Source organism: Artemia sp. Qi Xiang Cuo, chromosome 21 (genome assembly GCF_049724085.1).
Source record: "Artemia sp. Qi Xiang Cuo chromosome 21, ASM4972408v1, whole genome shotgun sequence".
NCBI classification, from domain to species: domain Eukaryota; kingdom Metazoa; phylum Arthropoda; class Branchiopoda; order Anostraca; family Artemiidae; genus Artemia; species Artemia sp. Qi Xiang Cuo.
Window position 1 is genome coordinate 42,733,964 of NC_142814.1, and position 65,414 is coordinate 42,799,377.

A 65,414-nucleotide genomic window follows, 5' to 3' on the forward strand; every position below is an offset into this window, starting at 1 on the left:
TTTTATTTTTCGAAAAGACTTTCACAAGCTCTGAGAGAGTCGGGTTCGATTTACGTGCCAATTAAAAAATTTTGAAAAAAAATTAACAGCATTTACACTTTTTCTTCTGTTTTCCCTTTCTTATGACCTCATTCTACTCCATTTGGAGATTACATTTTGCCCCAGATGGATATTCAAAAAGGACGTAGTAGTTTGTTGACAGCATTCACGTTTTTACTTGTCTCTTCTTTTTCTTCGGTTTCCCTTCTCTTATTCCTATTCTTCTTATTTTTCTTATCTCTCTTTTTTTCCACTTTGTTGCTAACCTGACCAGACTATAAAATAACTCATTTTCAGCTCGAATATTTTAAGGGGCAGTATATAAGAATAAATACATGTAATTACCCTACTGAACATTGATGTCGATTAGGAACATATTCGTATTTGTTCAATAGCGTGAACATTTTGCTTGTATCAATGTAAGACGTTTTTGGTACACCTGAAAAAAACAGAGAAATAAAAACAGAACTTCAAAAAACTTAAAAGGCCGAGCAATAAAAAAGATAATAATCCAAAAATCAAAATTATCATCGAAAATAAAATAATTCAAATATACAATAGTAATTAAATTTACCATTAAAAGGAAAAAGCTGAAAAAAGGACGAAAAAGCAAAAAATAATTTGTGTTATTACCTAGATTCGTAAGCAAATACCGTTTATTTATTTATTATACATTTGATTTTCATTAATATTTTGAGTTTTTTGGCTTTTTGGGTTTTGCTCCTTGTTCAACTTTTTTCCTGTTCCTACTGGTTTCTTGTTTTTCACCCGTGTCGAGGACTACTGTATCGAAACAGATAGAATTCTCGTTTTATTTTATCTTTTGTCTTTTTTACTGGTCTTTTACCCTTTTCTGTGTTTCCCCGTTTTCCGTTTATAGTTCCATTTTGTTTTTAATGTTAAGCTATTTTCTTCATTATGTAATTAATTATCTATTTTAAGTTATCTATTAAGTTATAATATTAAGTTGTATATTTTATAATAATTCAAAATTGAGTGCAATTTTGTAATGTAGTATGAGTAGTTTATAAATGGAAGGCTTTTTTTTAAATAGAGTGTTACTGTTGGGATAATTGAATTTAAAAAGCTGCCGAACTGATGAGAAATAAGCCGAGTATTGTCGGTACGAGCCGATTATATAACTCGGTATATGAGTTACTTTTTGAAGACAAGTTTTTAAAATTTGATTCACGTGAGAGGTTAATAGAATGTGCAAAATTGACCTTTGTTGTCGAGTGACGTTAAATTTGAACGAAGGGGTTATAACAATGTAAATTCTAGGAATCTAACTTTTAATTTATTCTTGTATAGGAGTAGTCTGAGGTCAATTGATGATCTTCTGAGGCAGTCTTACACCTCAAAGACTAGAGAAGTTCCACGTTCTAAATTTAGCTCCAATTTTGCAAACAGCGATGAAACTACGAAGAAATTCGGGAATGCCAACTGCCGACTTCTAAAAAGAGTGCAAATCAAGGCCAAAATAGAGTGATTTTTGCTCAAAAAGAGTTCAAAAGTCAAAAATTTAGCGCATCCCCTTTTCTGTGCCCCCTCTGAAGTCAAAAAGAGTGCATTTCACACGAAAAAAGTGCAAGTTTGCATCCCATTTCCTTGGGTTAAATGCACTTTTGACAAATATGCCAACTACTGACGTTTAAAGCGAATGAAAACTGGCGCCCAAAAAGAGTGATTTTCACTTTTCCGCATCCCCTCTGAGGTAAAAAAGAGTGCATTTCACACGAAAAGTGTGCAAGTTGGCAACCCTGCTTGGTGGTGCGGGGCAAAGGGATCGATCTGCGTGACAGCTAGGCTGGGTGACAGGCTTGCTATTTGTCCCTTTAAAGCCACAGCAGCTAAACCGTCGAATCAAAGTTCTATGTGCCAGCAATCGCTCTGGAGGATCTTAATCATTTTTTTAATCTTTATACAGTTGTTTTGTCATACTCTGGTTGTTTGTTATGTTATATTATTGTTTTGTTTTTATTATTTTTATAAACCTTTTATTCTGCTTCATCAAACTTTGTTGTCTTATTCAAGACCGTAAGCCTTCTTTTTCATTAGGGGTGGTTAAAAAAAAAACTTTAAAAAACACATCAAAAATTAGTTTATAAGCATTTTTGTCATGTTTTTACCAGTCGGACTAATTTTTTTGCGTGGGGGGGGGGGGGGTTGAATTGCAGAAAAGTGAACTGTATCCAATTTCTTGACTTGAAGTCAAGCGAAGTGTTTCATACACTAAATTTTGATATCTCGTCATCTCAATGAAATTTCAAAATATTCCTTTTACCAGCAGCTGTTTCTCAAAACATATTTTTTCAGTTTTTCTGTAAACTCTATGTAGTGTTGTATACTTCCTTCTGTATTTCCTTGCCCGATTTTGTTTTGATCAAAATTACATCTCTTATTAGTTTGGAACCGAACGTTCAATGGGTTCAAAACTCAAAATGAAGAGGGGGGGAGGGAGAACCTGAACAAAAAACTACTGACGTAATTCAATCGTGTTTTAGGCTTGTCTGTAAAGTTTCATGCATAGTACAAGCCAGTTCTGACCCTGGCTTTCAGAAGCCTAGCACGAAATTAAGAAAATAAATCAAATTAATTAAATTAAGCGAAATAAATAAAATAAAAAAAAAATTAAAAATAAAATAAAAAATAAATCAAATTATCTAGACAAACAAAATTAAGAAAAAATAAAAAAATATTATTATAAAACCATATAAAATTAAAATTAAAAAAATGAAATAAAATAAAAAATTAAGAAAATAAATTAACGTCCTTTCTTATTTCTAGATTAGCACCACCCTGTTGCCGAATGCCCATTTGACATTTTACCACATAAGTTTTCTTCAAATTGAATTTTGCTTTTTTTCTTGTTTTGCACAAAGCTCTTGAAAATTTCTCGTTTTGAAGGAGCAAACTTTCAGATATAACATAAAGAATTGAATTTGTCATTTAATAATCCATTGTCTAACCTGAATGCAAAGACTGATCTTTTTTTTCAGAAAGTATACCACATGCGTTTGACACCAGCCAATTTGGGCGGTGCTTATACTGACACCAGGGCGGTGCTGAAACCTAATTGTAATTTCATTATTTAAGCTTAGAAATTTTCAGTTACTTTGAACTTCGCTTCTAAAGTAATTTGTTATGTCCTAGGTCATGTCAACTTTGGATGGATGGGCGGGGCATGATCCTGTTAAGAAAGGGTGGTTATCAGTAAAAATAAAATTAATTTGCCCTTCTGTAAGGAATAATATTTCAAAAACAAAAGTTACATTTATAATTTCAGTTAAATAAGCATACGAATTTAAAAGTAGAGTTTTATATTGTAAAGAAACGGGTATGTTCCAATCAGGCACTTACCCATATTTTTTTTTGGGGGGGGGGGTGTAATATAAGATGCTGCTTTGCTTACTTGATTTTGTTTATTTGCTTTGTCTCCTTTGCGCGGGAAACAAAGATCCTTATTTAGTTTTGAAGCCTCTTTGATATAAGTCAAAAAATTAATAAATACTTTTTATTAAATTAAAGGATACACAAATAAATTTACGAAAAAAATGAAAAAAACACTTGAACAAGATTAAATGTTTTTTTTTTGCCAAGTTTTTTTCGTCAGTGTTCAATTTTTTCAATGGTTCAAAGAAACGTGTAAGTTCTCGGAGAACATATTTACAAGTTGTATTTTATTTATAGGGGTATGTTCTTCCTGCAAAGCCAAATAATGCCTGTTCTCCAATTGAGCATCCTCCAAACAATAGCATTATTGTATTTCATTATTGCAGCCCCCCCCCCCAAAAAAAAAAATATGGGCTCTTGCCAGAATTTTTAAAGTACGTACAATACAATAAAATTAAATGAATGGGCCGGGAAGTGGTAAAAAGGAAGGAATGAAATTTAAACTTCTTTGGAGACGGTAAAAAGGAAAGTTTTAAATAAATTTGGGTTGGGGAGGAGCCTGTGCAGTTGTTTTTGTTTCAGATGACTTGCTACTGCTGTAAGTTGTTAGTAGTAGTATTAGTAGTTGAAGGCTAGCATAGCCTACTATTGTATTAACTTTTTGACAGCGAGTGCTAAATTTAATCAAGCTTAGTCAACCATAAATTCAATAATTTTTCCAATCAGGAACAATACCCAGAATTTGTTTTGTTGCTGGGGGTGCAATAATGGAAAAGTAATTTTTGGAGACAAGATAAAAAACTCATTTATTTAGTAATTTGAATAAAAACTGCCCTGAAACTCAGAAAAATTTAGGATTTTGAGGAGTAAGGTGGGCCCTAAAGCCACACTTCCTGGGCACGTCCCCAACTCTAATTCGAGACCTAGAATATGCTTTTAAAAATTCTAAGCATTTAAAGTAGATGAAAAAAAGAATAAGTAGCTTTTTTTGCAAAAAAGGCCCCTTATTATTTGAATTGATAATAATGTCAAGTTAAGTGGCTTTTTTTTATTTTAGCTCCTAAACTAAAATTGTTTTTGCTTTAAAACAAGAATAAAATTGAAGATTCCGAAAATAGTAGCCTAAATTGCATTAGTTTTTTCTTAGTTTTTTGGATATTTTCAATTTTCTTTCAATTGCTTTTTCTTTCCAAATAAAATCTCTTGGATAATAAAACCCTCTTGGGACCTTTGGAAAAAAACAGTTAGCTGGAAAGGGTGCTATTACAGTGGCGCTGAGCAGGCAGTCTAGAAAGTCGACGCACTTTATAAATGTATGAGAATTAATTTCAATTCTCATACTTTTTAATATTTTAATCTGTATGAAAAATATTGGGCTCCTCCCTCTCCCTTTTATACGTCTAGCTTAAGAAGAATCAGCTTCCCTTTCAAGGTTTAGCTTTTTTTTAAATCAATATTTGTTTGACAAAAAGCGTTTTTGAATTTTACTAAATACTTTTGTTTATTTATTTTCTTGGTTTAACTTGGCAAGACTAACGAAAATATAGTGCTGCGCTAAAAACTTCATAATTCTGAAACCGCCAAAAGAAGGGGCTATTAGTGCTTAAAAATGCTGTTTGGCATAGTGCTATGGTTTTTTTACAGAAGTTTTTGTATTTAAAACAAAATTCGTCCCCTATCGTCATTTGCACGCTCATACATTTCATACTCATACACGCTCATTTGCATGTAATTGCACGCTCATACACTTATCTAACATTTTGTTTTAAGTATGAGCGTCAGACCAACAACAGTCACTTTGAAGGATCTTCCAGTATTTCCGAGTATTGCCGAGTATCTGCCGAATATTTCAACAGAACTGAAGTCCTTCTTGGATCAAGATACCCACTGAATAATATGTCCTTGCAAGCCTCTGATATAGACGAAGTCCGGGAGAGTGTTCGTCAAGGTATGACCAAAGTTGCTGGAAAATTGTCCTCCTTAGCCTCTGGAGTCTTGAGTCAAATACAGGTAACTTTTGTAATAGTTGCTTAATAGTTAAACTTTTAATTACTTATTAATTAAATTTCTTATCAAATTATTTAATGATATTACGTTAAATTTATTGTATTTAACTATTACATTTACTAAATGCATTAATTGTGTGTAATTTAATATGCAATTTATTAAATTTAATTAATAAATTTAATTTAATTAAAAGTTTAACCTATAATTACTTAAAAAATTTTAAAAACTGTTTGGCGGAAAAGACACACTCTTTTGAATGTGGCTATCATAAGTGGAAATTGTTGAATTTGTCTCTTGCGTTTTGCTAGATCACTTAATAAAGCAAAGCTGTCAAACCAACATCTTAATTGGTGCCAAAATTGTTACTTGGATTTACATCTTGGTTAGAAAGTTGCGGAGAGAAGATTTTGTCTTTTCTCAACTCAAGATTAAGCTGATTAAAAGATTAAGCAGGATTAAGCTGATTAAAAGACCCTAGGCCCTCTTCTCCTCTATAGTCTCTTTATGAGTTTTATATTTTTTTTTATTTGAATACCATTTGCTAAAAACAAACACAAACTAATTTTCCTTTCTGGCATTCCCTTAAAGGGACTCCGCACAAGCAAAATAATTTTACTTTCACCTTTTAAGGGACTTTCCAAAAAAAAAACTTAACAGCAACAGCAAATATCCAGCAACAATTTTCCTTTCACCTTGTAATGGACTTTCAAAAAAAAACTTAACAGCAACAGCAAATATCCAGCAACAGTATGTGCTCAGCTACCTTTATCAAAATGCTCAATACTCAGCTCCTTCCATCCAATGCAATATGAAAAAATAAAAAGGCTAAAAAAAATAAATCACAACTTGGTTACATATTTTGTCTTTGTTCTGATCCGAATCTCTTCAGGTAACCAATCCTCGGAAAAGTTTTGGTAAATGCCTCGGACTTGGGAACACAGGAAAGAAGATAAGCTAAGACATCAAAGCCATCAGTCTTAGTCTATGCATTTAAATTAAATTCTAAATAAATTGTAAATTTTGAGTAAAATTTCTAAATTTTACAAATTTAGAAAAATATTATGAGTTAGTTTATTTAACCTGGTATTGTAGATATATGTTGCGAAATAATATTTGCATATCGTCTGTATATTATTTGTCTTTTTAGGGCAGATTTTTTTTAGATTTAATTTTAAATGTTCTTTATAAATTTTTCATTAATTAATTAATCAGATTAGTTTATTAATACTGTTTTCACCCTTCTGTCCCAGCAAGGCCACACATTTGGACTTCTCAATAAGAGGCTAAAAGCAGGTATATTATGCATAAATTTATTATTTATTAGCTAGTCTTTGTTTTGCCCCTCGTTTGTTTACAAATTTCTATAGGTCCGAAAACGAAAACTGCCTACTTTACCATGAATTAATAGTAAAAAAATCTGATAGAAGTAAAGAGCAAAAATGAAACAAACAAAAATTATTATTTCACAACATATATCTACAATACCGGGTCAAATAAACCTGCTCATAATATTTTTCTAGACTTGTAGTATTTTGAATTTTTTTTTTTAGAATTTACAGTTCATTTAGAATTTAATTTAAATCCATAGACTAAGACTGGTGGCTTTCATTTCTTAGCTTATCTTCTTTCCTGTCTTTCCAAGTCTGAGGCATTTACCAACACTTTTCCGAGGATTGGTTACCTGAAGAAATCCGGATGAGAACAAAGACAAAATATGTAACCAAGTTGTGATTTATTTTTTTAGCCTTTTATTTTTTCATATTGCATTTGATGGAAGGAGCTGAGTATTCAGTATTTTGATAAACATAGCAGGGTATACACTGTTGCTGGATATTTGCTGTTGCTGTTAAGTTTTTTTTTTTGGAAAGTCCCTTAAAAGGTGAAAGGAAAATTGTTGCTGGATATATGCTGTTGCTGTTAAGTTTTTTTGGAAAGTCCCTGAAAAGGTGAAAGTAAAATTGTTTTGCTTGTGTGGAATCCCTCAAAGGGATATGCAAATGTGTAAAGTTTGAGTTTAAATTTTGACAAACGATTAAACTTAACATTTTAAATTAACCACCCTCCAGCCTTTCTTCTAAACAGTTCGGAGTTTGGAAAAGGGCTCGGATGAATTCATTTATTGAATTCAGTGTAAATTACTGTCTTTCTGCCAAAAAGTAGATTGGTGATGGGGAAGTTAGCTCTTTTATGTAGTCAAATTAATTTATATAAGACATAATTTAAACGAATTATTACTACTTCTAACCTGTCACTCCCGCACCAAGCACCCATAGGACCAACACAGCTGTGCACGCTTGTCCTTCATCCCAATATATGCAAATCGTTCCTCTTTACACCTACCCAAGAAATTTCAATTTCCATTAAATCTTTTCTTACGACCTTTTCCCATCTCATTCAGGGGAGACCTGCTTTTCGTTCGGCCCTAGATTTTTTGCAAGAATAGTTTTTCGTAATCTGGAATACTCCATCAGCAAAACATCTCCTAGAAAACACTCCCTTTGTCAAATTACAGCTCTAGAAAGCGGGATAGAAACACCTGTTTCTAACTGTAGTACGGGTACCTAAATTGCAAACAGTTCCTCCGGAAAATATCTTACACTTCCTCCTCTGTCTTGCATAGCGCCCACGTTTCAGAACCCTGCTTGACCACGGTCATTGCCGTAGTATTCAATGTTCTAATCTCGGTTCGCAGGCCTATCTTTTTGTTCTTCCGAACTATTTTCAACTGTGAAAAAAATACCCTGGGTATTGGCTACTCTACTTTTAACATCTTCACCGCATGCACAATCTTCACTAATAATACCACCCATGTACGTGAAGTTGTCCTGTTGATTGATCTTCTTTTTATCCAACATCATCTTTTCACCACCTTTTATTCCTAGTCTAAGCGACTTAGACTTATAAACATTGACATATTCATCTAAGACGCTTAAATTATCAGCATAGTTTAAGTCTAGGAAAGTTTATATTTCCATTGATTCCATTCTCCATATTGCCTTTGCCGTGTTTCTCCAGATAAAGCCCATCAAAATTATCTATACAAACAGGGGTAGAAAGCAACTCTGTCCAACTCCTGATTCGAAACGAAACCAGTTACCATTTTCATTTCCTACCGTAACCGCAACAATGTTATTTTGTACATATCACTAATTACTTTAATGAATTTCTCTGGTGTAGTATACAAGGATAGGATCTTTGCTAAAGTTCTTCTATCAGCTAAATCAAACGCTTGCTCATAATCTGTAAAATGAAGACTAAAGGTGTTTGAAGACTCAGCCACTTCTCAATTATTAACCTAAGGGTGAAAATTTGGTCGACACTTCTTCTACCCTCCCTAAATCCGCACTGTTCTCCTCTTAAAACTTTGTCTACAGCATCTCTAAGTCTAAAAAGCATCATCTTACGAAGTAATTTGTAACCTACAAGCTAATGCCTCAAAATTACTACGCTCTCTCTTATCACCTTTCTTATACAGGGGTTTAATTAGGGGTTTCCTAAAATCGCTAGGTACTTCCCCTTTTTTCAAAAATCGTATTCATAATCTTCAGTAACTTATTTTTAGCCTCATATTCACTATATTTGAAAAACTCATTTACCACAATATCAGCACCTTATTATTTTATAATCCTTTTATTAATGTCACTAATCCTTCCTTCACACCCAAAGTGTCACAAACTTTTTCCTATTCCTCTATATATTTCCTGTAAGTCTATCCCCGTTTAGCAAATTTTCAAAATGTTCTGCCCATCACTCTTTAACTCTTTTATGTCACTAATTGTTGTCCTGTTCCTGTCTTTAACGGGAATAAGTCCAGATTAGCTACTCCCTCTCAATTTATAAACATGCCATTACAGTATTTTACTATTTACGTCATCTAGGTGCATCTTCCAGATCCTCGGCAATTGTTATCCATGGACTCCACTTCACACTTTTTTCACTCTTATTTTAATGCTTTCTCCACTTACTTTACATTCTTCTTATTTTCATAATACTTATCACTCAGATAATTCTTATATTATACTAATTAATATAAGAATTAAGGAACCTAATTTGATATTAGGGTTAATTTAATTCCTCTATTAATCGAAGAGTGAAATTTTGGTCAACACATCTCCTCCTCTTTCTAAACCACACTGTTTATCTTTTAACTCTTTATGTACATCTTCGTTTCTAGGATTAAAAAGTATCATCATAGCAAGTAATTTATTCCTACAGTTATCAGGTTAATGCCTTTATAGTTACCACACTTACTCTTATCATCTTTCTTATATAAAAGTCTAATTCAAGTTTTTCTAAAATTGCCAGGTACTTCCCTTTTTTTTAAATCATATTCATAATCACCAACAATCTATCTCTAATTTCTTAGGCACCATGTTTTAAAATTTCATTTACCACGCTATCAACATCTGAGGCCTTATTATTTTCTAATCTTTTTAGTGCCAATGAAAAATTTGCAAAAAATTGTCAGGGAAAATATGACACCGAACAGTTTAAGAAAGTTCATTTGCGTTTGTTAATCAACTGATTGTCGAACAAAAAGAGATTCTTATAATTGTGGTTCAATCCCGCTTTTTAGGGCTATAATAAGAGAAAGGATGAGATGTCTAGGACAAGTTCTGCGGATGAAGGATGACTGATGGCCAAAGGTTGTCCTTGTCGGCCAACCGTCTAGGGCTAAGCAAAAAGTGGGTTGTCCCCGAATGTGGTGTGAAGAGGTTGTAATAGAAAGATTTAAGGGAAAAAGGAGCTTTTTGTGAGGGTATAAAGACAGAGGTTTTGAATAGATTTAGATGGGGGGGGGGAGCTTGCGTAGCTGTTTTGGCCTCAGGCGTTTTGATGCTGCAGTGACTTGTAGTAGTAGTAGTAGTAGTAGTAGTAGTGGTTTTTTAATCTAGCGTTGGAAACTTTTCATTTTTATTCACTCAATTATTTGTGCTAGTTTATTATTTATTATAGTTACTATTAATTATTTAGTGTATCCAAAAAGCCCTGGGTATAAAAGGGTAGTCTTCCTCTTGAATAGTAAGTGTTTCCCTAAGAGTAGCTGTCCTTAGAGGATCAAACTAGCGAATATCCAACTTGAATTGCAACTCTTTCTGGGTCCATGGGCTTCTCACTCCTGCAAGTAATGACAAGTTATGCTAGGCAATTACTTGGGTGCACGGTTGGGGGGTGGGGGGGTGGGATAAATATATGCCTTCCAGTTATGCATTCACTTGGCTGCATTTTTACATTTTTCTGTTTTTATGATGTCCTGTTTGGTTCTTGCCTTTCCATTCGACGCTGTTATATTTAACACACTTGATATCCTTATAATTATTTTTCTTTTAGACTAAGTCAAAAGTCAGGGGATGTATGTTTATATTCTACGGCATGTAACAAAATCAACAAGTTTAACTATATATTCCTTTATTTTTCTTTTTTGCAGCATGTAACTTTTTCTTTCTTTTGTAACTTTTCTGTATTTTTCTTTTTTACATATTCTACGGCATGTAATAAAATAAACAAGTTGAAGTATATGTTCCTTTATTTCTCGTTTTTTGCGGCATGTAACTTTTTCTTTCTTTTTTTTTAATTTATTTTGTAACTTTTCAGTATTTTGCTCTTTCTGCATATTTATAAGTATATGTTCCTTTTATTTTCCTTTTTTCTTTATTTTGTATATAGTACACGAGTATTTCTTTGCGCGGAATATTCTGTAGTATTTTAAAACATGTTAGTTTTTTATTAATTTTTTTTCTAGCCTTAGCTTGCCCCTTTTCACTATATTTCTGATTATTTCTTCTTAGGAGGGAGCCGTTTGAACCAATAAAAGGAGAAACATTTCTTAATTGCCTATCAGATAGCCATTTTGTTCAGCGTAGTTGATTTCCACATAGAAAATATATTTTTGAGGAGGACCCTCCCCCACAACCCTCAGGGCAAGGGTTTAAAGTTATGCCCTGGGGGCATATAAGGTTTTTATAGAAGGCGTTGTCGTAGAAACTTCAAAATAGGCTCATTCAATTTGAAAATAAAGGGCTAGTGCCCTTTTTAATAGTCGAAAGTGATTGGAGGGAGCCGTTTGAACCAATAAAAGGAGAAACATTTCTTAATTGCGTATCAGATAGCCATTTTGTTCAGCGTATTAGTTTTCCAGATAGAAAATACATTTTTGAGGAGGACACTCGCCCAGAACCTTCAGGGCGAGGGTTTTAAGATATGTTTTTTATATAAGGCGTTGTCGTAGAAACTTCAAATCAGGCTCATTCGATTGGAAATTAAAGGACTAGTGCCCTTTTTAATAGTCGAAAGTGATTGGAGTGCAACTAGCCTCCCCCCCCAGGCCCATCATTTCCCCAAACACATCCAATCAAAATTTTGAGGTATCCATTTTGTTCAGCGTATTTGTTTTCCAGATAGAAAATGTGTTTTTGATGAGGACACTCCCCCAGAACCTTCAGGGCGAGGGTTTTAAGATATAGTTTTTATAGAAGGCGTTGTCGTAGAAACTTCAAATAGGGCTAATTCGATTGGAAATTCAAAGGGATAGTGCCCTTTTTAATAGTCGAAAGTGATTGGAGTGCAACTAGCAACCCCCCCCCGCACGCCCATCATTCCCCCAAAGACATCCAATCAAAATTTTGAGATAGTCATTTTGTTCAGCGTAGTTGATTTTCAGATAAAAAACATGTTTTTGAGGAGGACAATCCCCCACAACCCTCAGGGCAAGGGTTTTAATTTATGTCCTGGGGGCATATAAGGTTTTTATAGAAGGCGTTGTCATAGAAACTTCAAAAAGGCTCATTCGATTGGAAATTTAAAGGAATAGTGCCCTTTTTAATAGTCAAAAGTGATTGGAGTGCAAATGGGAGGATAGGTCTATCCAGCCCCGTAATATCCTCGCATTTGCAGCACAAATGGCAGGATAGCTCTATATACTGATAGTGAATGGTTATCTCTAGTGTAATGATATTTTAGTTTTTTAGATTAATTTTCTTATGTTACTAAGTTTTAGACAATAGAAAACTAAAGGTGATAAGGGCAATAAGGTTTTGATGGTTTATTATTTTTTTAGTTGTGCACTAAGATTAGTGAAAACAGGGCCACCAACGGGAAGGTTGTGCACAGCCAGCCCTGTCCACCCACCCTTTAGGATTAAACCCGACCCCCTAATATCCTCCCATTTATAGTGCAAATGGGAGGATTGCCTTATATAGTGCTTGTTAATTATTATCTCTTTTGTAAAGTTATTTTAGTTTTTTTAATTAACTTTTTTATGTTACTAAGTTTTAGACAATAGAAAACATAAGGTCAAAAAGACCATAAGGCTTTAATGTTTTATTGGGTCTTTTTCTAAAAACTCCTGATTTTGTTGTGTACAGCCAGCCCTGCCCCCCCCCCCTTAGCATTAAATTCGACGCCCTGATTTCCTCTCATTTCCAGTGCAAATGGGAGGATAGGTCTGTCCAACCCCGTAATATCCTCGCATTTGCAGCGCAAATGGCAGGATAGCTCTATATACTGCTTGTGAATGGTTATCTCTTGTGTAAAGCTATTTTAGTTTTTTAGATTAATTGTCTTACGCTATGGCTCTGTCTTACGCTATGGCTTGCGCTATGGCTCAAACAAAAATTTGAGATAGCCATTTTGTTCAGCGTAGTTGATTTCCACATAGAAAATATATTTTTGAGGAGGACACTCCCCTACAACCCTCCGGGCAACGGTTTTAAGTCATGCCCTGGGGGCATATAAGGTTCTTATAGAAGGCGTTGTCGTAGAAACTTCAAAACAGGCTCATTCAATTCGAAATTAAAGGGCTAATGCCCTTTTTAATAGTTGAAAGTGATTGGAGTGCAACCAGCCCCCCCACACCCATCATTTCCCCCAACCCATCCACTCAAAATTTTGAGATAGCCATTTTGTTCAGCGTATTAGTTTTCCAGGTAGAAAATACATTTTTGAGGAGGACACTCCCTCAGAACCTTCATGGCAAGGGTTTTAAGATATGGTTTTTATAGAAGGAGTTGTCGTAGAAACTTCAAATCAGGCTCATTCGATTGGAAATTAAAGGGCTAGTGCCCTTTTTAATAGTCGAAAGTGATTGGAGTGAAACTAGCCCCCCCCACGCCCATCAGTTCCCCACACACATCCAATCGAAATTTTGAGGTAGCCTTTTTGTTCAACGTAGTTGTTTTCCAGATAGAAAATATATTTTTGAGGAGGACACTCCCCCAGAACCTTCAGGGCGAGGGTTTTAAGATATGGTTTTTATAGAAGGCGTTGTCGTAGAAACTTCAAATCAGGCGCTTTCGATTGGAAATTCAAAGGGATGGTGCCCTTTTTAATAGTCGAAAGTGATTGGAGGGCAACTAGCCCCCCCCCCCACGCCCATCATTCCCCCAAAGACATCCAATCAAAATTTTGAGATAGCCATTTTGTTCAGCGTAGTTGATTTACAGATAGAAAATATATTTTTGAGGAGGAAACTCCCCAACAACCCTCAGGGCAATGGTTTTAAGTTATGCCCTAGGGGCATATAAGGTTTTTATAGAAGGCGTTGTTGTAGAAACTTCAAAACAGGCTCATTTGATTGGAAATTAAAGGGCTAATGCCCTTTTTAATAGTCGACAGTGATTGGAGTGTAACTAGCCCCCCCCCCCACGTCTATCATTTCCCCTAACACATCCAATCAAAATTTTGTTCAGCGTAGTTGATTTCCAGATAGAAAATATATTTTTGAGGAGGACACTCCCACACAACCCTCAGGGCAAGGGTTTTAAGTTATGCGCTGGGGGCATATAAGGTTTTTATAGAAAGCGTTGTCGTAGAAACTTCAAAACAGGCTCATTCAATTGGAAATTCAAAGGGCTGGTGCCCTTTTTAATAGTCGAAAGTAGTTGGAGGGCAACTAGCCCCCCCTGATGCCCATCATTCCTCCAAACACATCCAATCAAAATTCTAAGATAGCCATTTTGTTCAGCGTAGTTGATTTCCAGATAGAAAATATATTTTTGAGGAGGACACTCCCCCGCAACCCTCAAGGAAAGGGTTTTAAGATATGACCTGGGGTATATAAGGTTTGTATAGAAAGCGGTCTTGTAGAAGCTTCAAAAAATGCTAATTTGATTAGAAATTCAAAGGGATAGTGCCCTTTTTTATAGTCTAAACTGATTAGAGGGTAACTAGCCCCCCCTCCCCACGCACATCAATTCCGCATACACATCCAACCAAAATTTTTAGACAGCCATTTCATTCAGCATAGTTGATTTCCAGATAGAAAATATATTTTTGAGAAGGACAGTCCTCCACAACCCTCAGGGCAAGGGTTTTAAGTAATGCCCTGGGGGCATATAAGGCTTTTTATAGAAGGCGGTGTCATAGAAACTTCAAAAAAGGCTCATTTTATTTGAAATTCTAAGGGCTAGGGCCCTTTTTAATAGTCGAAAGTGATTTGAGGGCAACTAACCCCCCTCTCACGCCCACTTTTTCCCCAAACACATAAAATCAAAATTTTGAGACAGCCATTTTATTAAACGTAATTTTAAGTTCTGAAAATAAGGTCTTCGAGGATAACAACTCCCCCACAGCCCTCAGGGCAAGAGTTGTAATTTAAGGATTCTCCAAATCCTTCCCATTATTTCTTATGGAAGGATTGCTTGTATAAACTTTGGAGAGGTCTCGTTTGACTGAAAATTGGAACTTTTAGTTCCCTTTTTAAGAGTCAAAAGAGATTGGAGGGTGACTAGCCCCCCCCCCCTCCTCCTCCACGCCCTAAATGCTTCAGATAAAAATTTTAAGATAGACTTTTTGTTAAAATATTTCAAAGTTCTGATAACAACAAACTCCGGCGTTGACACAGCCCACCAGGGCCCGGGGGTAGGCGTTGTAAGTTATGCCCTGGGGCATAACTTATTAAAGTGGGTTTATAACTTATGGGTAGGGGTTTTGCATGGGAAGAACACATAGGAAATCTATTATAATTATCCAATTATAAGGTTAAAATACATACTCTGAGATAGATGTAAAATTGCTTTGGCACACAAAATCCTATTAAGTTCAATTCCAAACAGTCGTGATCCCTTTGTGTCAGCAAGTGAAATGGTCTAAACCCCCTTATTGGAGCTATTTTTTCAATCCATTTATTGTTGTCAATTGCTGTTCACAAGTTATGCAAGCTGTCTATTTTTCATATATAAGGTTATTATCAAATAGGTAATTGTACAGATTTTGAGAAAAGCCTCATTCGATTTCAATTGCAAGTTCTAGATCCATTTTTTAAAGTCAAGAATAATCGGACAGTAAGTATCCCCCCCCATGCCATAAAAACTTGAAACTTTTTGCAATCAAAACAAACAAAAATTAATTTAAAAAAATTTCCGAAAAATAAGTTTTTCAAAGAAAAGTAAAGGCCATTTTAAACTTAAGCTCAGGAGATACAAATACCTGTTAAAATTCAAACTCAAAACAACCAGAAATTACTATTAAAGAATAAATGAAACCCAAAATGAACAGAAATTAAATAATTAATATTAGTAAAAAACATACAACAAGTAATAATATAAATGAATAAATTGATCTTAAAGTCAATAATGCTTACATTGAATATGAAAATCAAGCTTAAAACAAAAACAAATATTTTGCTATTAAAGTATAAATCAAACTTAAAACCAACAGAAATTAAATAACAATCAATGCAAATAAACATACACTATATATTAATGCAAATGAATAAATAAATCTTAAAATAAATGAAACTTAAATTGAATATGCAAATCAAGTTTGAATCAAATAAAAATAACTACAAACAAGAGTTTGGGTATCGCCTCACTGCAGAAGCCTAGAACCTACTACGTCATTGGCGCTTGTTGTTGTTGTTGTTTGGGGTTTGACGCGTTCGACCAATCGGTCAAATGCGTTCGTATCACTCGATTATTCAGTGCCTTCTGTATTCACTAGCTTGCTTGGGTGTCACTTTAGTCAATATTCATTGAACCATGTCAGGTATCACTTATTGTGCTATTGGTAGGGGGTCATTCACCTGTAGCAAATGCCTGCGTCAAAAAACAAGAATCAGAGTAATTCGGCACTGCTTTGTCATAAAACAATTAAAATACAATTGCAACACAATTAAATAAATAATGCCAATATACAACATTCCTGTCACATGCGTCAACTAAAAAAAAAAAAAAAAAAAAAAAAAAAAAAAACTGATAGAACATTGATAAAAGAAAAAATATACAAATTGTGATGACTATAAAATGAGCTAATTTAAGGGTGTAAAAGAAAAAAAAAGAAAAAAAAAAAAAAAAAAAACCTTAAAGGGAATTAACCAAGTCTTAAAAAATCTACCTAAAAGGTTTGTGCTTAGTTGTCTAGCCCAAGGAGGAGACGTGTAATGTCCCAGAACAGAGCGCATTGTGAATGCTTTAAATGCCCTCTCACAGCAATTCCTTAGTATATCCCTCTCCTTTTCATATTTTCTACAGTTGAAGATGATGTGACGTACGTGTTTGTACACTCCACATGTGTTGCAGTTGGGGGAAGGGGTAATTTTCCAACGGAAGAGTTTTGATTTAGTCCTTGCATGGCCACATCTAACACAAAAGAGACAAGTTGAAAGGATGTGAGATGAGAGGTACATTTCTTTTGATGGCTGCTTGTAATTATACAAATCCAGGAGCTGGGCATGGAAAAAACGGAGCCAAGCCTCTTCTTCCTCCAAAATTTCTGAACTAATTGAAGACAGGAATTCAGGTCCAGCAATAGGGGTTTGAGTGATCAGACCCAGATGGGAGGCTTGTTTTGTAGCCTGGTCTGCTAATTCATTTCCCTTTATACCACAGTGTGCTGGGACCCATATAAATAGGACTGATATACCCTTTCTTGCAAGTTGTGTAGTCAGATTTTCAATCTCCATGGCAACATTTCTTGCTTGGTGTTGCTGGTATGAAAGGTAGTCCAGAGCTGACAGTGAATCAGTGCAAACAATATACTCCTAATTTTTGGTCTCTGTTTGGCTAGCTATGGCTTGAAGAGAAAACTTAATTGCCATAAGTTCTGCAGAGAAAATTTTCAGGTAGGGGGGTAAACGGTAGGAAAGAGATAGGCCCTGGGAGGGTATAACTACGGCGCAGCTGCATTTTGTTTCTGTCTTAGAGCCATCTGTGTAAACTTGGATGTAGTCCTGGTATTCTGCCAACTTGCCCAGGTATATGATTTTCATCACAGCTTGGGGGAGGTCCTCCTTTTTTTCAATGCTGATCTTAGGAATAATCAATTCCCCAATTCCTTTGGAGGCGCTGGGAGAATCATCATCCAAATTAAAAGTCAGCCTACCATTCTCTATGAACTCTTCCATGCCAGGAAGGCAAAGGAATCTCTGAAAAGAGGGCATCTCTGTTGGTTTGTAGCGGACATCAGGGTTGTGGTGGCTAACGATTCCTTTGTAGATAATGTGGTTCTTGAGTCTTATCTTTTTTGCAAAATATCTTGCGAGAAGATATTTTCTTCTGGAGTGAAGGGACTGGATCCCCACTTCACAGTACATAGCTGCAATAGGAGTTGATTTTAGGCAGCCAAGGGCTCTTCGTAAGATTTCATGGAGGGTAGTGTCAAGTTTCTTGAGGAGACATTTCTTATCAGAACCATATATAAATGATCCATAGTCTATCTTGGATATCACCACTGACTTGACAATAGTTGAAGCAAAGACTGTGGGGGCTCCTCATCTTCCAAGACAGAGAGCATTAATGAAGTTTTGTCTTTGTTTGAGACTGCCAATCAGCTCATCCAGATGGGGTTTCCATGTCAGTTTTTGGTCAACCACAATTCCCAGAAAGCGTGCATGTTCTGCAACGGCAATCCCATGTCCATTCAGTTTCACCAGTGGTTTGAAAGCATCCAGGTTATGGAATTTGTGGAAAAGCACACTAACTGACTTATGGCTTGAGAAGACCATATTATTACTTTTTGCCCAAGTTGATAGCATATCTAAAGCTTTTTAAGAGGCTGACTGTAAGCATGCAGGGTCTCTCCCCACAACTGCAACAGCAATATCATCAGCATACAGAAAGAGCTCTGCTCCAAGAACATTTTCCAGGCTTATATCATGACAATAAACTGAGAAGAGAAGTGGGCTTAGAACAGCCCCTTGAGGGAGTCCAATGTCAAAGGCTTTCCTCTTAAATTCTGAGAAGGAGCCCCCTAGGGAGGTCTGGACCTCCCTACCCATCAAAAATTGGTGGATCCAATTTACCAGTGGGTCTGGTAAGCCCATTATAGAGAGCTTTCTGATTAGTTGTCTCACATCTACTCTATCAAATGCTGATTCCATGTCTAAAAATATCACATGTACTGCTTTTCCTTTTTTGAAGCTTTGTTTGATCAGATGCTCTAGTCTAACTAAGGCATCTGTGGTGCTCCTTCCAGGGAGAAATCCGAGCTTTTCAATATGAATGTGGTCTGATAATGGGGTTAAAACGTTTTGTTTTATTACCCACTCAATTAGTTTTGCAACAGAAGAGGTGAGTGACATGGGGCGGTATGAATCAACCATCGTAGGGTATTTTCCTGCCTTAAGAAATGGGATCACTGTTGCCTTATTCCATTCAGATGGTATTGATAACTCTATGACAGATCTATTGAATAACTCTGTCAGTAGCTCAACAAATGTATCTGGCAAATTTGTCAACATTAAATTATGAATTCCATCAGGGCCAGTTGCACCAAGCTGGAGCTTTGAAATGGTGTCTTTAACTTCCTGAAAGCTGAAGTGAGAAAATGGTACAGTACCATTTTTTAGACTGAGTTGATGGTGTGTGAGCTGTGATGGTGTATCTACTTTCAGAAACTTTTCTAGGAAGAGATTAAGTTTTCCATTAGTTGTAAATTCTGTAGTCCTTCCCATCTGTATTTCTGCAGGGATGGGTATTCTTCTTTTTTTACCTGAAAATTTCTCCATAGCTCTCGGACGGGGGTGTTGTGGCCAAATTTGTCTTCAATGAGCCTTCTCCATCCATCTTGTGTCTAGTCTATAGTGTCTCTTTGAATTCTGCTGTCTTTTGCTTGAAAGCTATTTTATTCTCAATTGAGGGGTATCTAGAGAAGTTATTTTTTTCTTTTTTATTTTGTAGGTATGCTTTCTTGCATTTATTGTTACATCCAGGAGTGGAATTTTTTCTCTTGGGATGAGGTTGTTTTTAACCAAATATTCTTTCTAAAGAAGCTATTATAGCTGAAGTAATCTTGTTGGATAATGATTCCACTGACTGGTCACTTGTCTTAATTTCTGAAACCTTTTGGTTTAAGTTGTGTTTCCAGGAGTTCCAGAGTTTGTCTTGGAATTTCCAGAATTTCACTGGTTGGAACCTTGACCTTACTGGGTTGATCTCTAGTGTTAATGATAGAACCTCATGGTCAGAATCAAAGTCACAGGGTTTCTTGGTTGTAATTGGCGCTTTACTGAAAACAAATTATATTACAAAATTTTCTTTTGTACTTAATATTGATAATAAATATTAAAATTACAGTAAAATTTTGAACTGACGAGCTTTTAGCAATTAATAATTTAATATCATTATGCATCAAATATTCAGTTTAATTTATTAGTTTTTTCAAGATTAGTCAAGACAAATATAGTTTCACTAAAAACAAAATTTGGATACTGCCCCCTTCTTTAACTGTAGAAACCTAAAGCCTTCTGCGTCATTGGTGCTTCACTGAAAACGAATTACTTGTATATTACAAATTTATTATTTTCCAGTTCTTACAGCATTGAAAATGAAAATAAAATTACAATGAAAAAAAAAATCTTGAACTCATGAATCTTTCAACAATTATTTATTTTTAATTTTTATTTATTATTTTTAATTTCTATATAGAAATTAATATTATTTAATTTCTGTTCGTTTTGGGTTTCATTTATTCTTTAACAGTAATTTCTGGTCGTTTTGAGTTTGAATTTTAATAGGTATTTGTATCTCCTGAGCTTTTTTAAATTGGCCTTTACTTTTCTTTGAAAAACTTATTTTTCGGAAAGTTTTTTTAAATTAATTCATTACAAAGACATGAAGAGTTATGTAACAACAATATCTAAAAATTACTTAAGAATATAGACAAAAATGAAAGAAAACATGAAAATTTGATTAAAACTTGACATTAACAAATCTAAAGGACCAAACTAGATACTTTTTTCTGTTTTGTTAAAATACCTAATGAGATTTCTAATTTCAGCATACACTTAAAAACTCTTCAATAGTCTTCATGCAGCAGATTTGACTGTAGCGTTTACTAAACTTCTAGAAAAACAAAACCAAAAGATTTCAAATCATGCTCAGAAACAATTCCTTCTACACTAGTTACACTGTCATAGGTCTTTTTACAAGTGCCTGTGTTCTTCTTTTTTTTGTATTGTTTTATTTGTCATTTGTCCTAGAAAATACAGTGCTCTTTTGCTTTTTTTTTTCATAGTGCTCTGTCATTTTTTTTAATGAAGATGGGTTTCCAATAACTAATATATCCCAGAATTCTCAGGGAATTATATGTTGTCAGCTCTTGCCTATGCAGCCTCTTTTATCTATCTCTCCATAAGGAGCAATTACCTTCAGGTTGGAGAATGTCATATATCACTCCAAACTACAAAAAGGACCTAAAGGCTGCACCAGAACTTACCATCCCATCAGCTTAACTTCTGCAGTTGTTAAAGCTCTTAAAAGGCTGGTGAACAAAGCTTTAATGCATAATTTTGAGGGTAGTAGCATTCTCATTTCTCTTCAACAGAATGCATCAACATTAACTGACATATTATTTCACAGCTCGTCTTATCAAAGATTTCTCATTGACAATGGTGTTGTTTTGGAGGGTGTAGTTACCCCCCAATAATTTGGAGAAAAAATTATTATACAGCCCATGTCCTTGACTCTTGGGATGGAGACCCCTCTTGCCCCCCCGCCCCAATAAAAATGCTGTAGCAACGCCTCTGCCCATTGACAAGATCCTCCTACATCTAGCAAAAAAAAGCTAAAATTTACCATGAGTTCCCTATGGGGTGCTACCATTTCATCTATCCGTCAAAAGCACTAAACAGCATAACATCTAACCATCAGGACATTGACAAAAAATTTGTAAGTTTATATAATAGTAATAAGTATATAATAGTTTATAAAAAAATTTTGGCTATATATTTGCACATCAGGGCGGGGGTAAAGCATAGCATATATTAAATATGTAACCTAACCTAGGTACCTTTTCCCCCCTAAACCCCCAAAAAAAACTAAACTTTTAAAATTCGTCAATGTCCTGAAAGATTTTTTTATCCATGTTATGACAGATTTTATCAATGTCCTGACAGTTAGATGTTGTGACGCCTTCCCTTCCCTATCACAGAGCTGAAAGCTGCAGCAGTAGAATATCCCATTATGTGATGGATACAGGAATTTATATCAGATACAACCCAAATTTTTGAATTTTCAGTTCTGATGGTGCTCCTCACTTTTCCTCCTCTACAACACCTTAAGTTGTGTCCCTGGGCGTACTATTCCTGGACAGAGACTCTTCAACTTCTACATAAATGATACACCAAAGCTTCTATCAAACCTCCTTACTCTTTATATGAATGATTCTAAATCAGTGTGTAAAGCTGCCATAGCTTCTGACTTACAATCTATCCTAATTGACCTTGATAGTCTAGTTGGCCTGAAACATGACTCCTTGTCATTAATGTTGGAAAATAGTATGTGCTCAATTTTGGTAAATATTTCCAATATCAATAGTATTTCCTTCAATGCTCTTTCTGCAGTTTCTGATAAGAGATCTCTGGGTTACTTTTGATGACAGATTCATTTCTAGCACCCTTGCCTTAGATTATTTCATCATCTGCTTTTCAATTGCTTGGTATTGTCAAGGAGAATCTAAGCCACCATCAAAAAACGTTCACAAACTTGTATAAGGCACTTGTTTGACCACAACTTGAGATGGGAATGTCTTTGGCATTCCCTTTTTTCAAAAGCCTAAACAAGTTCTTGAAAAAGTTGGACTAAGATGACAAGGGAATTGTAGCAAAAGTCTTATGAAGAATCTCTGCACCAGCTTAAACTCCCTACAGTAACATATAGAAAAAAGGAGGAGAAATGATTCTAGATCACAAACTTGTTTTGTATGTCCTAGAAAAGTGTTTGTTTTTTAAGTCTTTTCCTATTACTTTCTTTTGATAACTCTACTTTTCAATAATGTTATTGGGTCAAAAATAAATTAATATTATTTATATCTAAAAACACCATTCCTGATCTATTTACCAACCCCTTACCCCTACATAAGAAGCTTACCGTCACTTGGCTTGAACAAAAAGGGAAATAAATTGGCTTGAAAATCAAGAAAAATAGCAGCTACTACGATATTCTGCATAAACAGCATATTTATTCTTTTCTCTTTTCTTTTCCACAGATTCCCGGAATATCATAGAGGCCCGGAATTTGGCACCGGAATATCATAGAGGGTTGTTCAATGGCTCCTTTTTAAAGGAAATTGCTAGATCTAGTGCCATTTGCAATTGAAAAAAAAATTAACAGAATCAATTTTAACCACAAAAAAATTTTTGTCAGAAGAAAGATCATGGATGTGTGTTTATTTGTTTGTGTTTTTGTTTTTTACTGACCCAGTAACCCAGATTGTATTGACCCAGTGGGCCTAGACTGCCAAGAGAGGGCTCATTCTAATGGAAATAAAAGGTTCTAGTGCCCTTTTTAAGTGACCTAAATAATTGGAGGGCAACTAGAACCCCCTCCCCTATGCCACCTTTTCCCCAAAATTGTCAGATCAAAATTTTTAGATTGTTCTTTTCAGCCAACCGTCTAAACAGAAAGCAGGTTGTCCTCATGTGGGGTGGAAGGATGTCATAAGAAAGATTTAAAGGATATGGGAATTTTGTGGGCAGGTGTAAAAAGGGAGGCTTTAAATAGATTGTGATGGAGGAGGAGCATGCATAGCTGTGTTGGCCTCAGGCGGCTTGGTGCTGTGATGATTTGTTAGTAGTAGTAGTAATTTTTTTTTACAATTATCATATTTAATTGAATCATTCTAAAGGGCTAGGCACATGTAGCTGATTTTGGGAACCAATTTCAGCAAGGGTGTATTCCATATTATGTGATGACAATGAAGCTAAGAGGTGGGGCTTAGTGATGTTTTTCTGTGATTAATCATCATTAATTACAATTAATTTATGATAATCATTGAATACAATTAATTACATTCCTAAAGCTCTACCAAAGCCCTAGTACATTCCTAGTCTAGAACATAATTAATGATGATTATTTACCAAAAAACATCACTAAGCCCCACCTCTTAGGATCATTACTCAATGTGGAATACACCCTTGCTGAAATCAGTTCCCAAAATCAGCTATGTGTACCTAGCCCTTAACTTAGCAATTAACTTGCTGACATAAAGGGATCACGACTGTTTGGAATTGACCTTAATAGGATTTTGTGTGCCAAAGCAATTTTACATCTATCTCAGAGTATGTATTTTAACCTTATAATCGGATAATTATAATAGATTTCCTATGTGTTCTTCCCATACAAAACCCCTTCCCATAAGTTATAAACCCCCTTTAATAAGTTATGCCCCAGGGCATAACTTACAACGCCTACCCCCGGGCCCTGGTGGGCTGTGTCAACGCCGGAGTTTGTTGTTATCAGAACTTTGAAATATTTTAACAAAAAGTCTATCTTAAAATTTTTATCTAATGCATTTAGGGCATGGAGGAGGAGGGGGGCTAGCCACCCTCCAATCTCTTTTGACTCTTAAAAAGTGAACAAGAACTTTCAATTTTCAGTCAAATGAGACCTATCCAAATTTTATACAAGCATCCCTTCCATAAGAAATAATGGGAAGGATTTGGAGAATCCTTAAATTACAAGTCTTGTCCTGAGGGCTGTGGGGGAGTTGTCAACCTCAAAGACCTAATTCCCAGAACTTAAAACTACGTTTAATAAAATGGCTGTCTCAAAATTTTGATTGGATGTTTTTGGGGAAAAGGTGGGCGTGAGAGGGGGGTTAGTTGCCCTCAAATCACTTTCGACTATTAAAAAGGGCACTAGTCCTTTGAATTTCCAATCAAATGTGCCTTTTTTGAAGTTTCTATGACACCGCCTTCTATAAAAAACCTTAAATGCCCCCAGGGTATTACTTAAAACCCTTACCCTGAGGGTTGTGGAGGATTGTCCTACTCAAAAATATATTTTCTATCTGGAAATCAACTATGCTGAACGAAATGGCTATCTCAAAATTTCGATTGGATGTGTTTGGGGGAATGATAGGCGTGGGGAGGGGAGGAGGCTAGTTGCCCTCCAATCACTTTGACTATTAAAAAGGGCACTATCCCTTTGAATTTCCAATCAAATGAGCCTTTTTTGAAGTTTCTACAAGACTGCTTTCTATACAAACCTTATATACCCCAGGTCATATCTTAAAACCCTTGCCCTGAAGGTTGTGGGAGAGTGTCCTCCTCAAAAATATATTTTCTATCTGGAAATCAACTACGCTGAACAAAATGGCTATCTCAAAATTTTGATTGGATGTGTTTGGGGAAATGGTGGCATCAAGGGGGGGGGGGCGAGTTGCACTCCAATCACTTTCGACTATTAAAAATGGCACTAGCCCTTTAATTTCCAATCGAATCAGCCTGTTTTGAAGTTTCTACGACAACACCTTCTATAAAACCATTATATGCCCCCAGGGCATAAATTAAAACCCTTGCCCTGAGGGTTGTGGGGGATTGTCCTCCTCAAAAATATATTTTCTATCTGGAAATCAACTACGCTAAACAAAATTTTGATTGGATGTGTTTTGGAAAATGATCGGTGTGGGGGGGGGGGGTTAGTTAATCTCCAATCACTTTCGACTATTAAAAAGGGCACTAGCCCTTTAATTTCCAATCAAATGAGCCCGTTTTGAAGTTTCTACAACAACGCTCTATAAAAAACCTTATATGACCCCAGGGCATAACTTAAAACCCTTGCCCTGAGGGTTTTGGGGGAGTGTCCTCCTCAAAAATATATTTTCTATCTGGAAATCAACTACGCTGAACAAAATGGCTATATCAAAACTTTGATTGGATGTGTTTGGGGAAATGATGGGCATCAGGGGGGGCTAGTTGCCCTCCAATCACTTTCGACTATCAAAAAACGCACTAGCCCTTTGAAGTTCCAATCAAATGAGCCTTTCGAAAATCTTACACGCCAAAACCTTCTGAAAACGCCTCATATGACTTCGAGGAGTAACTAAACACCTGGACGCCGAGGGTTGTGGGGGAGTGTGCTCATCAAAAATATATTTTCTATTTTTCTATCTACCAGCCTATGCTGAACAAAATGTTGATTGGATGTGTTTGGGAGCATAATCGGCGTGGGGGGCTAGTTGCCCTCTACTCACTTTCAACTATTCAACAGGGCACTAGCCCTTTAATTTCCAGTCGAACGAGCATATTTTGAACTCTCCATGACCAGGCCACCAATAAAAACTTAAAATGACCCACGGTCATATCTTAAAACCCTTGCCCAGAGTGGGGATGGGTCGTGTCTCTTCAAAAACAAAATTTATCTCTCTAAATCGATTATGCTTAACAAAATAGTTATCTGAAAATTTTTTGAGATAGCCATAACATAAGAAAATTAATCTAAAAAACTAAAATAACTTTACACAAGAGATAATCATTCACAAGCAGTATATAGAGCTATCCTGCCATTTGCGCTGCAAATGCGAGGATATTACGGGGTTGGACAGAGATATCCTCCCATTTGCACTGGAAATGAGAGGAAATCAGGGCGTTGGGTTTAATGCTAAGGGGTGGGCGGGCAGGGCTGGCTGTACACAACAAAATCAGGAGTTTTTAGAAAAAGACCCAATAAAACATTAAAGCCTTATGGTCTTTTTGACCTTATGTTTTCTATTGTCTAAAACTTAGTAACATAAAAAAGTTAATTAAAAAAACTAAAATAACTTTACAAAAGAGATAATAATTAACAAGCACTTTGAGGAGTGTCCTCCTCAAAAATGTATTTTGTATCTGGAAAACTAATACGCTGAACAAAATGGCTATCTAAAAATTTTGATTGGATGTGTTTGGGGAAATGATGGGCGTGGGGGTGGCTAGTTGCACTCCAATCACTTTCGACTATTAAAAAGGGCACTAGCCCTTTAATTTTGAATTGAATGAGCCTGTTTTGAAGTTTCTACGACAACGCCTTCTATAAAAATCTTATATACCCCCAGGGCATAACTTAAAACCCTTGCCCCCATGGTTGTGAGGGAGTGTCCTCCTGAAAAACATATTTTCTATGTGGAAATCAACTAAGCTGAACAAAATGGCTATTTCAAAATTTTGATTGGATGTATTTGAGGAAATGATGGGCGTGGGGGGGGGGGGGGGGGACGGGGGCTAGTTAAACACCAATAACTTTCCACTATTAAAAAGGGCCCAAGCCCTTTAATTTCCAATTGAATGAGCATTTTTTGAAGTTTATACGACAACGGCTTCTATAAAAACCTTATATGCCCCAAGGGCATAACTTAAAACCCTTACCCTGAGGGTTGTGGGGGAGTGTTCTCCTCAAAAATATTTTTTCTATCTGGAAATCAACTAGTTATCAAGTATTTTACAATAGGTTGTATAGGTAAGAAGTTATCACGTATTTAACATTTGGCTGTATAGATTGCATCAAGACGTTGGATAGCTGTAGGACGGAGAAAAGTCAAGACATATAGTTCAAGTAATTGAGATGCAAATGTTTGACTGGCTGTGGAATGGGTAAATGGCAGGAGTACGCATGACTCTCTTATCGGACACATACTTGTCAGGTTAGTTTTTGGAAAGGCATGCCTGCCTAGAGTCATAGGCATGCTGATCAAGAATTCAAAAAGAGGCAAACAAGGCACACCCACCTATGGTCTTAAGAAGGTTGACCAAGAATTTAAAATTGACATAGGACGATAAATTTGCTTGAAATAACAGGCAAACAATCGTTTAAAGCCATATTCATCTTTCAAATAGTACCTATTCGTTGCTTAAGCTTAGCCCCACATTCTGAAAAAAATTTGAATTTTTCACAAAGCTAGTTGAACTCCAATCATTTTCGACTATTAAAGAGGGCACTAGAACTCGATTTCCAATTGAATGAGCCCCCTTTGAAGCTTCTACGACGACCCCTTCCATATGAAGTGCCTCTGGGAATAAAAAAAAATAATAATAAAACATTGGAGCCGTATGGCCTTTACTATAGGCTACGCTACAGCATTGCCTCTGATTAATTAAAAAAAACTTTTTCCACAAAATAAGTTTTCAAAGAAAAGTAAAGAATCCATTAAACAGAAAATGAGCAAAAATAAAATCAAATAATATACCAAGTGTGAAACTGCCACAAATCAGCATTGATAATTAAATGAAACCCAAAACGAACAGAAGTTACAATAAATAACCAAGTCAAACTCAAAACGAGGAGAAATTAAGATAAATTGGGTTGAAAACCCCTATGCCCTCCCAGGGCCAGAACATAATTTGCACTTTACTGAAAAAAATATAAATGTTTTTACTTTTATAACTTTAATAAATCAAATTCTAATAAATCAACTTTAATGTATGTATATTAAACTGACAATGCACATTCATTTGCAAAAAAAGATGGTCATTGACTAATAATTTCATACAGTGATAAGTTATTAATTTTATATATTATTTTCTGCTATTTTGTCACATGTCACATGCCGTCTACTATATAATTTATGGTAAAGCATGTGTTTTTAGTTTGGATTCAAGTTTTAATTGACTATGTCTATTAATCAAAAATAAACTACAAGAATAGAAAATTACTTAGATGGAAAAATTTACAGAATGGAAGAGAAAATGAGATACGCGTTTTTGGGCTTTTGGGGAAATTTGCATTATAAAAACATGAGATATTTCTTTAATTTGTGTGATATGAAATATATTCTCCGATTTGTGTTAGATTGTGTGCCTTTAACTAACTTAGAAGGGAATGGCTTGAATGGGGTTGAGCTAAGACACTTGCTTTTAAACTATATTTGACTGACTTGATCTCCCTTTTCAGAACATGGGACGCAAAATCGCGAGTGATGAAGAGATTGTGATAAGTGATGAATAGATTGTTACACCTGCAGGTAACTAGCAATTACCTACCTTATCTCCCTTTTCAGAATATGGGACCCACAAAGAAGCCTAAAAGGAAGTCTAAATTGGAAGTGACGGAGATTAGTATGACTTCAAGTTCGAGTAATGAAGAGAATGCTGATGAAGAGAAGATTGATTACATTCAAGGAGGTACACCAAGAGTTCTGAAGTTCTTCTGCTAGATTTTTTTATCTTCAATTGCTTTATGTCCATTCTGCTAGTGCGCACCAATATATTTAGTGCATAACCCATGATTGGGAACTACTGTAATAGATAAAGGAAAAGCTAAACTAAATAAAACTGATCTGTTTATGTGGATGCCTATATTATGTAGGTTATGTTGTAAAATTACAGTAAAATAAAAACTTGGTAAGTAAAATTGGTAAAATAAGGTAAAACAGGGTAAATTATGATACTCCCTGGGAAACTTAGGGTAAATTGGGGTTTTAGAGTTGCCCTGTAGTATAAGACCAGTTGAGCATTTCTTTTCAAGCATCACTTTCATTTTTAAAGTATTTCCATGATTCTGATTTCCCTGGACTTAAAAAAGTAAATACCCCTTCATCTAGAGTTTCATCAGTTTAATTAATTGTCTAGTTTATCCCTTTAGTAATCTTGTGCCTAGAATAATACCTGAGTGCTTGGACAGTGCCTGATTTCGGACATCCAGTTTGTAAGAATAAAATACCATAATATGGGGGTAAAATCATATTAGCAATTTTTTCTATATTTAAACCTAGGAAATGTTAATTATTTCTTAATTATGTACCTACCTGAAGACTTTTTCAAAACAACTGCTTAAACACAAGGGCCGTTACACTACAATAGGAATTTCTTAAAGACACTGTAGTCAGTAATAACACATTCAATAGTAATTGGTGGAAAAGTAGGCTGAATCTTGGAAAAAAAACACTGGAACTTATGATTTCCTATTGACTGAGCCTCCTCCAAAACTTATTCGACCACCTCTTCTACATTATAAGCTTCTGGGAAAAAATTAATGATCAAATATTAATGGACACGCACTAGCAGAATGTGCACACTGCCTCCATCCTCCCTCTAATTTTCACCCCTGCTTGGAAATGGATTCTATTGGGGGGAAGCAGCGCAATGGTATACTATTTATTTTTGCTCAATTTATAGTTTGGCAGTTGTAAAACCTGTGTTCTTTTATTTAGTTTAAGAACAAAACTTTTGTTCTTTTTATTTAGGCAGTTGTTCTTTTAATTATTATTACCTTCAGAATGATTATTCTGTTTGCTTTTTTTATATATACTATGTTTCTGGTATAAAATTTTTATTTCGCTTTTGTTTGCAACAAGAAATTGCGGGATAAAAGCAGTACTGGATATATATAAACAGTCCTTTCGGGTATTGAAAAAATAAAATAAAAAAGCTGTACATGCAGTATGGATATTACGTCCAATATGATAACGATGTTAGCCAAAACACCAACCAATTGCAACTTGAACTATGAATTTTGCTATCGTTTCCCTACGAACGGGTATCTTCATTTTATAATTGCTCAAACCTTCATGTTTAAGCTCCATTGTCTTAAGAAAATGCGTCACAAAAATAAACCAATGAAATGGAAGATCAGTTTTACATAAAAGTCTATATTTTAACACAAATTTTTCCTTTTCTCTTTGGCAAAACGGTAGTTCAACTTTATAAATTACTTCATACTTAATTAAAATGAATTTTGCCTAATTTGATGATGTCGTTGTTTGAATGGATTTATTAACTGATCTCAAAGTTGTCCCGGTTGAAATTCTTTTCTATTATGCTGTTCACCTAATGGCGTTAGAAGATTTATGTCCAGTTGAGATAAGATAGGGGAAGGTTTCTTTACAGGGTTTGTCTGGAAAGTAATAGGACTGAGTCAATTAAAAACATTTATTGAGCCAGTCACTACGATTCTTTAAAAACTGTCAAAATAGACTCCTTCTGCGTCGATGCAGCGCTGCCAGCGGGGTTTCCAAGCATTGAAGGCGTGATGATATGCATTCTTCGGAATAACCTTGAGAGCCGCGGTGCATGCTGGTTGGATCCCCTCTGTCAGCTCAAAATTCATGCCTTTCATTGGCCTTTTCAGGAGAGGAAGCAAAAAAAAAGTCCGGGGGGCCCACATCTGGGCTGAAGGGTGGGTGCGGAAGTGTTGAGATGCCGGTCTTGGTCGGTTAGTATTTCACTAGAAAGGCGACATGAACTGAGCGTTGTCGTGGTGCAACTTCCAGTCGGCTGCGATGTCTTGTCGGACCCGATGGACCCTTTGTTTGAGTCTCACGAGCCGTTCCACATAAAACTTGGCATTGATGGCGTGTCCAGGAGGAACAAGTTCATGGTGGACGATGTCTTTGATGTCAGAAAAGATAATGAGCATCGATTTGCTCGTTCTTGCTTTTTTTTGGGCGAGAAGACGCCAACGTGTGCCACTTGAAAGATTCTTTGTCGTGGGATCATGCTGAAATATCCTGGACTCGTCACCTGTGATTACGATATTCAAAAATCGGGGGTCGCTTTCACACATGTTAATACTTTGTTGGCACACTTCCACCCGCCGCAACTTCTGGTCGTCAGTGAGCACTTTTGGGGCCATCTTCGCGAAAACCTTCTGCATGTTCAAATGCACCGTCACAATGTCACGAACGACAGATTTTGGTAAATTTAACATTTGGGCAATTGAACGAATACTTAGTCGACGGTCCGAGTTCAAAACTTTGCGCACACGAGTCACATTGTCGGTGTTCGTCGAAGGTCTTCCAGCATGGTCTTCATAGGTGACCTCTTCCCGGTCCTCAAAAAGGCCTGGTGCCACCGAAACATGCCACTTCTTGCTAAAGCAACATCTGGGTAAGCCTGCTTGATCATATCAAACGTATCTGTTGCAGATTTACCGATTTCACACATATTTTAAAGCTCCAACGAACGCAAAAATACCTGTCCTGGCCATCCAGGTGCTTGGAGATAACTGACCTGTTGCTCGTTCGTTAGCTAGGAACGCCCTCTACCGAATTTAGTTGGCGCGTGGACGCTCCGAAGTACAGTCGCGGTGGAAGAAAATCATTCCTATTGCTTTCCGGACAAACCCTCTATACTGGAGGTAGGCACATAAGAAGGAATTCATTTTGGGAGGTAGGCACATAAGAAGGAATTCATTTTGGGAGGTAGGCACATAAGAAGGAATTCATTTTTGGGAGGTAGGCACATAAGAAGGAATTCATTTTGGGAGGTAGGCAAAATTTGAAAAGGACGATAAAGAAAGCGAATGACACAGAATATAAGGGATTATATGTTGGATCCTATAAGTCGTGTGATTTAAGGAAAAGTGTGGGATATCCTCCCGCTCGTTTGAATGCAAGACTAGAAGGGTGAAGATGAATAGTAATAGAAAACCAATTAAAGGGCCGGGTTTCTTGTATCATAGTGAAGGGTTATATAAAAATATCCTGTCTAAGCCAGAATATTTCAGGTTGTTATTAAATTTCACAAGAGCCTCTTCAGCATTCTCTTATAAATAAGAAAAAGCTTAATTGTTTACTTAATTAAAAATACTAACTAATTATTTCTAATTGTGGTATAACCTAATATTTCCCATCCACTTAACGTTTCGGTGGGGTGATTCGGAAGATGATCCTAGCTACACTAGAAACAAAGGCTTTGTGATTTTGTGTGCTTTGCACCCTATGGTTAATAAAGTCTATAGGGAAATAATCTCTCTTTTTCTCTTTGGTGTATACCATTATAAATCCAAGTTTTTAAACTTAAATTTAACTGGCTATTTCTCCTAAGTAAAATACGCTTAGTGTTTACATTAAACAAATCTTGTATTTGATTTATTGATATTATAATAGACATCACTAACCTTTTATAAATAAAAAAAGACAAAGGTTCAATGTCACTCTCTGCTAATTTGTTTAATTCAATCACTTTTTGTTCTGCGGCTTATGACGAATACAATTATATAAAATTAAAGATTCTGTCATTTTGCAGCATATAAAAAAAAATGAAAACAAAAAACAACAAAACAAACGAATTTTAAAGTGATCAAACCCTGCTTATACTAGCAATATTATTTGCAGTGGTAAAGTTCGTAAATAAAATTGCCGAGCCAATTCTTAATTTAACCATACAGGAGCGGATCTAGAGTCAAACGTTGCATGTTTATTTGAGGAAACAACCTCCGAGAGGAAGGAAATTGCTGGTTATCTGCACTAGCGCCGAAAGGTACTTGGGTTTTCAATGCAAATCAATGCAAACAAACATACAATAGATATTAATGCAAATTAATAAATAAATCTTAAAAAGAATTAAACTAAAATTGAATATGCAAATCAAGCTTGAAACGAAAAAAAATCACTACAAACAAGAGTTTGGGTATCGCCTCCTTCTCTCATTGTAAAGGTCTAAAATTTACTGCGTCATTGGCGCTTTACTGAAGAATATATGTGTCTCGAACAGTCTTGGAAAATATAAACAAAATCAAGTTGAATATTTGAAATACAATGATAATAATTGTTGAAAGATCCATCAGCTCAAAATTTTATTTCACTGTAATTTTATTTTCATTTTCAATGCTGTAATAACTGCAAAAGAAAATATTTGTAATATAATTCGTTTTCATTGAAGTGCCAATGACGCACTAGGCTTTAAGTTTTTACATTTAAGGAAGGGCGCAGTATCCAAAATCTTGTTTGTAGTGAAACCATATTCGTCTTGAACTATTTTTAGAAAGAACTAATAAATTAAACTGAATAGGTGATGTGCAATGATATTAATTGCTGAAAGCTTATCAGTTCAACATTTTATTGTTTATTTTCAATATTAAGTACAAAAGAAAATATTTTTAATAAAATTCGTTTTCATTAAAGGGCAAAAAAATGTAAACGTAAATTGTACTGTGCATATAATCAGCTTAATTTCTTGCTTTTAGGGTGTTTTTGTGCTGCGCGGATTAAAGTTTTAGGAATGAAACCACAGCTCAGGTCTTTAAATTGCTAGATATAATCCTTCCCTGCTTGTGGCGCTAAAAACAGTTCATTCTATAAAGAAAGGTCTCAACTTTGCAATGATTTTAAAAAGTCCAACTTGGAACTTATTCACAGGATTTTTATTTCTCACGGCCTTTATATAATGATAGCATTTTCTTGCAACTATAGTAGATAACCTGCTAGTTATAAATGTGTACCTTCCAACTGATTACCATGACGACAAATCTGATAGTGCTTTTGCTATAAGTGCTGCCAAACTAGCCCGTTGCCTTAAGAAAGCCGATTGCGAGTCCCTTGAGTGTATAATCGTGGGTGACTTAAACTATAATTTATAAGTTGATGTTATTGCCAAAAATAGTCGTTGTTGCATTTTGATAGGGATACTTGAGAACCGCTTTACTATTCACCGGAAAAACCTGGACTTTTCGTATATCCACCAATCTGGTTCTACGTCCAATCTAGACCATATTTTTAGCTCTGGTTCTTTGCCAGTACATGAGGCTCTTGTACTTCCGAATAGTTTCACTTCGGATCATTTTCCAGTTTAGTATATTATCAGTAGGTCTACCTCGTTATCCGCTGCGAATAATTTGTCTGTATTCACTCAGAGGTGGCATGAAGTTCCGGTTTGGCGTAAAATTGATAAAGAAAAGTTTCAATATTCTTGTGATCTTGTTCTGTCAAGAATTCGCGTACCTACTTATGAAATTCTCTCATTGTGATGAAAGAGATGCGTGGCTAGGTCTTAATATTTATTACGCCGAACTGACCCACGCTCTTCTGTTTGCCGAATCTCAGAGAATGCCCAAGTCTCGTGTCAAACAAGGAACTCTAGAAAAGGGATGGTCTTCTAACCCTTTGTTACAATTAGCATGCGACCGAACTACCTTCTGGCACGGGATTTAGAACGAATGTGGTAGACCACGCTCAGGAATAGTTAAAGAAATTAGAGTTGCATCTAAGCATAAGTTTGGGAAGGAAGTTGCTCGTCCCCGCGCGCAGTAGAAATCTCAGCTTTCTGAAAAAGTAATTAAAAATCCTAATATGTTATGCAAAATGTTCGATAAGAAAGAGTCAGCGGGTCCCGAGTCAGATATTCCATCTTTAACATGGATAAACTATTACCTTGATGAGTTTTCAGCCACAAAACAGGATCTTAACATTTCTGTTCAAGAAAAGCTTTCATCCCTCCTCTCATGAATTCCAGATACCGATTTTCTAGTTACCTAATCACAGGTGGCGTCTGCGATCTGACGGTTGAAAAAGAAGAAGTTGGCTGGTATTGACCGCGTATCCGCCCTTCACTGGGTCCCGAGTCATATATTCCATCTTTAACATGGATAAACTATTATCTTGATGAGTTTTCAACCCCAAAACAGGATCTTAACTTTTCTGTTCGAAGAAAGCTTTTATCCCTCCTCTCATCAATTCCAGATACCGATTTTCTAGACTTTCATGGGACACCTAACTCTTCTCTTTCAGATGGTCTTCACTACTGGACTCGTACCATCGGCATTCAGTACTGGGTCGCTTAGGCCTGTCCCAAAGAAAGGAAAAAGTAGTTCGGAATGTGATTCGTTCAGACCAATGACAGTGGCACCAACGCCTGCAAAGTCTTCGAACTATTGGTCATTGAGGAAATCCAGGAAAAATGCTGGACTCCCCCTTCCTAGTTTGTGTTCCAGAAGGGTCTTGGTTGCGGTCACGCCATTTCTGCTTTGGCTTCGATCTTGATTGACGCTGATGAATCGAAGGAGTCCATTGTTATAGGTCTACATGACGTCCACCGTGCCTACGACTCACTTCTCCATGGCCGCAACTCATTCTGGATATGGGAAAGAGAGGTGTACAGAAGGACATCCTACCGGTTTAGGCGAGGTGAGAGGACGAGACCAGAGATACTACATCTGGAGAGTAAAGGCCCCTGGGGCTATATAAAATTTTTTTCGAATTATTTGGGGGATAACAGCAGCACCACCACTACCCCTCTAACACCAGACCACCACTACCCCCCCCCCCCACTACCACCAGAAACCATGCCAATGGTTATGTAAGTCTCCATTTTAAAAGAGTCAAATTTCATTTTCTCTGTCCTTGAACTTCTAAACCTTTTTCTAACCAAAAATTTCATTGATTTTGCATTGCTTCTGCTTTCCAGGGCGCTTTTAAAGGAATTAGGAATGCTGTCGTTATTTTCTTCTATTCTGTTTAATATCTTAGATTCTTCAAGGACTTGGATTTGGATGAAATCATCAAAGTCCTTGAAGAATTTAAGATATTTAGTAGAGAAGACATCAAGCAAATAAAGGAAGAAATCGGTCATAGAAGGTATCTTTTACTTTATATAGTCAATAGTGTTGGCAGATTCCGATAAATATCTTGAAGATCGAATTGGAAGTTTCAGGGAAAGGTTTTTTGGGGGAAAGGGTGGTTAAAGGGACTCAAAATTTTGGGGAAGGGGGTAAATAATTTTTCTCCGCTCCTCATAATATAATTAAATAATCTGACAATTAAGAAATAAATTAAACGAATTTTTCAAAAACATAAAGAAATAAAAGATCGAAAAAGACAGATAAAAAAAAACTCTGGATTCGAAGTTTTTTTTTTATTCTGTATTGGGATTACACGTGATGTCCCAAAAGTCACTTTTTAATTTGTAAAATCGGACTCTTCGAACCTTGATCTGTGAAATATTGACTTGACATGGAGATTTATTTTTTTTTTAATCTAAGAATATTCGGGGACTCAGTATTTTGTAGTTTCTGTGAATTTGTCTAAAAAAAAATTCCAAAAAGTCAGGGCATTTGATTTTTTGATGGCTTGACATCTTGACGACTTCTTCAAAACGCTGCTCAGAAGACTCAATGTGTTACAAGGAATATTTTTACTGAATTGCTTCATTTTTGAAGCTCCGTCACTGAACAACATAATTTCTCAGAAAACTTTAATGAAAGAACAAGCCAAAGAAGTGAGGTATGTTTATGAAATATGTACTAATATATGTATATATATATATATATATATATATATATATATATATATATATATATATATATATATATATATATATATATATATATATATATATATATATATATATATATATATATATATATATATATATATATATATATATATAGTATATATATACATATATATATATATATTTATTAGTACATATTTCATAAACATACCTCACTTCTTTGGCTAGTTCTTTCATTAAAATTTTCTGAGAAATTATGTTGTTCAGTGACGGAGCTTCAAAAATGAAGCATTTCAGTAAAAATATTCCTTGTAACACATTGAGTCTTCTAAGCAGTTTAATTGTCAGTTGAATTGACATATACTGAGATTTCTTCCTTAAGGTTTTGATAATTTTTTATTTATGATGGTAAGAAAGGTGAAAACATTTCAAACGTATTTTGTTTGTAGTAAAGCACAAATTGCGTTCTGGTCTTGAGAAGGCATAGAGGTTACCAGCCCTACTCTTGCTAATTTTTGCTCGTTTTGAGTTTCACTCGGCTGTTTATTTTAATTTCTGTTCGTTTTGAGTTTCATTGATATTGATCTGTGACAGTTTTACGCTTGGAAGATTATTTGACATTATCTTTGCTCATTCTTGGCTTAATGGAGCTCTTTAATTTTCTTATTTAATTTAATTGAATTCAATCTTCTATAATTTAATTTTCTTTGAAAAACCTGTCTTGCGCAGATAAGTTTTTTTAAATTAATTTCTGTTTGTTTTTTATTGACCTAGTCTTTTTCGTGGAAAAAATAACAAGATATATCTTTTCAGTTTTCTTAAACAAGAATTCATGCGATGAGCTGCTATTTGCATGTTAATGATAATTAACGTTAATCTAAATAACGATTCCAAAAGTAATTGAATTATTAGAACTTCTAGAGGAAAACCCACTACAAATCAGCGCAATCTGCAAAAGTGTTTGGAAATTAGTGTCACATTCAAAGTGTTCCAATGTAAGAAAAGCTACTTCAACACAACATCTTGTTTTGAGTTCCTTTTTTTTAATAATTAAGTTTATAAAATCAGTTCAAAACTTACAAAGGACTTTTGCACAATTATTTCCAACAAAATATTTAAATAAAAAAACAAAATAAATATAAAAAACAAAATAAATAAATAAATATCGTGCTAACGGACTATGATTTGAAAAAATTCACCAGAAAATTAAGTATCATTTTATTTATTTTGTTAAATTTTTTTCCGTATTGTTATTACACCAAATATTATAAATAAAATGAAATTAGAATAAATGTTGTTGAAACCATAGGGAAGAAACAATTTACAGGGTTAAACTTGTGTGCAACCAAACAGGTACATACATTACACTTCATTCAAAGCATAACAAAATAAAATAAGTAAAATGGAATGAAATTTGATAATAACTGTTGTTAGAATAGGGTTTGTGGGGTTGAAGTCACATCCTAAGCAATGAAACAGGTAAATAATATTACATCTTATTAAAAAAAATGAAATTAAATACAAATTTTTAAGAACTATTATTAGATATTGCGCGTAAAACTATGTTCTGGGTTAAACTTGTGCGCAGCCAAGTGGGTATAAAAGCGTACATATTATTCCAGTGCAAAATAAAAGAGAATAGAATAAATGAAATGAAATTTTCAAGAACTTTTGTTAGAAATCTTAATAAAAAACTCTATATTATTGTCATTAATTGTCAATTAAGACATCAATTAAATGGAGCTTTAAGTTTTGTTTTATGATATAATTAATACTGCAATCTGTCCCTATGTATTAAACTAATATAGTCGTCAATGCTCTGTTTTGTGGATTTATATTATTTTAGTAATGTTATTTAAGTGTAAGTGATATTTAGGTTCAAAACTGTCATTTAGTGAATGTACTTTCATTGACGCCATTATTAATTCCGTTACTAGATAATATTCTTTTTTTCCAGCTCATTCATAATTTTGCCCTTATATTCAATGTGACAGTGAACTGCTCTAGCTGACAATAGCATTTCTTTGATTATGTCAGTTATTTGTTTTTACTTGCAAAGTCATTAAATGAGTTTTCTGAACAATCTAAGAACACGTTTTTCAAAAACTTGCCGTCATTGGTTCCAGTTGGTACCAATGCCAAGAGTTGCTGAAAGTTCTCCAAAATTATATACATGTCTACTAAAACATTCATATTTACCATTCTTCATCTTTTACAATTCTTCACGTTTAAGAAAAACAAAAAAAAGCTCAATATTGTAAGTCTTGAAGGCAAGTATATATGTACGCACATAAAGTACATATTAATTTGTTACTTTCAATCAATCCATATTTTTGTGTCCACACATCTAGACATAATCTCTTTTTTTCTTTTTATTAGTCCATGTTTTTTTTCAATACTAATAATTATTTTGCATAAGTGAGTAATAAATGTATAACTGTGTAACTACGCCACTGCCCATGTTTGAACCTCTTTAAAGATAAACCAGGCCATCTTTTTTTTCTTTGTTTCTGGACGGTTAGTGATTTGGTTCCATTGCAACTCATAGACTCATAGACTTGACCTTTGCAAGTGGAAAAAAATAGTTTTAAAAAAACTACCTAGTGACAAAATATAAATATATAAAAAATATAACGACAAAAATGTAAAAAAATATAGTGTGTAAAAAGGCTTAAAACATCTGTTTTAAACTTACTGTTTCATAATAAATCCTTTTGTTAATCCACAAGCACTGACTTTCCACAATTAATTTGGATAAGTGAAAATTGTAACAATAAATTTTGCAGGTACTCCTTCAATATAGGCCTACCCTCTCTTTTATATATCTCAAACTGAAGACTGAATGAAAAACCCATTTTGACGGGATGATGCAAGACACCGCTGTAAAGAAATACAATGTATAGCGTGGTTTTAATAGCGTATACGATACTTAAAGTGTTGTTGTTTTTGGGGGGGGGAAGGGTACCCAGGTTAGGTTTTTATATTTTTGTAATTTTCAAGAGCTCAAAAAGGGCTTAAATTTGAATTCCCGATAGAAATGATTACTATATTCGTAAAGAGCATAAAAAAGGCATCGAGTGATATATTCACGTTATTCGTAAGTCAATAGTATGATTTGCGAAAAATTTACCTCTTCTTCTTCTTCTTCTTCCGAAAAACAGAGCAAAGATTCTAAGAATCTCTCCTTTCGTTTTAAAGAAATATTGTGCTGACCACCATATTTTCCCATCTTCGTATTCTTTATTTCAATTGTAATTACCATCAACTAAATTAAGATAGGTATCAGGGATAGGACTGCCATCTTACTGTTTTCATATATCTTAACAAATCGATAATAATATTTATTCTTTTTCGAGCTTGATTTTCAGTTTACAGGTTAAAAGTCCACTGATGTATGCAGGGGAGTCCCGAGGGGGGGGAGGGGATGTGCGTGGCGCCCCTCCAACGGTTTGGTATTTCGAGCAATTTTGCAAAATTGGCCGAAATTTAGCAAAATTCTTGATTTCTGCAAATAATTTGGCATAAATAAGGTAGCGATTCAGTAAAATTTACGAAGATCGTTCCCCCCCCCCCCCAATAAAATAAGTCTCGAGACACCCCTGGATGTATGTACTGGGATAAGCCAAGTTGGAAATGGGTGAGTTTTTCAGCAATTTTCTTGTCCACACGCCCCCTAGGGGTTTATATCTCCCCTATTATAGTCTAAATATAATCTTGTCGTTTAGACTAATTATAGTCTAATTATAGACTAATTATAGACTATATATAAATTATAGACTAATTAAAGACTTTTCGTTTAGATCATATTCAGCCAAATGGAACCGTTATGCATTCTCTGTTGAATCAGCCATTAATTTTACCTCTCTGTGAAGAAAAAAAGAAAAGTGTAGGTACCAAAGTTGACCTCTTGCAGAAATGTGGTGTAACTTTTAAGAATATTGCAACTGGCCTTGAAATAGTATCTGTCCCACTATGTTTTCTACTCAGGAAGAAGTATCAGGTATTTTATCTCATTAAGTTTATCTGAGTGTCAATACATCAGGAATTTTTCCATAATTTTTATGTCTCAGACTAGTACAAGGTCCTTTATTCAGTAATTGCGTCTGTGTGTCAGGATGTCGAGTGGCCTTTTCGGCGATTTTTTTTTTTTTTTTTGTCTTTTAAGATATCAGTTTTTCCGGTAAGTTTTCTGTGTCGATCAGTATATAAGGTATACTTTTCCCAGTAGCAGTTCTGGCCTCTCTTGTGCCCCGCGCAAAATCTTGATTAGTGCCCCACCCCCCCCCCTTTTTCCCACAAAATTTTAACATGAATTTCATTTATTAACATAATTATTTTTAATTTATTAATTAATCAAAAATTTATTTGTCAACTATTTTTAATTTGTTATTTCAATTGTTTAATTATTATTGGTTATTTTAATTATCGTTAATTAGTTACTTTTCTCTTTAATTTATTCTTATTTTATTTATTAATAATTTATTAATTATTCGTATTTATTATTTATTAACTTTATCCTCTACTTTATTTTAATAAAAATAAAATAAAACAATACAAAGTAATTATGTCTGTTAGATAGGCTATTTAAATTTTGTAAAGGGTAAGTGCCCTCTTACCCTTACTCTGTCATCCATCACTAAAACCAGCTCTGTCTTTTTTGTAGTTTTCTATCAGCCTTTCACTTATTAAATATATCTTTATTTTGTATTGTGCCTAAAGTCACTTATACAGCTAAAATATACTATAAATATATGACGAATTTATCTATTTTCCCTTCTTGGTCTGATTCTGAATTTTAACAGTATGGGGGTCAGCTAGACTCGTCTTTATCGTAGAAAAAAGTGTATAGTAATGTTTTCCAGGTGGAAGCACATTTCCACTGAATTTACTATAAATATTTGTCTAAGAAGGTACTGAACTCTGTTAATTTATATAAGACAATGTCTTAGTAAAATAATCTAAAAATTAAAGATATTTCTACCTAGAAATAATTATTAAATAGAAAGATTATTCAGGAAGCCCCCCCCCCCAATAATTATTCTTACTTCTTTTGTGTAAAAAAAAAGTGGAAATCCAGTTAGAGGATATTTGATACAAATATCACTTCAATCCACTAATTTTTAGGCTTTCAACGCATTGGTGGAAGTCTTTAAGCGGCATTGACATTAGTCTAGCAAGACCTCCACACCTAAACATGAATCTCCCTCACAGGTCGATCTCCCCTGCGGATGTGTTTTCAGGAATCTATGTAAAGTTTGCTTTAGCGCATATGGCTTGTTATGCGCAAAGAACCTACTTGATTGACAGGATTTTATATCTATCCCACAGAATTCGGGTTTTTAGAAAGATGCCTGGCTATGGCTTTTCCCGTCTCTTCTTTCTTGTTCTTTCCTTTTATTCTTATTTTATTTATTTAGTTCTCGATTTTATTTTAAGGATGCTTTTTATTCTTGATTGTTGAGCCGTTTAACTATTAATTTATTCTTAAACCTGGAAATGTAAAATCATTTTATATAGTTTTTTTTTTCATTTGGTATTTTTTAACAATATGGTGTATGAAATAGTTTATCTGTGCTATTTTTTTTTATTTGAAGACAAGAGATCAGTTGCAGCAGCTTGTGTCAGATACGATAAATGAAGCTATAGATACACCATTAAGATCTGAGTTTATTCCATCTACAGTAGTGTCTGCACTGGCTTCAATGGCTTGTCAAGGTGAGCTTGTGCTTCTCATCCCCTCTTTGACCTAGTGTGAATGTTGCTTTCTACAGGATTAAGGATTGAGGAAACAGGATTAGGGCTAAAATTCCCTGGGCCTTCTAAAATTCAGAACGTTGCTGCTGTTTTGAGCAGTGTGATTTATTTTTCTTAACATCACTAAATAAACAAAGAGAAGCATCATATTAAACAGGACTACTGAGAAGAGCTAATAAAAATGATTGACTTTTTATATATATAACGATACTCATGCTTAGAAGACTCAGCCATTTCAGATTTATCAAAGTTATAAAAAAAAAAAAAAAAAAAAAAAAAAAATATTGTTTTCAGTAACGTCCGAATGACGCTCAGACCTTCAAAATGTTTAGGGGGTGTTGGTCCCACTCCTGTTTGTTGTAACTTTTGTTATTTTTGGATCTCATTTATTTAGTGATAGTGATTATTATTATGTTTTATTATTTATTGTACTACATTTTTTTACGATAAATGTGGTTCAATACCGCTCTCTTGGGCAATAATGAAAGAAGGGTTGAGGTGGCTAGAGCATGTTGTGCGGATAAAGGATGACAGATTATCGAAGATTGTTCTTTTTGGCAAACCGTCTAGGGCTAAATGGAAAGCAGGTCGTCCTCGTCTGGTTTGGGAGGACGTCATAAAGAAAGATTTAAAGGAAACGGGAACTTTGTGGGAGGAGGTGAAAAGGGAGGCTTTGAATAGATTCGGATGGAGGAGGAGCGTGCGTAGCTGTGTTGGCCTCAGGTGGCTTGGTGCTGCGATGAGTTAGTAGTAGTAGTAGTATTACATTATTAATTCAATTATTGTTTTATCATTATTTTATTTAATATAATAAAATAATGTATATCATTATATATTTATTATTTTATTATGTTATATCATTAATATATATTATTATAATTATTTATTCTTTTATGTTATTATATTTAGAGATTAATGATAGCTTAGTGATCCATCATCAGTTTGAATCATTGCTTTAATTTATTTCTGCTCATCTAGAATTTGGATTTTTGTTAAATAGTAACTTCTTAACTTCTTTTTCACAGGTCAGTTCATTCCCCCCCCAAAAAAAAATAGAGAAAAACGATGGTTTGATATATCTTTATGCGATAATTGCAATATTTTCATGAATATTAATCAATCAATCAATTTATTTAAATAAAACAAAAAAAAATTAAAAATGCTTTAGACTTCTTTAAACTTCTTTTTCACATGTCAGTTCATTCCCCCCCCCCCCAAAAAAAAATAGAGAAAACGATGGTTTGAAATATCTTTATGCGATAATTGCAATATTTTCATGAATATTAATCAAGCAATTAATTTATTTAAATAAAACAGAAAAAATTAAAAATGCTTTAGATCCCCAAAAAGGCTCTTTGGCCTTTGAGAGTGGGAGACTAATTATTACATTAGATAATAGTACTAAAATCAACCAAAAGGGCAAGAAGAAGAAGAAAAAGAAAAAATATTAACAACAAAAACAAAAAATACCCTACCAATTAAAATAAGTGGATTAAACAAATTGAAAAGGAAAAATAGAGGGGAAAGCGAGAATGGAGGAAAAAACTGACTCTCAGGGCATAGGAGGTGGTCAATTAGCTCTTTTTTAAAATGTCCATGAGAACGACAAAGCCGAATTTTCATAGGTATGAAATTTCATATGAAGGCACTACATAAAACTGGATTAAAATCTGATCTTATGGTTTTAGCTTTATGACTGAAAATATCCGTGTCATTTCTGAGACAAAAGAAAACGCAAGATTCCTTTCGTATTTCAGAATTTGAAAGATAATTGTTTGAAGAAGTTAGGGAGGAGTCCATGAAAATACTTGAAACAGAAACAAGAGGAAAGAAAGATGTATGCGGATTGACCATCCTATAAATTAATGCTGAGCTGGCCTGTCACCTCAGGTACTAATTTAATTGCTCTGTTATATATTTTGAAAACTGGGAGGGTAAAAGAAAAAATCTGATAGCCATGCTGTTGGACGGTAGTAAATATATGAGGGAGGTTAAATGAGGGAGTGAAAGAGGACCTATATTATTGAACCATGGAAACAATGACGAAGCTTCCGTAGGAATCATCCTCTTTCTCTATTTTTTTTTGTTAGAGGGGGGGGAATGAACTGACCTGTGAAAAAGAAGTTCCAAACTAACAAAAATCCAAACTAAAAATGAGCAGAAATAAAGTAAACCAATGATTTAAACTAAAAGATGAATCACTAAGCTATCATTAACCTCTAAATATAATTAAATAATAGAATAAATAATTATAATAGTATATAATAATAATATAGCATAACGATATATAATAATAAAATAATGATTGAAGTAATAATATAATAATTTAATACAATAAATAATAAAATATAATAATAATCACTTTCACTAAATAAATGAGATCCAAAAAGAACAGAAGCTGCAACGAACAGGAGTGGGGCCAACGCTCCCTAAACATTTTGAAGGAGAACTCCTAGGTTTCCGGAGAGCTTAAGTCGACAAGAGCACAGTGATCTCTAAACGGAAGTTTTTTGTCCAATAAAATACCCAGGAATTGAACATGTCTATCAGGGGGACGAGTTATATCGCCATGAGTGGTAAATAGTTTGAACCAAAGGACAAGCAGTACCTAATCTGGAATAAATAAGTAAACTAGATTTAGATGGATGTATAGCAAGGAATTAGCATCGAAGCAAGCAAAGGTACTTTATAGGACAGAATACCTGTTCATGATAAGCGAAGATTCCTAAATTCTTGAACACCCAAGAGTACTATCATCTGCAAATGCCAATAGCACTAGGTCCTGAGCTGTCTCGCTAAGTGGGACAAAATTGTGATCACAAATACTACAGCAATTTTGTTTGGTTGGTTAGGCTACAGCTGTGAGAAGGTCATTGACGAATATAAGGAATAAAACAGGTCCTAAGATAGACCCTTGAGGGACACCAAAATCAACAGGGAATTAATCTTGAAGCTTAGGGTCAATACTGATAGACCTTTCAGACAAATAAGCTTCAAACCAATGATAATTGTTTCTCCGTATCCCTATGTTTTCTATCTTGGAGAGTATTATTACATATAAGGAATAAAACAGGTCCTAAGATAGACCCTAGAGAGACACCAAAATCAACACGGAATTTATATTGAAGCTTAGGGTCAATACTGATAGACCTTTCAGACAAATAAGTTTCAAACCAATGATTACTGTTTCCCCGTATCCCTATGTGTTCCATTTGGAGAGTATTATTACTTTTTTGTAGGTTTTAATGTCTTCTAAATTTAGGTGTCTGTGTCAATTGCTAGCAAACTTTATGAGAGTCTACAGTTTTCACTTACATACAAAATTGCTGCAATTGGCCCTAGTCTTGTCACTGCTCTAGATTTGGAAACTATAAGTAGTTTCGTTTATTTTGCTAGATTAAGAGCTCAATATACATGACCATTTTCCATGATTTCCATGAGGTCTACTAATCTCAAACTGAGAAACTGGTAGGAATCTTTTCGATTGCCATCGATCTAAAACTCAGCATCTTTCATTATTTTTCGTATGGTTTACTAACTTTAAACAGCAAATGTTGGAAAATTATTCAAAATTTGCTCAAAACAAATCACATAAACTCTTGATTTTATATAATTATGTTTTTTTTTCTTTGCTCGTGAACTACTGTCAAATGGTAACCTCTTTGTGTTCACGTTCAGTTTGATTTCTGCTCAACTTATTGATTGCAGGTTCAATAGGTTTGTTTTCTTCAACTTTCCTTTTTTCGCAGGTTCTTATAGTTTTTTCTTCTGCTTCTTCTTTTGCAGGCTCAGTTCGATTTGGTCGCAAGATGTCACGAGACTCATGTTTGCAGTTGATTAGACTCTTGACAGCCCAAAAGCTTCCCTTCCAGTGTGCCCATGGTAGACCAAGCATAGTACCGTTAATCAAGATTCCCACTGTTGCTAAGGTAGGTTTTATATGTGTTAGTGTCATCGCAGATTACTAATTTGATTTACAAATCATCTCTCCTTTATATACTTTTATGGGGGAGGAGGGGAGGCAAGTTCTTCAAAACAGTAAAAGCGGTTGAAATATCTAATCTTCTTCTCTTGAAAACGTTCTTAGGAGGAAAAAGGGATTGTCGAAAAAGTCAAATAGGTTGGATTGCTGTATCAGCTTTTTTTTTTAAGTGTCTATGGAGAGGGGGAGGAGGATTTGGTCAAAACAATCAAAATGGTATTCATATTAAGACAATGGAAAATTGGTCGAAACCCCAAATCAAGATTTTAGACGTTGAATACCAAGTCTAGATTTTGAGTGTTACTAAAATAGATGTATTTTGTAAAAACTATAAACCCCTATTACTATTTTACTCACAATACGTTTACAAACAGCTTATGGTTACTTATAGTCCAACTCCAAGGTAAATGACAAGAGCTGCTGGTGATTTATGGCCATTGTATAGCAAGAGTAACTGCTGGTATATAGTTTAAGTAAGTACCATAACTTTCTTTTAATACTTTCTCTTATATACTTTTATGGGGGAAGGACGGGAGGCAAGTCCTTCAAAACAGTAAAAGCGGTCGAAATATCTAATCTTCTTCTCTTGAAAACGTTCTTTGGAGGAAAAAGGGATTATCAAAAAAGTCAAATAGGTTGGATGACTTTATCAACGTTTTTTAAAGTGTCTTTATGGGGAGGGGGAGGGGAAGGAGGATTTGGTCAAAATAGTATTCATATTAAGACTATGAAGAATCGGTCGAAACCCCAAATCAAGATTTTAGACGTTTAATACCAAGTCTGGATTTTGAGTCTTACTAAAATACGTTTTCATATGTATTCACGGTTGCAATTGATTTAAATTTGAATGAAAAATTGAAATCGAAATGCTATTGAAGCATTGGTTTAAATTACCATATAAGCCTTTCTTAATAATGTTGTTATGGGCGTGTAGCTTATTTTTCAAAACAGTAGAAGTACTTAAACTGCCAGTCAGCTGTTCTTGTAAACGGCCGTGCAGAGAGGGGGGTCGTTAAAACAATAGAAAATGGTTGAACGGTAGTATAAATTTTGTAAAAGGGTCCTGAAAGAGAGGAGGAGGAGAATCAGTCAAAACAGCAAAAATAGATGAGTCATATTAAAACTATGAAAAGTAAATTACAAATATTAAATTAGTAGATTTTGAGACTGAAAGACCATGTCTGGTACTGCTAATTAAGATTTCGATAATTACTAGAATAGGTTTTTATGTGTTTTAATATCTCTTTAAAATACCAATTTTGATTATTATACCAGATTTTTCTTAGAAATATGTTTACGGGATAAGAAGAAAGGGCGGGGGTCTAATTTTTCAAACAGAAAAAGTTATTTGACTTCCCTATCAGCTTTTCTTGGAAATGTCTTTGTAGGAATCAAAACCGTGCAATTGGGTGAGTCATATGAAAACTATTGAAAAAGGGGAACGAATCCTAAGCAGGTATACAGGACGCCCTAAAAACATCATTTAGACGTCTTAATTTCTCATATGTTTTCAATCGGTAGAAGTACAGTAAAATATGGTAGAAAATTAAACATAATAAAAGGAAATGGATTTGTGCCTATGGAAGACTAAGTTTGTTGCTAGTACTCAACATTCCAGTTCAACAATATTAAAAAATATTCTGTGTTTTGTTTTCATACAAAAAAGGAATCAAGTATTTCAAAAAATGTATAAAAAAAATTAAAGTAGAAAAATTATGTTAAAAAAAATTACAGGCAACTATGCAACTCTTCTGAAAAAGGAACTAAATTTTCAGAAAAACCTTACATAATGCAAGATACTTGTTTTGGGCTTGTTTTCACGTAAAAATAGAAATAAAAAAGCTAGAGATGACTAAAAAGGCTAGAAATCCGGGTCAAATATTTAAGAAGTAAATGAAAAGGCAAAAGTATATAGAAATAGGAAAATTTTGCAATAACGTTAGATTACAGTATTACATGTAATCTGACGCAAAAACAAGACATATACTTGTTTTTGCTTGTTATTTTTGCAATAAAATGAGATTGCAGGTAAATAATTATATAACGTCAATTTTGTGATAATATCTAATTAAGACTCTCAAATTATTCAACTGTAGTTGAGATATTATAGTTAGACATTCGGAAATGTATTTCAGGCGAAAAGAAAGCAAAAATGAAACTAAGAGTGTGTTACAAACGGCAATAGCGACTAATAACAAATAATTCCCCGCCTTGGCAACACAGCTGAAGAAAATGCAGAAAGAACTTTCCTTTTCCTGTGTTGTAAATATGGAGGCTCATTTGTGACACCATTGGACAGAGTTGAATACAGCCTGATATTGGCTTATTGTTTTTTTTTTGCCTTTTGTTTATTAAAAACCCCTCCCTAACCCCCTTGAAAAAACCCAGATGGTTTTTTTTTTTTTTTTTTTTTGTTAAATTTTTTTAACCTGGGTAAAGAAAGTAAAAATCCTGGGCAGCTGAAATTTTTAAGTGGAATAACGCTAATCCCAAAATGCTCCGATGAAATCATGGAGACGTGCACAATGGGCAGCTTGCCCAGGAGTGCTACAAACAAACAACAACAAGAACTTTCCTGTCGATAAAATCAAACACAGATCTTCTGTGTTTGATCTAAAGGTCAAAAAGAAAGTTTTGCGATAGCTACGTTTCAAATTATTCAACTATAGTTGAGATATTCTGACATTTGGAAATGTTTTTCAGCTGAAAAGAAAGCAAAAATGAAACTATAGTGTGTTACAAACGCCAGTGACAATGAAACAGAACCCAAAGATGGCGGAATGACGCTGCCTTATATTTTATATTTTTGTTTTGAGATTTCTATTATACAGCATTGGAAGTGCCGATTAGGCCAGGTAAGCCCCTCTGAAATTCAGCTTATGGGCGCCCATGACTGTACCCATATATTTACAACATGCAATATTATATAAATATACAGTATTTAAATACTATATAGTACACACTATCTTATAATATACAATCGTTTTTGGAACAAGTTTAGAAATTGACTACCCTCTTCAATCTATAATTTATACTTTCTTTGCTTCAACTGAGCAATAAAACATAAAATTGCACATTTTAAATAAAATAAACCTGTATAATGTACCATCCTTTTTTCTTGTTTCTGACGTACAAGGAACTTTCTGTCTTGTGTGTCTCACTTCTCAGTACATTAAAATAAGATATTTAACAAGGAATTATTTTAACAATTTTTGGCCTTTTTCTTAAATTTCTCAATCTTTCCAAATAAGGAGGATGAAGTCGCTTGATTGCCAAATTTCGACAATTGGAGACAAGATAGTGAAATATTAAGCCATTATAAGGTACTGGCTAAAAAGCTGGTATCCAGGGGAGGTACAGGGGTTTGACTCCCCCCCCGCCCCCAAAAAAAATTGTCTGACTTGTTACAAAAATGTATATATTCAAATTTTTAATGCGTTGTGTAAAATTGTTTTTATAAACCTCTCCCTCATTACCCCCCCCCTGAACTAATTGCAAATTTAGGATCTTTTAAGTATTTGACCTAGGCCTATAATTTCTATAGTCCTAAGACAGAGAATGGTTAGGAAATAAAATAGCTATAGACTTAAGTTTATGCAAAATTTATATTTTAGCATAGCTTAATAATTAGGCTATAGGAGGTGCCATGAATTATCTATAATTCGGGGCAAAAATCCAACCTCTATAACCTAGGCTAGTATATTTAAATCATGTTTAACTATGACATACACAATTAGTGGCAACTCCTGTAAGGCCAACTGAGATGGGATGGGGTTGTGGCTAAAATACTAAGCCATAGTTAATTCTAGATCTTTCAAGCAGTATCATGAAAATGACATGTTTCAGTGAAAATCACCCCTGGTAAGACAGGCCAGGAACAAAACAGCACTAGCTAGAACAAATGTCAATTGAATGCAAATGAAACCACAAAAAAATCAAAAGAAAAATCTAACATGTCATGGAGCCATATCCATTTCTTGATATGGACAGTGCAATTGCCTTCCAGGAAGTCCTGACAACTTCTCTATTGTTATGAAACTTGTCTGACTTGTTATAGATGTGCTCTCTCTTTCTTATAATGTCAATAAAATATTCCTAAAAGTCAACTGTTTAATTATTCCGTGAACTCATTTTTAAATGTAATACTTTCTTCTTTTGTTTTTTAAACACACCTGACGGAAGTCGCCTTTTGGTCCTGAATATCCGGCGTACAATTTTTAATACAGGAAATAGGACTGGGTTCTGTTATATTTTTTAACACAGTGAGAAGAAAGTATAAAACTTTATCACAGATTTCCCGTACAACTTTAATAATAATTCAAAGAATTGTACTCCTTATTCACTACCTTGAACGGTACTTAACTATTTCTCATTAGTTTTTTACATAGATCTATAATTTTTAATTAATATTACGTCTATTTATAATATAATATTTAATAATACGTCTATGGTTTTTACTTACGATTTTTGCTTTTCTGGTGATAATAGATTTCGACGATCGGTAAAAGTATTTATCACTTTGTCGATGATAACATACCGATCGATCGATAACAGGCCATACCGATAGATCGATAGATATATCGATCTATAGATGATACTATACTGATAACAGTATTACTGATAGTAGAAATGTAGTATTTATGCGACTAGAATATTATTACTTAATCTTATTACTGTAATCATCCGTGTCAAAAAGGCGTTGTCACGTCCAATAAATCTCTACTCATTTGGCTATCTGTAAGTATAGTTATTACCCCTGTGATAGTGCTCAGCATAGTGATTTTTTATTTACTTAATTTGTTTATTAATCAGTTAATTAATGTGTTGTAACTTATTTATTAAATGATAATCAATTAGTTTACAGTGACTATTTTTTTTTTTTTTTGTAAATCACGATGTCAACTTTTGGGCAGCATAGTAATTATTAGCTTTCTTAATTTATTTATTAATCAGTTAGTTAATTTATTGTAATTTATTTATTTGATAATCATTGATTAATTTATAGTAGCTATTTATTGCTTTTTTCGTACTTCACGATGTCAACTTTTATGCAGCATAGTAATTATTTGTTTACTTAATTTATTTACTAATCAGTAAATTAATTTATTATTTTTTATTTATTAAGTAATTATCATTAGCTTATAGCGACTATTTATTTATTTTTTACGTAATTCACGATGTCAACTTTTGTGCAGCATAGTAATTATTTGTTTACTTAATTTATTTATTAATCAATTAATTCATTTATAGTTATTTATTTATTAATTACTTATTGATTAATTTATAGTGGCTATTTATTGCTTTTTCACGTGCTTCAGGATGTCAACTTTTGTGCATCATATTAATTATTTGTTTTGTTTAGTTGCAGCTTTCAAAGCCGGTGAAAAATATTGTAGCAAGGAAGAAAAATTTCAATGCGTAGTGCTGACTTCACTATTTTTTGGACACTTTTTTACATTTGTTAAAGAAGAAATTAATGTATTGGCAAGATTATTTCTATTTATTCTGTTTTCTATATATCGTATTATTTCTACTTGTAAGCATTGTTGTATTTTCAGAATTATACTGCAGATAAACCAAATCTGATATATTTTACCTACAAATTAATCTTTCTGAAAGCATCATTTGAAGCTTGGTTTTCCAGGTTTCAAATATAAAATTATTTGCAGAAAAACTGGCTTTTCTTGAGTTTTATTCTCTTTGCTTGGCAACTCGGGTCTTCGGCTTTTTTTTTTCTTTTTTTTTTTAAGTGACAGTATTTGGTATTTAAATAGTCTGCCTCCGTTCGAATTATGTGTACCAAGTTAAGACCCAGCCCGTTTCTACTCCAAATTCAACAAAAAAGACAAGTTTTTCAACTGAAACTTAAAACAAATGAACAGAAATTATTCAGTATATAAGGGTATTTAATGAATTGGCTCTATTGGATCCCCACCAAGGGAATTTTTATTGACTAGTATCTTCATTAAGACAAAATGAACAAGATCTTCTTAAAACTATTAAGGGATTTTGTAAAATGCTAAGATGATATTATCCTGTAAAAAAAAACTTCACTCTACAAAAAGGAAGGGACAATACTTGCGATAACAGATTGGAACAGAAAAACATTTCTAAATTAACTGAAAAGTATGTGGTGCATATGTTGAGATTGTTGAGTGCATGTATCCTTAAGAAAAACTTTGAACCTTTCCTATCAAAACTTAGATTGGATATATGCCACACATATTTTTTTTCCATTTTTGCAATCTACTGTAAGTTTTTGCGGTAAATTCTTCTGTAAGATTGCCAAAAAGAGATCCCATAGTTCCTGTTGATATGCTTATATTTATTTGCACTGAAGCCAAGTTGGTCATGGGTGCAAAAGTAAAAAAATTAAAAAACAAGAACAAAGCCTGATAAATTAAAGCACAGTGCAGACCGATGCAGAAACCAAAACTCAATGGTAACATCAGACGAGGCTCATAAAATCGGTGATAAATTAATTCGTTTGAGGCCATTTAGAAGAACTAGTTTGACCTTGCTTTGCCGAGAAGTGATTTTACACCTTTCCTGTAGATCTTTTAGGATCTGAAAAACCACGACGCAGCTAAAAACTCTTCCAGTTTGGCTGCGTCACAGTAAGCGAACATGGATGCAGCTGCCATTCATTTTATAGGAATACTAAAAGAATGATTTTTGTTGGTTGTGCTATCCAAACACAGAGCTTTTATCAGCTGTTCTTACCACACCAATTTTGACTTTGGCTGAGGTTCCTTCAAGATGCAACTTTACTGCTTTTGTCCCAAACCCTGCAAATTGGAAGGGCTTATGCGTCATCTCGAATTGCCCTTCGACATAGCTCAACAGTTTCAGCTAGTACTGCCCATTTCTTGGGCTCAGCTTTCGCTGTGACGGTGCAGGTGTCTTCCAGCCAAGCCAAAGAACAGCCATTCCTTCGTATGCTTGAAAATACGTTTAAATTAATCGGTAAATAGCCTTACCAGAAACGATTTTGCTCGTGGTATCTTTTCGCAGAAGTTCTGCTGTAGAATTGTTTTCCTCAAGTCCTGAGCTACCCATAGGGGAACCCAATTACTTCATCAGTTAGTAGAATCTACCAAACAGAAGAAATTGACTGTGAGAGATTTTCGAAGGGCATAACTCAAAGACACACCATTACTAAAATACTTCATAAAAAAGAAATATCCTTGAAACCAATTACCCTGGAAACATCTATGAATCAACGAATCACATGTGAATTCTAATTCATCTATGAATCAACAAACCGCGTGTTGTTTCATTTTTACTCTGACAGATTAAAACTTTGAGAAAAAATAACGATCTGACTCGCTAAAAAGTGATCTGTCGTTTGCATAAAAAAAAATAAATGTTAATTGGGGATTACGTCGAAAAAACTGCATTTTTTGGACAACATTCAAGAACTTTTCGTAATAATTTTGTTTTTGTGTACAGTCGTCCATAGTGCTATAAAATTGATGTTGTATTGATATCAACAAACTGAAGCTTGATTCGTCTCTGTGATGTTTGGTTAAAGAGAGATTAAAGATTCAGAAAAAGTCCATCTTTTATGTTTTTTTAGCCTCATTAAAAATGAAAGAAAACAACGGTTACCATGTTACTGAAGTCTATTATCGTTACATCGATAACAGAGGTAGTGCCCAGATATTTAGAATAGAGATAAACGATTACCCTAAAATTAATTTTAAACTAACTGCAGTAGATGAATGTCACCATTTAAGTCTATAAACAATTAGTCTACCTTCATTAGGTCTTCCCACTAATCTTTATCATTAAGGTGATTATCTTTTTATTTGCTGATTCTTTGACAAATAAGTACCGAACTGTTCCAAATACATATGATAAAACATAAATATGTTTTTAATAAAACATAAATATTATTCGCGCTGATTAGAGGGTTTGAGATGGAGGATGAAATACTCTTATTTCTAAGCCTTCGATAGCCTTTGCTAGCTGTCGTTGACATTGTGACAAATGAAAACACAAGTTCCCAATACAAACCGTTTTCAGTAAAGCACAAATGACGCTTAAGCCTTTAGAAAGCATAGGCGGCGACAGGGATGTAGTTCCAGCATTTTTATTGGGGGTTGGGGACAAGAGGGGTCTACATGCGGAGAGTCGCGGGGCCTGGGCGGTAAAATGTTTTTTTTTCAAATTGTTGGTGGGGGGCAGCAGTTGCACTCTCCCCCAAATGACGCATCTGGAGGGGGAAACAAAGGTACTTCTGTTTTTGGTAATTGATGTGTGGTTTGACATAATCATTTATCTTTATTCCTGTTTGTTTCAGGATTCATCTACTGAACTGTCCTAGTGTCTGCTATCGTTATGTATCTTGCAATTCTTCATTTTAGTTTCTGTTCGTTTCGGGCTTCACTTATTCCTAGATAATCATTGCTGATCGAGCTTTATTTTTTTTTTAATCTAATAATTTGAGCTGGAATTATTATATGAATTTCTGCTCTTCCAAGGTTTTTTAGTGCCACTTTCCTTTCTTAAGGGAAAGTGCCACTTTCCTTTCCTTTTAAGGGACGACTTCTGCGAATTCTTTAACACCAATGGATCTGTACCATGGCAAAGCAAGTGTCTGCACAATTAGCCATCAACGTTATAGTCTTTTTGTTAGTTTTCTTAATTTGTTTAAAATTTCGTTTGAACAGATAAAATGTTGAAAAAAACTGAAATAATAAGAAAAGAATTAGTTTGTTGCTTGATCCTATTTTATGTCTCGCCATGCATAAATGCAAAATTAACTGAAATACTCGACCATCTTTCACAGTTATTTCTTGTGTGACTAGTGAGTTTTGGACAAAAGAAATAAAGTTAAGCAATAAGCAACGGAGACGTTCACTGGTAGCACAAAAAAAACAATGGTGCTGTGATTAAGTAGAACATATAAGAAATGTACCAATTAAGGGTAGAAAAAAAAGCACTTAACTTAACCCGCCCATCCTTGCTGTGTCACGCACTTGTCCAAAGCGACCAGTTCTTGTTTACGACCATCCTTATATCTAAATGAACTAAATAAACAATTCTAGGCGTTTAACCCCCGAGGAATACCCCCCCCCCTCACACACAGAAAATTAGGTTTTCAAATTTAAGAATTTTATGTGTTTTTTTTTAGTTTCAGTGAGAAGTCCTAAGGAAAGGTAAAAAGAGGAATTTACACACCATATGTATCTTCAAACTTAAAACCACAAATCCAATTTAGTTGAAATGACTTCCATATGAACTTCTGCAATTTTTGACAGTAGAGGGTGCCAAATAATAAAAAAAAAAATATAGACAAAAAATAATCAAAATTAAGCTAAAACCATATGGTACTAAAAATTTTAAAAAGGCTTACCTTGCCTTCGAAAAGATACTTGGCTAGGGGAACCCACATTTTCTTATTGTTTAAAATTTTAAGGACAGAAGCGGAGTCAGATTCAACGACTTTTTTTACGGGTTATTACGAAGTTCTGTACAGAATTAAAAAAATATTTTACTCTAAATTTAATGACTATCGTGTTCCAGAATTTGTTCTTAAGGATTTGGGACAAAAAGTCAAAATTTTAAGGTACAGAGAAAGGTCTCGAAGAGGAGTCGACCCTTTTTATATGCGTAATAATTTAGGCTCGTTCGAAGCATTCATGTTGATCCTTATTTCCGTTAAAAAGCTTTTTGTCCTAAATTTAATTTCTGATCGTTTTTAAATATTACCTGGGATTGCGGCTTCCCCTCCAAAAAATTGCTTTCTTCTATGGAAAATCCCTCCGCGGAAAGTTCTTTTCACGTAAAAAGTCTTCTTCCTTCCTCACTGAGGAAATTTCCTCACGACAATTCTATTTGAGCTCAGAATTACACCAAAAAAATTTCTTGCAGATGAACTCAGGTGAAATTTTATTTTTTAGTACACTTTAATTTGCAAAAAAAACTTTAATTTTTGATGGTTTTTAAAGTCATGCCGGTAATCCCCTCCTCTGTAGAAAGCTTTTCCATCAAAAATTCAGCTAAAAGGTATTTTCCAGCAAAGGTTTTTTCGGGAGGCGAGAGGTGTACAACAGAAACTTTAAAAAACTCATCAAAACTGTGAAATCGATATCTACTCCCTTATAATTTCTGGGAATAATTCTGGTCCACGCTGTTATCATGAAAGTAAAGAGTAACATGAAACCCCAAAATGAGCGGAATATATTCTGTATAAGAGGGGGACAGCCCCTTCCTCCACTTCATGATCGCAGAAACTCTGGAGTGTGCTCATTAGATCAGAAATTGGGAGTTCTAGTCCTTTTTTTAGGTGCAAAGGGATTAGAGACCAGCCAGCCGCATAGGGGCGTTATTTTCCGAGACGGGATTTTCTGCGGGGGGGGGGGGGTAAACGCCACCCACCAAATAATCGAGTTTCTACTGCTAGTACAATAAAGTAAAATTCTCACCACTGCTGTTTCTGTTTCAGCAATTTCAACCTGACCCCTAGATGAATAAAAGGTCATTGTAGTACCACAAGGAAGGTTGTGGGATGTCATCTGCTGATGCTCCAGAGTTCTTTTTTTGCTCGATCGCCTTGTATTCGCGATTGAAATTCGTTCTTAAAACATTAATTTTCTTTTTTTGTTCGAGAAGTGTATAATCGGGTTTCAATAGCTTTACTGCCTGCAATATCCTGCCCAATGCTGCACATTTTTTTTTTATCTCGGTTAAAATAGTCTTTACACTTTTAACTTTTCATAACTCAGGAAGATCCCGATATAACTCAATTAATAAACAAATAAACTCGCGTTCCACATTATTGTTTATACCTTCCGTTGTTGTTGGCGCGTGACTGACGCAATATTTTGAACAAAACTCGTCCAGACGGTCAATCATCCTCGTCAACCGATTGAGTCATTCAAACTTTCTATTAATCGCCGTCAACGCTTGATACAAGCGTCAAACCGGTTCTTAGAGGGTCAATCATGCTTACGTCAGTCGATTGACAGAGGCTTTTGATAAAATTAAATAAAAAAAACAAGTTTTTTAAAATGAAAGTAAGGAGCGACATTAAAAATTAAAACGAACAGAAATTATTCCGTATATGAAAGGGGCTGTCCCCTCCTCAGCGCCTCGCTCTTTACGCTAAAGTTTTTTATTGTTATAAAAAACAAAGTTGTGAGACAGAGTCAAACTTTAGCGTACAGAGAGAGGCGTTGAGGAGGGGACAGCCCCTTTTATATACGGAATAATTTTTGTTTGTTTTAAGTTTTAATGTCACTCCTTGCTTTCAGTTAAAAAAACTTGTTATTTCTATTTCATTTCTGATCGTTTTTTAGTTAATGCAGCTTTTATTTTGGCTAACCGTCATTGAATAAGTAAACAAAATTTGCATAAAAATTTTACCTTTCTTTTGCTAAATGGCTGTCTCTAAATTTGGTTCTGACGTAATTTACAAATTAACTTACGTAACGAACTTCTGTATTCGTATATTTTTCTTCTGGCAAATAATACAAAGTTGCAGATTTTTGCAGATATGAGCTTGAAACCTATGTTATAGGGTTTTCTGATACGCTGAATCTGGTGGTGTGATTTTTATTAAAATTCTTTCACTTTTAGGGGATGTTTCCCCCCTCTTTAAAAAATCAGGTAAATTTTCTTAGGCTCGTAGCCTTTGTTGAGTAATACTAAACTTAATAAAATTCATATTAGAATCAGCATTATAAGCCCATTCTTTTGATACATTTATTGAAATCAAAGTTCCGTTTTTAAAAGTTTCTATTAATATTGAGCAGTATCGCTTGTTTTTCTTATTGTTTTTTTTTATTACATATATTACTATGTATATTCGGAGGCTTTTCCTTATTTCAATACCCAGCTCTTTATGTTAAAAGTTAAAAAAAATTTAACCAACAAACCCCTGAAATACTAAGGCCTTTTAGTTAGTATACATTCCTTTTTGGACAGCACATAACAAAAACTGTAGAGTAAAGAGCGAAGTATTAACTTAGGGGAGAACCCCCTCATATACGAAATAATTTCTGTTCATTTTAAGTTCTAATGTTGCTTCTTACTTTCAGTTGAAGAAACTTGTTTTTTTAATTTAATTTCTAATCATTTTTTAAATAATGTTTGGAAATCCGGCGTAAACAATGGGCCAAGTTCATAACTTGCAGCCCTTCCCCTGGGAACTGTGGGGGATTAAGTCATCCTAAAAGACATATTTATTAGATTTTCGACTATGCTGAACAAAACGGATACCTCAAAATTTTAACTGGGTTACTTTGAGAAAAAATGAGTGTGGGAGGGGGCCTAGTTGCCCTCCATTTTTTGTCACTTAAAAAGGGCACTAGAAATTTTAATTTCCGTTCCAATGAGCCCTCCTACGATATTGTAGGACCACTGGGTCAATACGATTACCCCTGGAGAAAAGAAAGAAACAAACAAACAAGCAAATAAACACGCATCCGTGATCTTTTTTCTGGCCAAAAAATTCAAAATTCCACATTTTTGTAAATAGAAGCTTGAAACCTCTACAGTAGGGTTCTCTGATACTCTGAATATGATGGTGTGAATTTCATTAATGTTCTATAGCTTTTAGGGGGTCTTTTCCCCTTTTTTCGAAAATCAGCCAAATTTTCTCAGGCACGTAACTTTTGATGGGTAAGATTAAACTTCATGAAGCTTATATATTTGAAATCAGAATTAAAATCTGATTCTTTTGATGTATCTATTGGTACCAAAATTCCGTTTTTTAGAGAATCGGTTACCATTGAGCCGGGTCGCTCCTTACTTACAGTTCGTTACGACGAACTGTTTGAAAGGATTGACCGTCTAGGGTGTACTTTAAAAGTTAAAACAGCGAGAGAGACAAATCAGTAGGAAATCTTGTTTTTTAAAACATGGGACCTTTATACATAAAACCGCGAATCAGCTTCAAATATGGTACGGAAAAAGGTCATTAACGTATGGTATAAAGGCGTTCATTGATGAAATTTAAGGAAGGGGGAGCAAATGTATCTTCAAAAATCTAGGGGAGGGGGTGGTGGTATTTTTTTAAAATATTTTCTAATGAAACTGACAAAATAATATGACTTTTTGATTAAAATACCAAAAAATACAATTTTTCAAAATTTTTGGGGACAAGAAATACTAGGAGGGGGGGGGGGCAAACAACCGTTGCCCTCCTCAAAATGAACACCCCCTGGTCATTAGACACTTGTGTTAATGCATTGTATAAAACACAGCTAGGGCACAGAAGACGCATCAATTTTTATATTTTAAATGTGGTATAACTATGCACAATGGGCTCTTAAGTAGTAACCACATATGGAATTTGCTCGGAGGTATAGCGATTTCAATGCTATTTGCTCGGAGGTATAGCAATTTCTACATTATTCAATAGAAGCTTGACACATTTTCAAAGAGATTCGGAGCTCCCTTACATGACTTTCTGGATTTGCTCGGAGATATAGCCATTTCAATGTTATTCTATAGGGCATTTCACCTTTTCAAATAAAGTGAGTATAACTTGATTGATGATTGGGATTTGAATAAAAGGAAACATTTTCCTTACAGTTCATATTAGTAACAGAATTGAATTCAAAGAGAATAGTTTATTTGCGAGGATATTAGTAGAGAAAAATGAGTAGTGCATTTACATTATTGGAGATTAATGATGGAGCCGACGATAGCAGCAGTGATGCACGAGTACCTAATGTAGCTGTAGAAATAACTGCTGATTGTAGACTATGTCTTGAATGGAACACTATGTATGCTAGATATGTGATATCATTAAGCAAATTTAAGCAGGAGGAACAGCTATGTTTTGCTGGAAAAGTGAATATTCTCCATATAAATAAACTTCGGTCAGCATTCGATGTCCTATCGAAATATATTGATGAGAACAAAATGCAGTCAGTGATTATTATTATTGTAATTATGTTCAATAAAATTGTTTCTAAATCAATGGTATTTTTTCCTTTCTATAGTAGACTAGCGTATATTTTTTAGAGTAGAAAAAAATTCTGGTTAGTCTGAAGTTGGTTGTGAGAGAGTTAGGACTCTAAAAAATGGAAAGATTTGAGAAAGATCGAATCATGAGGAATCTAGTGCTTATGGAAAAACGTTTGATTCTAGATGGCTATTTTCTAGAGTGTCTATTCAAAGGGAGATATTTTTTCGGGGAATGCTTGTAGATATAATGAAAACTGATTCTCCATCATTAGACTATTGTATGAAGCTTCTACGTCGTGGTCCAAATGCATTTACACAATTTATTGATATATGGATCATGACACGGCAAAATCATATTGTGGATATGCTTTTAAACACTAGTTTAGAAATTTAGGACTTTTTTCATGAGAAAGATGGTGCTCAAGGATGATTTACTCCTCTCTCTCTCTATCTCAGACAATTTTTTTGTTGTTGCTAGCTCAGTTTCTTTGTGGTAGTGAAAGTGTCAACACATGACAAAATGTTCTATAAATGTCCACTATGTATATATTCACTGGGCAGTTGGTCATCAGGTGATAATTGCACAATGATTGATGATTATGATGGAAAGTGTAGGTTATACAACCCATGTAAATTGCATAGAAGATACGCTGTACAAATTAAAGGATGTAATTCCTGTCTTGAAGAGGTGTGTGACTCTCATCCTAGAGGTTACCTATGCTCCAATTGTCATTATGATAAATTTAAGCAGTGGGAGAATACATATCCCGGTATGATTGGAAAGAATCCTAACTGTGATTTTAGTTTACTGCTAAAATATTTGTATTGTCACTGTTTTAAATTATTCTGGGAGGAGGAACCGGGTCAACAGTTCAATTGTAGGAACATCGCGATTATATAATTTCTGAGTCATTCCTGTGCATACAAAGGATGTAATGGTTATTGTCATACTAATTTTTATTTGGCTGTGAAAGAATGTGATTCATCGCTTGAGGACACTGTTTATGAAATTGCTTCAAATACGAAAATTGAAACATGTGAATTCTATAGAATGAATGAAAATAGTATCATTGACTATACAAAGAGATATGACAAGAGTGAAGTCACACTCTACTGTAGAAAATGTGACCCTGACATTGCACTACATCAGGATCAGTACACGGTGAATTCAGATAATCTACCTGCACTAGTTGTTGTCGACAAATACCTAGTAGTGGATGAAATCTAAAGAGTAAAAAAATCGTTTTATCATGTATATAATTTTTTTTTTACTAATAAACAATTTCACATACATCTCTAGAACATTTTATTCTTAGGGCACTAAAATCAATATTAAATACACTTGTAAGTATATTCTCCACTAGAAAGTCGTTCAATCGAGGTAGGTCAACGTAGATTTTGAGAAACTGTTTGTAGGTATAGCCTCGGCATCTGAACATGAAAAAGAGTAGTGCACGAAAGCCACATGTCTTGGTCGTTAAATTCTGTACACTTCGTTGATTTTGAATAATGGTTTTCCCACTGCTTTCAATAAAGTTGCTGATGTATGGAGCATAAAATTTATACGATAGGCCAAGAGGATCAAAAAACTCAATATTCTTCGCTGTTTGAAAGATGCATAGCCAATGACCGGTCTTCAAAGTCGATGGACTGCTATTAACAATGATTAGGGTGTTGTTAACACTGGGAATTTTTTTCAATGAAGTCCGAAGGTATGCAATAGGACTTATACTGGGACATGTATGGATCCATACTAAATACATTGATTATTTGGTTTGTGTTCATGGTGCCAGGTCTAGTAGAACACTGCCGTCGGGTCTGATTTCCCAATAGGTTTCAAATTGACTCAGTGATATTAGCGTGATACTCTCAGTCAGAGCATTGGCAAATGTACACTCTAAACGTACATTCCCTGTTCGTACTGTACTCATATCCTGTGTGCCTGACAAGTCCAAAACAATAACCCCACGATTTTTTGAAAACATTGAATCGGTTATTCCATATTCAAATAGTTGAGAGTCATGATCTAGGGATTGCATGGTAAACTCGTACAGAGTTCTATAGGATTTTTTTTAAAATAATATATTTTACAGTTGAATACAATTCACTTTGCACACAAAGCTAGATAGATCGAAAAAATTAAAATCATGGGGCGATTCAGTCAAGGATCCAACGGTACTGCCACTCTTCACAGAGGCCAAAGCAAATTTTGATGGGATTTCTCCCTTGATAAATGATGAGTCGCTATAGCTACGAGAACCAACGGCAATGTGTGGGTGATTGGTAATTGTATGGGGGACAAAAAATAAAATATTGTTGCCATTGGTTCTTAGCTTTTCCACTGCCAATGCAACAGAGCTCATAACCTGTTGTTTTTGGACATGGAGAATTGCCGATGTGATAATGACATTTGCATCGGGTGCTAGAGGAAGTATTTTTCTCAAAATGAAATTCGATGGAGCCATCTGTAGCTTTATGTCAATCTTGACATTGGGGGGTAGCCATTGGGATATATTGAATATCTCATGATTTAATTTTCCAACTAGATGATACTCCTGGGTCACTGCAGTAGTCAACTCACCATCAGTATCAACACCTGTTTGATATTCATAGCCCAGTGATTGTCCTCTCATCTCCTTGTATGCTTTTGGCGTCATCATCATAAATTGTATGTAGCTTGCATAGTTTGATAAATTATTGCTAGTGCTCACCAATGTACCATTAATAAATACATAAATTTGTTTAAATAGGTTGTGTAGAATACAGTTTTCATAGGAGAGACCATCGCCGGCATTTGGGGTTGTATTATCTGACTTTTTCTTCACAACAACATTTAAATCAATAAATGTTAACGACAAATCAATGAAATAGTCTTCATTGGAAAGTATTTGAAAGAGTATATTCTCTGAGAGGGGTTGTTAGGGATGAAATTGTTCATAGTATCCTTACTTGAAACTGACATCAACATTTTCAGCACTGAATAGATTCAATGAGGAACTGATTTATGAATATGATTCTTCCTGGGGGAAATAAGTCATCTTAAGAGAAGAAATCTTTCTTTGATCTAAAAATCTTTTTCTTTTTCTTTTTAGTAACCTTCGTTGTTTTATTTCCTAAAGTTTCTGTTGATGTCCTTTGCTTCCTGCCTGGGAGGAGACTGATGAGTGAATGACGCGAACGCATCCTTTTAAAAACATCCCAATTTTGTCGAAGTTTTAGTTGCTCAGCAAAGGCTCTTGCTGAAGATCAAATATTTTTCGTAACACTCTCTTTTAAATTCTTGCCCGACCCCCAGTTCTGTAGTGTAGAGGCAGCAAAATTTGATGAAGCAGGCGCAAGATATTTTCTGGCAAGGGGTAGTGCTGAACGAAATAGCCGAACAAACTGGCCATCAAGACCATAGACAGATACTTTAATTCACCAGTTGTAGCAGTCCAATTCATTGCTTATATGACGAGGACTCAAAGCACCAAGACATAAATCAATTTCAGGACAGACAAATAAAATTTTTCTATTTTTCAGTTTAGGTGATTGTGCTGTCGCGGACAATGGATCAAAAATGACATGTAATCACTGCTAAGCCTTTTGAAATTGCAGGAGAATCACCTAATTCAGTTCTTAGTGTTAACTGACAGAGTTCCAAATAGGAAGTGTTTACGGGAATATACTGAAGATGCTTTATATTGTAGTGATGAATATGTTATTGATTGGTTTTTCGTTCAAGAACTCGTAGGAGGGGAACATTTGAATTACCAACCCGAGATGTTTCCACAAATGAAGCGTAGAGAAATATACAAGTGTCCACGGAGAAGGCAGGTGGGTAGTCAGCAAAAATGAAATTAGTGTTTCCAGCACTTCTACCATTGATTATATTGAGCTTACAGCCAAGAATATCCTTTAGATTATCATTGAGAATTACCTTTTCATTGGCAATAGGTGAGCTATTGTAGATATTGCCCTTCTACTTTGAATAGTTGAAATGAAAAGCTCCTTTCTTACGATCTGAAATTTTTTTATTAACAGAAAGGCATAAATCATCCATACGAGTGAGTTCCTCGTAAGGTAATGCAACATATGGATATTTAAATGAATCAATATTAACGATTTTTTCTTGATCTCTAACGAATAGTCAATCATCATGTTGATTGCTAATGAGCGGCCAATCATGGGGTTTAACTTTTATTTCATATTCACGATCCTTTCTAAGGATGTCACAAGTATTTTTGAGAATACAATCGACAAGAGCCACTTCATACGCACCGTCAAATTTGATGGCAGGGGAGAGTTTTGTCCAAAAATCACTTGTCGTATTCAATTCGTTGTAGAGAGGATCGGAAACGTTGGATATGAAAGTAACATAGAAATCATTGGGCATTGTCAATATCTTCAACACCGATCCAAGAATCAAAATTAGAGTTTTATCCTAGCCACCGAACAAGTAACTGTTTCTTACCCCTGCGAGTACGTGTCTTTAATATCTTTTCAATTTGGTAGATTTCACTAGCATTTTTAACCTTTTGTAGTTCATAGTCGTAAAAGCCGCCGAGAATCTCTTCATCTTTAATATCGTGCAAGTGATAAATTATAGGTTTAGTGCTAGGATTTTTGTCACTTTAAAAAGTTCAGTGGACCACAAGTAATTCCCCTTTTCAAAAACATTAGTTGTTCTATTAATTCGAACAGTATCACCAACATTGAATTTATTTTTCTTCTTGACAAGCGTTTTATTGGAATACTGTTTAAAAAAGGTGTCAATTGTATCATGATCAGAATGATGAACTTCCTTTGTTGTAGAGTTGGACAATGATCGATGAGGTCGTTGATTATAAATCAACATGATTTTATCTAGATCATGAATAAAAGTCGATGTATTTTTCAATGTAAAATATCTGGAAATTAAAAGTCGAATAGTTCTTATCAATCGTTCGGCCAATGCAGCCTTTATAGGAATGTGACTATGATAGAGTAGTGTACTATATTTCACTAGTACTTTTGCAACATGAGGTTTAACAAATTCTCTACCGCGATCCGTTAGAATTTTTGTATACGAATCCTGTTCAAGAATAATTTCAATGGCCTGAGCAACTTCAACGCCTCTCTTTGACCGCAATGGAATTGCATATGCATAGCGACTAAAAACAATGATTGCAAGTAGAATGTACTTGTATGGTGTATTGTGAC

General features: G+C 34.5%; 1 protein-coding gene across 1 annotated transcript; it reads left to right on the forward strand.

Annotated features, from left to right (window-relative positions):
- The first annotated feature begins 28,544 nt into the window (after positions 1-28,544).
- LOC148939583 (DNA mismatch repair protein Mlh3-like) lies at positions 28,545-51,885 on the forward strand. The gene is made up of 5 exons (XM_089107017.1): positions 28,545-28,750; positions 40,375-40,574; positions 42,169-42,289; positions 46,115-46,257; positions 51,673-51,885. The coding sequence occupies exons 1-5, from the start codon at positions 28,567-28,569 to the stop codon at positions 51,730-51,732; spliced, it is 708 nt and encodes a 235-aa protein (XP_088963143.1). The 5' UTR covers positions 28,545-28,566; the 3' UTR covers positions 51,733-51,885.
- Positions 51,886-65,414: the final 13,529 nt, after the last annotated feature.

Coding starts and splice junctions, on each gene's coding strand:
- LOC148939583 (XM_089107017.1), top strand. CDS start 28,567: ATGAATAGATTGTTACACCTGCAGGTAACTAGCAATTACCTACCTTAT. Junction 28,751..40,374: donor GATTGATTACATTCAAGGAG/GTACACCAAGAG, acceptor CTTTTCGTTTAG/ATCATATTCAGCCAAATGGA. Junction 40,575..42,168: donor TACTCAGGAAGAAGTATCAG/GTATTTTATCTC, acceptor TTTTATTTGAAG/ACAAGAGATCAGTTGCAGCA.